Source organism: Urtica dioica, chromosome 1 (assembly GCF_054948205.1).
Source record: "Urtica dioica subsp. dioica isolate 48M chromosome 1, U.dioica_male_clone48M_v1_H2, whole genome shotgun sequence".
NCBI classification, from domain to species: domain Eukaryota; kingdom Viridiplantae; phylum Streptophyta; class Magnoliopsida; order Rosales; family Urticaceae; genus Urtica; species Urtica dioica.
In genome coordinates, this window is record NC_142756.1 from 9,053,517 (window position 1) to 9,125,605 (window position 72,089).

The 72,089-nt window shown below is 40.6% G+C and overlaps 1 protein-coding gene and 1 long non-coding RNA gene across 2 annotated transcripts; one reads left to right on the plus strand and one right to left on the minus strand.

The window, feature by feature from the left end:
- The first annotated feature begins 2,188 nt into the window (after positions 1-2,188).
- On the plus strand, positions 2,189-2,761 carry LOC149407050 (uncharacterized). The gene is made up of 3 exons (XR_016299618.1): positions 2,189-2,238; positions 2,389-2,472; positions 2,587-2,761. It is a non-coding gene; the product is annotated as an uncharacterized LOC149407050 (long non-coding RNA).
- A 23,584-nt stretch (positions 2,762-26,345) lies between these two features.
- Positions 26,346-28,474, minus strand: LOC149407051 (uncharacterized). The gene is made up of 3 exons (XM_089618359.1): positions 28,362-28,474; positions 26,820-27,860; positions 26,346-26,355 (listed from the first exon to the last, which is right to left on the minus strand). Exons 2-3 carry the CDS (start codon positions 27,851-27,853, stop codon positions 26,346-26,348), a joined length of 1,044 nt encoding a protein of 347 aa, XP_089474485.1. The 5' UTR covers positions 27,854-27,860; positions 28,362-28,474.
- Positions 28,475-72,089: the final 43,615 nt, after the last annotated feature.

Below are 72,089 nucleotides of genomic sequence, written 5' to 3' on the forward strand. Positions count from 1 at the left end.
CTTATATACATATTGAAAACCATGTTCTTATATACATGAGGTAACTCTTTACTTTAGAAAACCTGTGATGCCAAACATAGTATTTCTAAAGTCATATGTGCATTGGTACTTTGTCCATGAACTCTGTCATGAGACAGATTCTGTGTGAAATCTGTGGGTGAAAAAAGAGGTTTTGTCTGAAAGTCCTTATTGTATAATTAAACTCTAGACCTGCAGGTCGAGCTTTATTTAACTAAAGTATTGCATTGCAGATTGCTCATTGGTGTCAAGATTGCAGATTGCTTGTAAGTAATCATGTCTTTGTTTTATCAGTAACTTTCTTTTTGTAAATCAATCTGTGGAATATCTGGGATTAATTTGTTATAATCAATCTGTGGAATATCTGGGAATATCTGTGGATCAATCTGTGGAATATCTTGTAAGTAATCAGAGGCTATTTCAGATGCAAACAAAGCGATTGAGTTGGATCCTTCCAATTCAAAAGCTTACTTGAGAAATTGGTATATATTTTTTATTTGTTATAGGGGCGAGAGATTCAAAAGCTCTTCCTTTTCATATTAATATGTCAAAGTCCATGCTTTTTAAAGAATATTGGGAACGAAAATAATTATTGTCCTTAAAACTTTGTTTGGCCGAAAATTGGTTATGGTATATGTTGTTGTCATGGATGCTTGGGCTTACTGAGTTGTTTTGGTTAAGTTTGGGTTGGCCGTGTGAGTTGTTGGCTGTGTGACTTGCTGGCCGTGTGACTTGTTGGCAGGGTTATTCATTTTGATTGATTTGGCCATGAGTATTAAACCCAGAATATGAGAATTTGATGTATTCTATTTATTCTGAAAATAGCATTTGGTTCGGATTCGTTAATATGGTTGTTAAGCTTTATTTTGTGTGCGAGTTGTTGTCGAGAGATAGGCTCGGTTTTAGGTGGGCTGAATAGGGCTCGGGGCAGCGGCTCGGGACGGCGAGGAGGCTGTCCGAAGAGTGGCGGAGCTGCTGCGCGAGCGATGATGAGGCGGGGCTGGGCAGTGAGGTGGCGCGGACTTAGAAGGTTCGGGCCTCGGCTTGCTGACTTAAGACGTTTCCAAGTGGATAGGACGACTCGGGGTTTGTGCTAGTTATGAACCTTTAATTAATATGTTATTATGTTTTTATGGTTTGTTAAGTATTTTATTTTCCTAGGTAGTTTTGTTATGACTCGTAGATAATGAAATTGACATTCCAGTCGTAGTTTTGAAATACAAGTTGTGAGGATTGCTGTAATTTTCCACAGGTGCAACTCCAAAGCAGATTAGAGAATTGATGCAAGTCGATGGACTCACAAACGACGAAGTCAAGTAATTTGCAAGTAAGTTCAGTTTTTCCGTGGTATATGGATTGGATTGGGCTCGGTTTGTTGTTGTTCTTGATCTGAAATTCTTTGAGTTAGGGTTCCTGAATTGGTTTATAAATTAGTGTTCTCAGATTCGATATAGGCTTTCCTCGAATTTTCGGGAGAGATTGGCTACCTCTCGTATTGTAAGCCGTTTTGGGTGTAATATTCTATTCAATTATCAATAAAAATACCATATGTTTAGAGCCTGGAAAAATTCATTCATGACCTATATCGTACTAGATAAGAACAGTACTGCTATTTATCAACTTTCTTTTCCTTTCTGCAGATGGCATGATGCTGGAACTTATGATGTTAACACAAAGACTGGAGGTCCGGATGGTTCTATCAGGAACGAACATGAGTTGAGCCATGGTGCAAATAGTGGCTTGAAGATTGCAATTAATTTATGCGGTGAGATTTCGTTCTTTGTAGTTCGTTTAATTTATGGTGATTATGTCTCTATATTAGATTGTTGGGGTTGCAGAGTAATGAATATGACTGGAGAATGAGATCATTGTCTGAGAGTTCAAAATTTTCTGGTTGTCAAGTATTGATATGTATAGAGTTCATATTAGCTGGAATTCTAAGGACATTACGAGTTTTTGGGAATCAAAGTTTTCCATCGTGTCAGTTCTACTTTGTTGAAACCAAAATCGTCGGCTTCTCTTCTCATTGTGATTTTACTTTGTTCTTTCAGAAGAGGTGAAGGCCAAACATCCAAAAATTACATATGCTGATCTTTACCAGGTGATTTTTTCCTTATCTTTTTGTTGCTTCTGGTCAATGTTTCTTATGGGATTTTTTTATTATCTCAGGACGATCCGCCTCTCGCCCAGCACCCCGTGCTGCTCCCCGTCCCGCCCCAGGTATCTACTCTTCATTCTGTGTATTACTGAAATCATAATTATTTACAATACAAGATTCTTTGATTTAAAAGCTTTACTTGAAAAATACCTGATTAAACCAAATAAAGCTATGTGCAATTTTTTAATCAACAAATTTATGATTCGATGCAGTTCATCAAGCACCTCCCCCGGCTCCCATCCAACAAGGCGGTGGTGGTGGGATGCTAAGCGGTATTGGATCCACGATCGCTCAAGGTATGCTTCGAATTCTTCGACGCAAACCGAAACCATCTAATCTATGCATTACAGATCATCTTCGCAGTGAATTGGTAAATGAACGTGTCTGCTATTTTTATCCCGTTTGTGCAGGAATGGCCTTTGGCACCGGAAGCGCCGTTGCTCACAGGGCTGTCGATGCTGTGATGTGTTAATTTCTCTGATCTCTAGTTGTTTCTTAGACCATTAACTGTTAGTAAGTTTCTTATATTTGCTTTGTTTACATCAACTCAAGTATTCATGGTTGAAACTTTACTTACAGGTCACATTCATGAAAAATTATATTGTTCTTTTTTTCCTGAAAGATACCATGTCTATTGCCTCAATCTTAGTTAGAATATTATATGTATAGAACTCATTAGGTACAATTTGGAATTTGTTTTGGAAATCATTATTTGGTGTTTTTTTGGATATTTATGTAAATGATATTTATTATTGATTTAATGAAATATGAGATTTTTTGGATATTATTATTGTGTTTAATATAAATGTATTTATTTATTTATTTATTTAAATATATGTTTTTATTAAAAAGAATTTCTCTACATAGATAAAATGTAGTCTATATTGTTAAAATATAACTTCATGAATATAAACTACACCTAAGAGATGTAGTGTTCAACAAAAAAGACTGAAGTCATAGACAAAGAGATAAGACTCCAGTGCAATAGATGCCACAAAAACGCCGTAGTCTGTCTAACTCAATTAATTATAACTACTCTTTAAAGCTGTAGTGTTTATTGACTCAAAATTTGAACAACTACATTATAAAAATGTAGTCTTCAACAGAAAAGACTGGAGTCATAGGCAAAGAGATAAGACTCCAGTGCAATAGATGCCACAAAAACGCTGTAGTCTGTCTAATTGACTCAATTAAGACTACTTGTTAAAACTGTATTTTTTTATCTTATGTAATTGAGTTCTATATAACTACAGCATAACGTTGTAGTGTTTATAGATGCCACTAGTAAGACTACATCTAAACAATGTAGTTATATATTTTAACTACAGTCTTATAAAACAGATACACTACGGCCAAACACTGGAGTCATAATCAAAGAGATAAGACTCCAGTGCAATAGATGACAGTCAGTAAACTATAGTGGATTTAAAATGACTACAGCGTTCGGCAGTAGTTAGAGGCCAAATTTCTGGTAGTGTTAACAAAGTTTTTTCTACTCCAGTCAGACCTCAGTCCAACGGATTAGTGGAGGCCGTCAACAAAACCATAAAACATGGCCTGAAAACAAAGTTGGACGAACAGAAATCGGAGTGGGTAGACATGCTCCAAGAAGTCCTCTGGTCATACAGAACCACCGAGCACTCCGCAACTGGCGAAACGCATTTCTCTCTCGCATACGGTTTCGACGCGGTCATTCCAACAGATATTATGATACCGACGGTGAGAAGAGAAAACTACTCTACGGAGGTAAACAACGAAATTTTGAAAATTAATCTAGACTTGCTAGAAGAAAAAAGAGAAAAAGCCAGATTGAGAAATCTTGCTAACCAACAGAAAGTTACTCGGTATTTCAACAGGAAAGTCCGACCAAGATCGTTCAAAATCGGCGACAAAGTCCTCAGAAGGGTTTTTCTCCACACCAAAATCCACCAAGATGGAGCATTTAACGCAAATTGGGAAGGACCCTACGTCATCCGAGAAGACTTCGGAAACGGGGCATACCGATTACAACAGTTGAGCGGTGATATGGAGAAAAACCCTTGGAACGCCGAGCACCTTCGCCATTTCTTTGTTTAAACATTTCTGCTTTAAATTCAAAAAGCGGCTTGGTCGCATGAACTTGTGATTTTCAGAAGTAAATATCCCTTTTTATTCATATCGTTCTGCTCGGTACTTAGTAAAATGTCTTTTAAACAAATTCGGCAAAACAAACTAGGGGGCAGGAAGGCTACACATATAAAAATCCCAACAATTTTAATATCGAATAGTTTCTCCTTCAGATTAGAAAACTCAAACTGGTAAACTATTATTTTTAATACTTGACTCTTATTACTTAGTTATACTTTATCTTGCCAAATTCATGAATATAATAGAAACAAAAATAAAATTAACTCCGACCACGGAGGAATTGTGTCAAAACCCAAGGGTAAAAATTACATGATAAAAAAAGAGAGATCCGGACACGGATCAATTGTTTAAAACCCGGACGGGTTAAATAAAAAAATTTTAATTACACACATAACAAAATCCTAAGACCTAGTCGCCTCCTCCTGGTCTTCGCTGGCTCTTGGCTCGGGCTCCTCATCCATCGACTCTGAATCCTCGTTGAGATCCGTAGTATCCAGAGAAGGATTCTTCGGGCCGAGGATCCGAACAGCTTCGTTTATCCTAGCGGTGTAAAGGTCATCGTGCATGTTGCGATAGTCCTCAGAAGCTTTGTACTCTTCCACCGCCGCTAAACGAGCAGCCTCGAGGTCGGCATGAAATTTCTGCTCGAGCTCCGACCGAACCTTCGCCACTTCGTCCCGGACCGCGTCCCTCTCCTTGAGGAAGCGATCGTTCCGTTGCCTCAAAGAGGTGAGCTCGGAACCCAGCAACCCGACGAGGCCGACCACACCAACAAAGCTCTGCGGTGATCGAAAGGGTCAGCTCCAAAAAATAAGGAAAGAAAAGAGATGCCAACTAGATAAATATGAAAACATACCGAAACCACGGAGTCGGTGACTTGGGTAAGCCTCTCTAATGGCTCCGACTCCTGGACCACCTGGACTTCTCGGCAGGAAGATGCTCGTGAAGGAAGGAGATGATCGGAGTCAGGTGGTCGGAGGCGACAGAAGGCTCGATCAGGCTTTTTCCCGGAGAAGGGCTGGGACGTTCCGAGATCTTCGAAGAAGATGGAGTCGCCCGCTTACCCGCATCAGAAGGTTTGGAGGCCTTGGTACGTTTCGGGTTCGGAGAGACTTGGTCGGGAGCAGCTCTTTTCTTCGCCATCTTTGCAATCTCTGATTAGGCAAAACAAATAAGTAAGAACAAAAAAAGGTTAGCGCGTATTTGATTTGATAAGAAATAAATAAAATGCTTACTTGAATATGGATAATAATAATACTGGTCGAGTAAGTCCGGGTCCGACAACACAAAAGTCGACCGATCAGCCTCCGAAATGTCAAAGATCTCGGAATGAAGTGGTCGCTCGTCCTCGGAATATTGTGGAAGAGAACCTGGAACCAAACATAGAAAATATAAGGAAACCAGATAAGAAATCTGATCCTACTTATCAAACAAGAAGTTTGAACCAGAGTCACACCCAGTTCCGAGAACGAGGCGTTTATTGGGCATCTCTCGTAGAAAACGTTCCCCTCAATCCAAAAGAAGTAATCCTTCCAATTTTTATGGCTGGAAGGAAGACGAGTGACGACTCTAGATTGATCATCATGGGCCCGAGCGTAGTAATAACCGTGCTGCCCCGGAACCGACTTAAGTGAGTAATACTGAGAAAAATCCTCTAGAGTGACGGGGCGATTATAAACTTTTGCCCACAATATATCATCTAGAGTGACGGAGCCTGTGTATTTTCGTGAGATATTGTTGTACTAATTTTACAGGTCAACATAACCTTATATTTATATTTATATATATATATATAAATAAATAGTAATGAAAGAATTAAAAAAAAAATTATATATACCCAATTTATTTAAATATATAATATTTTTCTTCAAATTTTGATACCTAATGCCCCATAGATAGTTCTAAGATATAAGAATAAAAACGGTACAAGCAAGCTCAAAAAATTGAAAACTTCTAAAAAAGAATATATGATTAATTAATCTCAAACACATAGTAATTATAACAAAAACTATGAGCCGTCAATCATTTCAAATAATACATACCACCCACATTAAGCATGCTATAAATACCTCAAACTGATTCTTTTTTTTTTTTAAACCTAATTATCGTCAAAATTTGAGAAGTACATGCATCTTTCGCTTTTCGGGAAAAAAAGAATGCCTTACTAATAAATCAGCTGTTCTTCGTTATCTGAGTCTATCATTGTCAATTTTCATTTAGCATAATATCGTATTGGTCTTATACGAGAAAGTATGAAATGATAATAAGACTATTATAGGGATTTCAAAAAGTTGTTAAATTAAAAGTCAACACAAGTTAGATTTGGGAATAATTTTACTTTATAAATATTATTTAAAAAAATTACACGGACTAAATCATTTGAAACTTTTGTATCACAATTTAGCCAACATTTCATTTAAGTTTCAAATGTAGTCACAAGACATAATTTTATTAGTCATTTAATAAATTACTAAATCAATCTTAATTAAAATCGGCAAAACATAAACATATAATCAATGTTTTGATCGCATCCAAATAATGCAGCTTTAATACACGTTAACTTGATTTATTTCATAATATTTTTTTTCTTTTTTATAGTCCAATTAGTTACGATATCAATTTTTTTTTAGTTAATTTCAGTTAATTTCAATTAGTTGGTTTCTACGATTTATGTTACATAAGAATATTTTTTGAACTGTTTATTTATGTAAACGGCTAGATTATAAAATTTACCAAACGTTGACTACATCTTTAAAATCATGTTTGAAATTGACTGAGCATAAACGTGATATTTAAAAAATATTGAGGAATAAACGCAGCATTTAAATTTTTTTTTTTTTGCCAATTTAAAATTCAACTCTCTCTCTCAAACCGGAGAGAGAGTACTTTTCAAATATAGAGTTTGAGTGATAATTTTCGTTGCGTTATATTTGTTTGTTTATCGTTGTTATAGATACTGATGGCTTGTCCGGCGATTTCCTGACGTTTTGATTGCTTCGATGTCAAATTACCTCTTTCCTAACATTGGATGAGTGTTAGTGGTGTGGAACTCTATAGCCTCATTTACGAGCCTGTTCGATGTATGATGAATATGTATGTTTGCAATTTATTTTCAGAGCGATGAACGGGCGATAGTTTCAGTGGCAAGAGAGCTTGGTTTCGAAGGGAATTCGATTCTTGAAGGGCTTGTGGTGAGTATATTCATTGTCTGTGCTTTAATCGCTCGGTGTTCGACAAGCTCGGATGTCGCGGGACTTTTCAAATAGTCACCGCCGGTAATTTCTTATACTTTTTATAACATGATTTGTGTAGTTTGATGTGATATCAAAGGAAATGAGATTAATGTCGAACTACGAACAACTGAAATGAGTTCTTTAATTCTGCAGAAGTTATGCAAGATTGAGTTTTGGCTTGATGGTCCCATTTGTTCTTGAAAGCTTGGTGGTAGCCATAATTCTCTTTAAAAAATTTCATAAACGTTGATTCCTGATTTACTAATGAACTTTCCGTCAATGTTTCGGAAGAAATATACCGCATTTAAGAGAGTGATATGAATATAGTAATGATCTTAATTTATACTCTGCCGATTCATGCATAAATTTTGTATTGGCTTTGTTCATTATAGCTTTTGCTATTGAGGTTTATTATATTACCGCATCTAAGAGAGTGATATGAGTATAATAATGATCTTAATTTATACTCTGCTGGTTCATGCCGAATTTTTTTTTATTTTTTTATTTTTTTTATTTTTTTATTTTTTATTGGCTTTGTTCATTGTCGCTTTTGCTATTGAGGTTTTATTATATTGCACAATGATAACTAGAGAGAGAGAATGAGATTTAGAGAGAAGGTGAGAATTCTCATTAACTAACTCTGATCGAATACAGAGTTCATATATCAGTTACAACTGATTATCAAAGTGTAATTACAAATATGCCCTTAGGCTATTCTATTATTCCCTCTCAATTTGAGCGTCTCTAAGTTCTCGACCCTGAGCCTTGATCGCCAGTCAACGAATTGACTGCTTGGAACAGCCTTGGTCAAGACATCAGCAACTTGAGCATGAGCAGGGACATGTCTGACGTCAACTTCCTTGCGTGTCACCTTTTCCCGGACGAAGAACAAGTCCAGCTCAATATGCTTGGTGCGAGCATGCAAAACAGGATTGGCTGAGATGAGGACAGTGCTCAGATTATCACACCACACGACAGGGGTACGAGTCAGCGGCAGACGAATCTCAGACAACAGGGACTTCAACCAGGCCAACTCAGCGACGGTAACAGCCAAGCTGCGATATTCAGCTTCAGTGCTTGACCTTGACACAGTTGGTTGCTTCTTCAAGTGCCAAGAGACGAGATTGTCCCTAAGAAAAATACAAACCCCTGACGTGGAGATTCCATCATCAGGATCATTTCCCCAATCAGCATCACAAAAGGCTGTTAAGTTCAGGTCAGTGCTTCGACGGAGATGAAGAGCACTCTTGACAGTACCTTTTAGATACCGAAGGATCCTCTTGACAGCCTTCCAATGCTCTTCAGCAGGAGCCTGCATAAACTGACACACCTTGTTGACAGAGTATGAGAGCTCAGGGTGTGTGATCGTGACATACTGAAGAGCCCCCACAGTACTCCGGTAAGACTGAGGATTTTCAAGTAGTCGACCACCATGCTTGGAAAGTCTGTGATTACTGATCATTGGTGTGTGCATGCTCTTTGCAGTGAACATGTTAGTTTTCTTGAGTAGGTCCGTGATGTACTTGGACTGTGTAAGCAACAAACCCTCTTGAGTTTAAGTAACTTGTATGCTAAGGAAGAAGTCCAGCTCGCCTAAATCCTTGAGAGCAAAGGACTTGTGGAGAGCCTGAATGAGAGCTTGAACCTCTTCAGCACTTGTGCCTGTGATCAAAATATCATCAACATACACTAAGACATAGAGAGCCGAAGACTTAGTGTGTTTGATGAACATAGATTTGTCAGACTTGGCACTTTCAAATCCAAGGGAGCGAAGAGCTGCATAGAGAGTTTCAAACCAAGCACGTGGGGCTTGTTTGAGGCCATATAAAGCCTTGTGAAGCTTACACACTTTGTGCTCCAAACCAGGAACTACAAATCCAAGAGGCTGATGCATATACACTTCCTCAGTGAGAATGCCATTCAAAAATGCATTATTGATGTCAAGCTGAGCTATACGCCAGCCTTTTGAGAGAGCAAGAGTGAGGATAATGCGTATGGTGGCTGGCTTGATAACTGGACTAAACGTCTTGTTGAAATCAAAACCTGCAGTTTGATTAAACCCATTCGCTACAAGACGAGCTTTGAGCTTGTTTAGAGAACCATCAGCATGCTCTTTAATGCGATACACCCACTTGCAGCCAATGACTCTTCTATCAGAGGGAACATCAACAAGAGACCAGGTCTTATTGAGCAGTAGAGCCTTGTACTCCCCATGCATGGCTGTGGACCAGCCAGGATCAGCCAGAGCTTCAACCACAGTGTCAGGTTCGTGAACAGTGGCCAAAAGGACTCTATGCTTGTGAATACCTGCCTTTGCTCGGGTGCACATGGGATGAGCATTAACAGGAGGAGCAATGACTTGCTGAGGACGCAGAGCAATCTCCAGGTGAATACCAGGTGGTGAAGATGTAGATGATTCCGAGTTAGGAGCAGCTGGAGGTTGAGAAAGAGGACCTGAACTCTCACTTGAGGCTGATATGCTGGGAGTAGGGAGAGAAACTCTGACACCAGAAGAGCCAACTGGTGAAGAAGTAGTGAATGGAGGCCTTGGAATTAGAGCTGGAGGTAAAGCCATGTCTTGTGCCTGAGACTGAGCTGCAGAAGTTGAGAGAAGCAGCTGAGTATATGGAAAGGTACTCTCATCAAACAAGACATTCCTCGAAATGAAGATTTTGCCAGTAGAGTCAAGGCACTTGTAGCCTCTGTGATTATAGCTTGTAGCCTCCGAGAGAATGATAATCTGGCTTGGCTTTGAACAAGACCTCCAAAGGTGACTTAAGTTTGAGAACAGGTGTTGGTAACCTGTTTATCAGAAACACTGCAGTTCTGAAAGCCTCATCCCAATAATCAAGTGACATCTGTGCACGAGCTAGTAGAGTCAAACCAGTCTCAATAATATGTCTATGTTTCCTCTCAGCCAAGCCATTCTGCTGATGAGAGTGAGGACATGACACTCTATGTTCGATTCCTTGGTCAGTAAGATAGCCAGTAAATGCTCTAAATTCACCACCCCAGTCTGATTGTATTGCTTTGATCTTAGTGCCTAATTGCAGTTCAACACGCGCTTTGAAGTGCTGAAAAGTAGGAAAGGCTTCGCCCTTGTTATGCAGCATATAGATCCAGGTGAACCTAGAAAAGTGATCCACAAAATGGATATAGTATCGGTATCCACTGGCTGAACAAGATGGAGATGGACCCCATAGATCCGTGTGAACCAGCTGCAATGGGTGATTGTATTGAGTTGTACTAAGTGGATATGGTAGGTTGTGTATTTTGCCAATGCTAAAAGATGTACAGAACTCAAGACTCTCTTTATTCAAAGTTGGAGACAGTTTGTTACAGTTAGCTGTTGTCAATGGTGCCCACAAGAAGAGTTGTAATCTTTATATTATGCATTTGATGTAATAAAGTCTCATGAAGACTCTTGCTTGTAATTGCTTATTCAGTAATAAAAAGTTAAAACGTTCATTCAATCTTCCTTGTTTGAAGCTTTATGATAAAACCTTAGTCTTTAGTCCATAAACAAACTAAACAACTTACAAAGAGACAAATGTAGATTTGCATGAACAAACTCTTTGTAGTTTGCTTAAAACGATATATTCGCAATCTAAGGGTCAAAGGACTATTGACCTCAGTATGATTGTTAGAAGAATCTATGATGTCTGATTATGAGGCATTGAGAGTTGGAGACTCTATAGTTCTTCTAGGTATCTTCCGAAGGTACTGAATTGACCAGTGCACTTCTAGAGACAAGATAAGAACAAACCATTTAACCTCTTATGTCTCGAAGTCACTACGTATGAATTGCATCGTGCTTACCTTAATCCTGCAATGAGACATGTCATTTCACACCTTAGTATTCTCATTTGAGAAAGTCAGAGTTCGGACTCACTATGTGATTCCGAACAAGGCCTATTGGTGAAGTACTAAGTTGTGAGAATGTCATGAGTAACTTTGTGAAGTTCTCATAGATATGGAATTCATGTACAAGATTGCTGAAATGCAATATATATCACCTCATGTTTTGTTCCTTGGAGTGTGAATAAATGAACTGACCAGTGTCCAAATTGAGTCTTGACTCTTTTGGATGAAACAATGTGACTTGTTAGCTCCTCGTCAATACATTGTTTCTAACTTATTCACAAGCGACAAAGGAGTTGAGGAAATAACAGCTAGAAGGGTAAAATGGTAATTTTATAAATCCCGACTAGCTGATGACATTCATGAAGGGTAAACATTGATAATATTCTGTGGATCCGCTCATTACAATTAGGTCGAATTCTTGAGTAGAAAATAAATTCATTGGAACCGAGAGATTTTCAGTGTCAACTCTTTAGTGGAGTCAGTTGATATTAAGCTAAACTTGGAAAAGGTTTGTGAACTTTTGAGTCCAAGTGTTTAGCTAAAGCTTTGTTCATTTGGATCCATGAGATCACTATCACGAATCGCATCGATTAGGAATAGTTAAACTGGAAGCTAAGTCAAAACAAGAACGAAAATTGTCAAAAGGGTATATTTGTCTTTTGAGACAAAGGATGAAATGAATGTCAATAAATTTTTTGACATGGTCATTTGATGACAAGTTTCACTCGGCCAAAATTAGATTTATTGGGCCTTGTGGATTAATTTCATTTCATAAGAATTTTATTAAAAATTCTTAATGGGCCTTTTCCATGTTGTCATGAACAAATGGAAAAGCTTCTAGAAGGCCTTTCTAGAGTGTGATAGGTGCCCAAATACCCAAGAGATAGAGAGATTATTTTGTGCATAAATGTATCAAGATACTTGCCAAAAGAAAAAGAGGAAACAAATTTCCCCTAAGAGGAAACATGTGGGCGCCCAAATAAGGTCAAGAGAGAAGCAAACAAAAGAGGAAACAAATCCAAGGACTTACTTGTTTTGTCATGGCCGTGCACCTCTATGAAGGAAAAGGGAAATTGGCTCATGAATATGTGATATTCTATAGAAGAGGAAACTACCTTATTGAAGGTGAGACCTCTCCTATAAATAGGAGCCTCATTCTTCTCATTTTTCTCATTCCAAGTTTTAGAGATTTGAGAGACTCTCTCTCTAGAACCTTGGCCGCCCCTCTCCTCTCCCTCTCTAGTCAATTTCGTTTTATTGTTTTGGCACCTAGGTCCTCATTTGACCTAGAGTTTAGCTCTGCGACTTCAAGACTCGTTCTTAAGTCGTAGTGTTTAAAAGTGCCCACTCACTGATTCCTTTTATTTCGAGTGATTTAGTGATAGAAACTATCGTGGTTGCTCGAGTTGCCGAGGAAAGAAAGAGAGACGTGTTGCGAGGAGACGAGCGTTGCAAACTTTCCAAAAGCTTCTCAAAGTTCAAGCTTCAAGAAAGGTTAGTAAACTTCTATGCTCATTATAGTTTTTATTTATATGTACTTGCTCTTTGTCTAGGTTAGTAAAAACCGTTTTTACTTGAAAAGAAAATTTTTAAAATTCCGCCGCTTTGCGAAGCGTTAAACTTTTTCTTAAACCCTAGATCAATTCCAACATTAGCAAGAACAGACTTTACAATGGGAAGAGCAGGATGACCAAGACGATCATGCCAAAGAGAGAGAACTCTGGTAGTGTCTTGGCTTGGAGAACCTGAATCCAGTGAAGAAGTCTGAGCTGCTGAGTTGACATGGCAGTTGAGAGCTCAGGAAGTAAGCACGTGCTGAACAGGAACATGACTAGGATGCCTGAGTAGTTTGATTGCCTCCGTAGGAAAGTGATAAAGTCCATTGATGACTCGTCCCTCAAGAAGAACATCCTGCGTTCTCAGATTCTTGACAAAGCACACAGTTGGATGAAACTCAAAAAAGACTTGGTTATCCACAGTGAATTTTGTCACACTAAGCAGGTTCTTAGTTATGTCTGGCACATGTAGTATATTATCCAATTTCAACAGTTTAGCTTTACCACAAGACATAAAAGTTGAATTTCCAGTAGTAGAGATGGGTAGAGCTGTACCATTACCAACAAAGACCTTGTCTGAGCCTGTGTACTGATTCTGAGTGACAACATTGGAAGCTGTTGGCGTGATATGAGCAGTAGCTCCAGAATCAGGATACCACATCGGATCATAACACATCTCAGGAGTGGCTAGATAGGTCTGAGGCCAAGTGGACTGAGAGTTGGAGGAGTTAGTGCCAGTGTAGAATGCTTGAGGAGACGAAGAGTGACCAAAGGCAGTTTGAGGTGGTTGAGAGTGACCAGCATACGCCGAGGGAGTTTGAGGCTGACCAAAGAACACTTGAGCTGCTTGAGATTGGCTTGGCAGTGAGATGCCACGACCAGCACCAGGTGTTTGAGAAAAGTCCTACACATTTCCAGTGAAATTTTGATCAAATCTGTACCAGCAACACATAGCAAGATGACCTAGCCGACCACAGACCTGACATTGTGGACGATTTGAGCTGTTGCTGAAACCACGGCCGCGACCACGAGATTGACTTCGACCACCTCGATAACCATCACGAGTGTTGTTGCCGCCAGGGAACTGTTGAACCTGAGTCGATTGAGTCTGAGATCTGTGTTGAGCGGAGTGCATTGTTGCTATATTTGCTGAGTGCTTGTTGGAGTCAAGATTGTTGTTGTGCTTAGCGACTCGACGCTCTTGAGCTAGGAGGAGAGCTTCAACCTCAGAAATAGAGTAAGGTTCCATTAAAGTCTCAACGGACGTGACGAAGGAATCATACTCTGAAGTGAGGCCTTCAAAGATCGCATCAATGTGAGTAGAAGCGGAAATTTCCTCGCCAATCGAGCCAAGTAGATCGACGATGTTCTTGATTTTCAGTAGATAGTCATCCATTGACAAATTAGCTTTGGTTGTTGCAGATAGCTGACTCCGGAGTTGCTTGATTTGAGTTTTCATCGTGACGGTGAAGTACTGCTCCAATTTCGACCAGATCTTGCTTGATTCATCACAGCCGATCATCCTCGTGAGAAGATTTACGGACATTGACGAAAGAAGCCAAGAGAGAAGAAGCTGATCTTGTTGTTCCCAATCCACGAACTCCGGATTGATCTTTCCAAGAGCTTTGTCTGAATCTGAAAGAAATTCCACTGGTTTCGTCGATTTTTTGATGAAATACATCAGACGGTGACCTTTGATCGCTGCGAGGACTTGATGACTCCATAGAAGAAAATTTTCGTTGCTGAGCTTCACTGACAAAGAATGCGTGAAAACGACTGGTCCAGATCGTGAAAACAACGAAAAAGAAGCTTCGATTGTCGCCGGTGAGGAATTCTCCATTGCCGACGCATCGTGCTCTGATACCATGATAACTAGAGAGAGAGAATGAGATTTAGAGAGAAGGTGAGAATTCTCATTAAAATTCCGTCGCTTTGCGAAGCGTTAAACTTTTTCTTAAACCCTAAATCAATTCCAACAAATGGTATCAGAGCTATGGTCAAAGATATGCATGTACATGTATTTAAAATTATGAGCTTGAAAATCGTTTTCGAAAGTTTACTAATTTTGTGACAAGTTAGAGTTGGTATCTTAGATTTTTTTTTAATTTATTGCTCTTGTCTTTAAATTAAAAATCATGTCGTTTTTCTATGAGTTTGGGATGTTATTAAAACACATTAGAATCAGTTCTAAAAGTTTTTAATTTTTTATATTGAAAAACGTGTTTTAAAGGTTTGAGAAATTTCGAGTAAAATTTTGTGACTAGTTTTCTTGTTTTACTAGTTTCTTATTTTTGCTTGAATCGTTTTATGCTTGTTGTTATTTCTTTTATACCATGTTATTACCCTGCTAATAAAACACAAATAAAAGTTTTAACAACATCCTAAAACGTTCCGTTACACTCGATTCTTTTTCGCACCTAAAAAGGACCAAGCTTTAATTATTTCTTTTTCTTCGAGCTGGAGTAAACCCGCATTAAAAGTGGCATAACTCTCTGCTCAGAAATCGAAATTTAATGATTCTTAAATCAAATTAAAGCTCTGTCTGTCTTCTGTCCAATGCCACCGGTTTCAGGTCAAAAGGACATCGGAGCCACCAGTTATGGAGATTTTACTCCGAGGTGCGCGGCTGTTCCGAAACTCCAGTTTTTTAGAATTCCGGATTTTCAGCCCCACTACCATGAGTTATAGAACTCTAATGAGAAAATTTTCTTGAGCAAAAATTGTTTTTTTTTTAGATTATAAACATGATGTGTAAGATTAAAAAGTTTTGATTTTTGAAAGATTAATTGAAATTGAGTTTTTACAAAACTAGTTTGAATTTTGAAAAACCGTTTTCACTTTCAAACTTGAAAATATTTTGTCATCCAAATCAAATAAGTTTTCAAAATGTTTTCAAAACTATATCTATATCACATATGTTCAAAATCTATATGCTCTTGAAAATTTGAGTGGGAGGTCTCTTTGTAGACAAGCCGAAAAATAAAAGGATGTGTAATCTCAAACTTTCAAGTGGTCGAGTGAGTTGAAGTTCACACTTCCCTCATGCACTTTCCCGAAATAGAAAATAGGAAAAGATCGAGTATGTACCTTGTGCCTTTAAGCACTAATACTGCTCTGAACATGTCGATCTAGGATTCTCTTCTAGTTGTCCGCTCTGTCGCTCTTTAACTAGGAAATCTGTTTCCGAACTTATAAGAGTCGATGAACCAACTCTAAAACTAAGTAGGAGGGTTATATTTGTTGTTTGTAACCCACGATCCCCAACACTAATGAAAGAAGCAATTAAACGTGGGACTAAGAGCCGCTCTTGCGACCCTCTCTTAAATGGGAGTACTCCAAGGCGTTTTTGCTTCGATCATTGCTCAATGAGCTACGTCCGAGAGTGAGACGATGATGGCAAGGCCTCCCCTTGGGGGATTTTTTTTCAAAGTTGACCTTTTGGACTAAGTGGTTGGTTGCACACTTAGGCTCAATCCCTAGTAATCTTCCCTTGAGGCTCTGCGAAAGGATGTGAGTGATCAAACCAATTTAAAAGGTGGCTAGTCAAAATTGATGTATTGACATCTTGGCTAAGCATTAATGATGTGTCATTTACTTATAAATGGAGATTTTTTGCGGCCTTCTCTTGAGGGAGTAAATTATCGTTTGGTTTATAACACCTTTGGATTTTATAAAAGTCTTAATAAAACTTAAATCCTAAACCAAAGACTAATCATAAACTTGTTTCAACTTTTATAGGCAATATGTCTCTCAACCCTCTCTCAACCATTCTTTCCTCGAATAAACTCGAAGGCGACAATTACGTCGACTGGAAACGTAACCTCGACATAGTCCTTACTGTCGACAAGCACAAATGGGTTCTCACCACCCCCTGTCACTACTACAAAAATAGGATTCTACAACGCTTAAAAAACGTTGTAGAATGATTCTACAATGCTTCTTAAGCGTTGTAGAATCCTGCGTTGTAGAAGCTTCTACAACGCTTAAAAATCCGTTGTAGAATCTAACAGCTTTCTACAACGCTTAATTATCCGTTGTAGAAACTACGCTTCTACAACGGAATCTTAAGCGTTGTAGAAACTTCTACAACGGTCTAATTCCATTGTGTAATTTTAAAATATTTTCACACATGTCGCCGCGGCGACGTATATTTTTCGCCGCGGCGACGTGCTTCTACAACGGATTGATTTTCCGTTGTAGAAGGACTTCGCCGCGGCGAGAATTATACGTCGCCGCGGCGAGTTATTTGCCGCGGCGAGGTACGTTCCGAGCCGCGGCGAGAACATTCTACAACGGATTTTCAATCCGTTGTAGAAGCACGTAGCCGCGGCGAAAAATATACTTCGCCGCGGCGACGTCAAATCTTAGCCGCGGCGAGATGATTCTACAACGGATATAATGCGTTGTAGGAAGGCGATGAATTTTTTTTTAAAAACTCGCCGCGGCGAAGAAAAAATCTCGCCGCGGTGAGACTAAGATTTCTAATTTGCTTGCTCTCGGTATCTTGTCTCGCCGCGGCGAGAAGTATAGTTCGCCGCGGCGAGAATCATTTATTTTCAATCCACAATTTGTTTTTTACACGATACTAGCACCTGAAAATAATCTTCAATACAAAAAATATCTAATATATACATTCATCTCAAATATCCTCATCTTTAAAACATTCAAAATCTAATATATACATCTTCGAAAAAACTAGCTAATCGTCACAGTTAATAAATGTTTGTACATAAGTTACCCATTCTTCCCTAACTCTCTCTAAATCCTCTTTTGTATAGGATTTCTTATTTTCTAATTTTCCTACACCTCCTACGACTATATCACGCATATAAGAAATGACAAAATACCCGCATTCCGTGTTTCCCGTTTGTCTCGGAGCGTCCCAAGCCTTGATGTACGTTGATTGCCCGTTACTATTGGCGTTTTGATGCTCGAGCTTGAAATCAACAAGAACCCTATATAACACGGAGATTATAAGAGAAAAAACATCTAGAACGGTTTATAATAAAAATTATTTAAGAAATCAAAATATTACCTTTTTATCAATCGATTTAAATCCGTTGGGATTTTATTTCTCAACGGGTCAAAGAACATAGCGCTATTTCTCCAAAGGTCGAGGACAACGAGCATCCAATGCGCACCTTTGTTATACGGCATCAAAACTAGTTCACCAAATTTGCAATGTCGTACCACGTTTCCAACGTCCTTGACTCGTTTTGACAAATAAGCCTCCTCGTCGTCATTTTGTATATACGAACTTAAGCTCGGATTTATAAAACAAAAATTTCGAGTCTTCTTCGCCTTTTCTAGCCTCGATCGTAGATATCTATGACAAACAAATATTTAGTTGATCAAAACACTAAATATTGAATATTGATATTAAAAAACGCATATAAAGAAAACTCTTACTCCATATAAACCGTTATGCTCCCCGCGCCAATTTCCAAGTATTGCAAAAAATCGGAAATGTCTTCAAATGACACCGGAATCGGGATAGCCGCGAGACTTGGACTAACATTGACCATAATCACATCCCCTTCCGGTAACATTACTTTGTTGGCATGTTGAGCGAGCAATCGATACTTTGGATTAATCACCTTGTACGGAATCTTCTTAGCATCATCGATGCTAGCTTCACTCTCAAAACCGAGCTTTGAGAGTTGTTTGACAACCGGACCGCGACTCTCTATTCCCGAGTCCATTTCCATGAGTCTCTTCGGCCACGAGACAAACCCGCCTATAGCATCTTCAACGGTTTGAGCTTCTTCGGTGGGAATTGGCAATTTTGCTTTTTTAATCAAAACCCCCAAAACGGCCACGCGTAAATTTCCTTCCTCCAAAGGTGAGAAATGAACTACGCCTCCATTCATGTACGCTCGCCCATTTGCAACATGAATTGTGCCTCCGAACTCGGTGTCATCAATGAAAAGAAGACACTCGACGCTTTCATCCGAACTCGGTGTCACCGGCGTGGTTGGATTCAAAGAGCAACTAGCACGAACACTATTTGGTTTTTCCACAACAATAGGATCGATCTTCGGACGATCATCAACAATGATAGGATCGATCTTCGGACGATCATCAACATCGTCGTGTTCTAAGCGAATCAAGAATTTTATCAATAACTTAATACCAAAACATTTATCTTTAATAAATAGATAAAAAAAAATTGAACATACCTAAAGAGACCGCTTCATTGACGTGTTCTTCAACATTTGCCATCTCTTTATCATCAACAACCTTCGCGTTGAGATTCTCTTTCACTTGCTCGACACTAGGCGACTCGACATTAATGCTACCATTTACACCGAATGCCTTCATCACCAAAGATTTTAACTCGCTCATTTCCCGACGCATCTTCATTACTTCTTCGTTGGGCGTTGGAGGAACAAAGTACTTAAAACGCGACGTGTGTTTGGATTGACCGCAAACTCGCGACGTTCCTAAAGCTTCTTGCAAAACACTCTTTCCCGATTCCGGCAACCATGTCCCTTGCGATGCTTGTTGTGATAACGTTTTCTACACATAAAATTATTTGAAAATAAAATTACAAGGTTAATTGTTATAACAAAGGTAAAGAACTTACGATTTTTTCTCCCATCAATTTGTCTTTCTCATCCTTGTAGTTATCTACGTCTTTCATTCGCGAGTCAATCCAAAGTTCCTCTTTCGTAGGCCATTCCCCCGTTTCGTCATGCTAGTAAGAAGTAATTATATAATAAATTAAAAAATAATTGCAACATTTGAAATAACTAAAAGAAAAAAATGAATCTAACCTTTTCTTGATCAAGCTTTCGATATCCATTTCGGCCCGTTCGAGATTTGTACACACTTTTTCCGATATTTGATTTCCCATGTTCCGATGTTTGTTTGAACATTTCGGTTCGTCTATACTCAACAAATGCTATCCAATCTTCTTCGGTGATACTTGTATAGTATGTCAAAATACAAGCCGGTCTCTTTAAGTCGATTGGTTCGTTGATTATGTCTTTGAGTAGATCGTTGTATATCTCATGACGAAATAACCTTGCGGCTTCTCCGACTCTCATAAGGCAATCGTGTTTTTGTTCGATAGGAATCGTAAATCCTTCTTGCATTTCGTTCCAAATCCGTTCTTTAATTTGGGCGTTGTCTTTACATCTCCAATCACGCATCGAAAGTGGAACGTGTTCTCTTGCTAACACGCCAAAGTAACTCGACAACTCATCACCCTATTTACCGATTGGTTGCCCTTTATCATCAAATTGTACCGGGATTTTTTTACCAAGTGTTTTAGCCTTATTAACCCGACCCATAAGAGTGTTTCTTCGTTTTCCTTGTTCATCGGAGTTAAGCGCTAGTTGTCTTCTAATTTTTCTTTTACCACTACCGCTAGAAGTAGTAGTAGTGGACGACATTGAATCTAATAAACAAAATTCAAATCATAATTTCAATTTTCAACTCAAATGTTATCAAAATTTCAACTCAAATATAACAAAAATCAAATATAAACTCAACTCCAATCACAATATAAACTCAAATCCAATCCGATTCTAAACAAAAACACAATTTCAATCCCAATTCAATCTACTATCAAATATATTTCTCAAATCAAATCAATATCAAACTTCAATTCAATAAACTCAAATCCAATACAATATCTCCTAATTTCAAATCAATATCGAATTCACACTAAATAAGTTCATGTAAAAATGTTCAAAAACATTACCCGGAGTTGGACGAGCACAAGGGCGGCGAAGAGAAGGTGGTGAGGCGAGGTGAGGGCGCGCGGCGAGGGTGGGCACGAGCAAGGTGAGGGCGCGCGGCGAGGGAGGGCGGCGTGGGCGCACGGCGAGGTGAGGGAGGGGGCTCAGCGAGAGGGCGGCGTGGGCGCGGCGCACGGCGAGGAGAGGGAGTTGAGGGTCGGAGAGAACGCGCGGGAGGGCGGGCGCGGTAGTTCAGCGAAGTGAGGGACGGAGAGAGAGAGAGGGGCCGAGAGAGAGAGAGTGGCGGAGAGAGAGAGGGACGGGCGGCAAGAGAGTGGCGGAGAGAGAGAGGGACGGGCGGAGAGAGAGAATGACGAGAGAGATAGTAGTGGAGATGATAAGAAATGAGAGGGAAAAAAATGCTAAGTATAGATATGAATGGGCGCGGGTAGTTAAAAAAATTTGAAAATTTCAGATTTTTTAACGCTCCTACAACGCTTATTCTAAGCGTTGTAGGAGCTCGCCGCGGCGAAGTGTATTTCTCGCCGCGGCGAGACCCTTCTACAACGCTTAGAATAAGCGTTGTAGGATCCTCGCCGCGGCAAAACCAAATTCGCGCTGCGGCGAGAGTTACCCAGAAACGTCTCGTCGCGGCGAAAATGTGGCATCGCCGCGGCGAGGTAACCCTAGATGTCCTCGCCGCGGCAGTATACAATTTCCGCCGCGGCGAGACCTTTCTACAACGCTTAAGTAAGCGTTGTAGAAGCCTCGCCGCGGCGAAGGCTAATTCCCGCCGCGGCGAGGAATACATTCGCCGCGGCGGGAATTGTATGATGCCGCGGCGAGAGTATATGTCTGGAACATGGTGCTCTCGGTAAGTTTTTCGCCGCGGCGACGACTTGTTCCCGCCGCGGAGCAGGACTCCTGCCGCGGCGGGGTTTGTACCTCGCCGCGGCGTGATATGTCGCCGCGGCGAACGCATATTTTTGCCGCGGCGAGGACATTCTACAACGCTTATGGTAAGCGTTGTAGAATGTCTCGCCGCGGCGAAGTAGAAAGTTCGCCGCGGCGAGTGACACGAGACTGGTGATATAAATTCTCATTTCTGGTCTTTTTCACTTTGAACTCTCTCATAACCTCACTCGAAAAAATTAGGGTAACCTCATTCTAGAGCGTCCTCGTTTACTAGTCTCATCTACACATTCAAATCTTGTAAGTTCTTCTTTAACTTGTTCTAATTGTTTTTCTCTTGATAGTTTACTAATTAGAATTGGGAATTTTTTGTATAATTAGGGTTTTTCTATGAATATGAGAAAGTGGATGTGGGAGAATAGATTGAATGAGATATATCGAAAAGGTGTAGATGAGTTTTGTGATTTTGCTAGAGAGAACATGGTAGATTTGAAATCTATTCGTTGTCCTTGTATTAAATGTGGAAATCATAGACATTTTTCGATTGATGTCGTTCGGACCCATTTGTTTGCATATGGAATAATGACCTCGTATCAAAGATGGTTCTACCATGGTGAGGTTTTTCGTTCTACGGCAAATGAGGATGATGTTGAAGATGATATTGATGATATGTGCGGAATGATGAATGATTTGGAGGATGATTTTGTTGAGCGACCGGAATTGTTTGAGTCCATGATGAATGATGCGGAGACACCATTATATGAAGGGTGTACAAGCTATTCGAAGTTGTCATTTTTAGTTACATTATTTCATTTGAAGGCGTCGGGGGGTTGGACTAACACTAGTTTTACTCTATTGTTGGAAACACTGAAAGAAGCATTTCCGAAAGACAATAAAGTACCTTTAAGTATGTATGAAGCAAGGAAGACTTTGGGTACATTAGGCATGAAGTACGAGAAATTCCATGCGTGCCCAAATGATTGTGTTTTATATAGACACGAGTATGAAGATCTAGATGAATGTCCGACGTGCAAAGAGTCACGGTGGAAGAAGGGTAAAATTCCATGTAACGGGGTTAAAGGAGTTCCAGTTAAGGTACGTACATTTTCATCACTTGATTAGGAAATACATGTAGCTCATATTCATTATTTATTACTGATTTTCGTTAAATATATTTCAGTCGTTATGGTACATTCCTCCAATGCCGCGCTTTCGTCGAATGTTTAATAGTGTCAAACACGCGAAGAACATGGTTTGGCACTCCGAAAAGCGTATCGATGATGGTATGTTGAGACATCCTACTGATGCTGCACAGTGGAAATCATTCGATTTAGAGTATAAGGATTTCAGTGTTGATACTCGAAATTTGCGCCTTGGTCTAGCTTCTGATGGAATGAACCCGTTCAGCATGATGAGCAGTAAATACAGTGTTTGGCCGGTTATACTTGTGAACTACAATCTCCCTCCAAAGCTATGTATGAAGAGAAAGTTCTTGATGTTAACGCTTTTGATTTCAGGACCGAATCAACCAGGAAATGATATTGATGTCTATTTGGCACCGTTGGTCGATGATTTGAAGATGTTATGGGAGAAAGGGATGGAAGTTAAAGACGCTTACCGTGGAGATTCGTTCAACTTAAGGGCAATGTTAATGTGGACTATTAACGATTTTCCGGCCTATGGAAACTTGTCAGGATACTCTGTGAAATGCTCGATTGGTTGTCCGATTTGCATGAAAGACACATCTTCCATCCGTTTGAAGCATGGTAAGAAAACTGTTTTTCTGGGTCATAGAAGATTCTTACCAAGAGATCACTCGTATAGAAGATTGAAACAAGCGTTTGATGGAAATTCAGAAGAACGACCCCCTCCTAGAATTTTGTCTGGTGAAGATGTCTATGAGATGGTTAAAAACGTCAATGAAGTGCTTGGGAAAAGAAAGCGGAGTGCTAGTACTAAAGAATCGTTCAAAGAGAATCCTTGGAAGAAGAAATCGATTTTCTACGACCTTCCTTATTGGAAGACACACTACGTCCGGCATTGTCTGGATGTTATGCACATCGAGAAAAATGTTTGCGAATCGCTTATTGGTACACTTCTTGATGATCCAAATAAATCGAAAGACGGAATACAATCTCGATTGGATCTCAAAGAGATGAATATAAGAAGCATTTTGCATCCCGAGGAGGGGGGTGGGAAAAAAACAAAATTACCACCGGCAAAGTACACTCTAGATCGAAAGGAGAAAAAGAAATTGTGTAACTGGTTTGCTTCTATTAAAGTCCCCGAAGGTCATTCGTCAAACTATAAGAGGTTCGTGTCTTTGAAAGATTTGAGACTTACTGGAATGAAGACGCACGATTGTCATGTGCTGCTACAACAAATGTTGCCTCTTGCTTTACGAGGAATTGTGCCAAAAGATGTGAGGTTTGCAATATCAAAGATATGTGTATTCTTTAACTCGATTTGCTCGAAGGTCATCGATCCAACTCGATTGGATTTAATGCAGTCAGAATTGGTGAAAACTCTGTGCTTGCTCGAAAAGATCTTTCCACCTTCGTTTTTCGACATAATGATCCACTTAACCGTCCACTTGGTACGTGAAGTGAAATTAGGAGGGCCCGTGTTTTTACGGTGGATGTATCCAATCGAACGTTATATGAAAGTGTTGAAAAGCTACGTGAAGAACTACAATAGGCCGGAAGGGAGCATAGTTGAAAATTACATAGCAGAAGAGTCGGTTGAGTTTTGTTCTGAGTATTTAGCTAAAACAGACGAAATTGGGTTACCCAAGAATACCAATTTTGATTCAAAAGCTCTATCTAAAGGTATTTTTTTAACACTTTATTTGTTTATTTAAATTATATATGAACATTATTTTTAAGTATTTGTTTCATTATATATAGGTACTTATTCGATCGTCAACCGAAAAGAATGGGAGCAAGCAAGTCTCCATGTGCTACACAACGTTTCCGAGGTCAAGCCATTTGTGGATATTCATTTGAATGAGTTGAGAGTGAATAATCCAAAGAAGGGTAGAAATGAAAAATGGTTGCAAGAAGAGCACAACCGTTTGTTTCAGAACTGACTTGGAAAACGCATATTTATAGAGGCAGGACATTCATCTACGTTGAGTAAACTATCTGGCGGGCCGTCCTCAATGGTTACAAGGTACACTGCTTGGTCTGTTAATGGTTTTACATTTTACACAAGGGAACGAGACAACAAGCATCCCGTACAAAATAGCGGTGTTACATTGTTTGCTGAAGCTTTACATGTTTCGTCGGCAAAAGATAAGAATCCAAAACATGCTTTTATGAAGTATTACGGATACATTGAAGATATTTGGGAACTTGATTATTGCGGGTTGCGAGTCGCATTATTCAAGTGCAAATGGGCAGACAATAATCACGTTAAAGTTGATAATGAAGGAGTTACAATTGTCGACTTTAGACGGATTGGCTACGAGAATGATTCATTTATTTTGGCTTCGCAAGCAAGTCAAGTGTTTTATGTTTCAGATCCAGCAAATCCTGAGTTATCGTTAGTGGTTCATATGAAAGCGAGAAACGGTAACGAAGAAGAAGACGAAGACATGTCTAGCATTCCTCCGTTCACATCAGGATTACCGCCAATTGATCAAGAGGTGGATGATTTTAATGATGACGATGTTTCACATCTACTTCGTAAGGATATAGATCCTATTTTTGTTTGATATTGAACATTTAGATAATGTATTTTCATTTTGGATTTTATGTTATTCTCCTGTGGACAACGTTATTTTTCATTCAAAATTTCTCTATACAATGTCATTTACATTTCTCCAACATCGCCGCGGCTGAGTACATCTCTCGCGGTGGCAGGATAATCTCGCCGCGGCGAAATACAAATCCTGCCGCGGCGAGGGACCTTCTACAACGCTTTAACAAGCGTTGTAGAAACCTCGCCGCGGCAACGTATATTACATGCCGCGGCGAGGTCATTACGCCGCGGCTGGAATATCACCACGCCGCGGCAAGACAAGTTCTTAAAAAACACAGACTCTCGGTATAAAAATATCAAACTCTCGCCGCGGCGAGATACAAATCCTGCCGCGGCGAGGACCCTTCTACAACGCTTAAAAAAGCGTTGTAGAAACCTCGCCGCGGCAACGTATATTACATGCCGCGGCGAGGGTATCCCGCCGCGGCGGGAATATTACCTCGCCGCGGCGAGACAATGTCTTGACTCACCTCGCCTGGCCGAGCTCACCAGCTCGCCTCGCCTGGCCGAGCTCATCAGCTCGCCTCGCCCGGCCGAGCTCACCAGCTCGCCTCGCCTGGCCGAGCTCACCAGCTCGCCTCGCCTGGCCGAGCTCATCAGCTCGCCTCGCCCGGCCGAGCTCATCAGCTCGCCTCGCCTGGCCGAACTAAACTGTTGTAGAAACCTCGCCGCGGCAACGTATATTCCATGCCGCGGCGAGGTCATTCCGCCGCGGCGAGGATATGTTCCCAAATATGAAGGCTCTCGGTAAGTTTCTCGCCGCGGCTATAGCTTATTTGCGCCGCGGCGACACGTTTTCGCCGCAGCGAAAAGACTACGCCGCCGCGGCGAGATTCTGTTTTCAAAAACGCATGCTCTCGGTAAGTTTCTCGCCGCGGCGACGTGTAAGTTTCGCTGCGGCGAAGACTTTCTACAACGCTTTGGAAAGCGTTGTAGAATGTCTCGCCGTGGCGAGGTAGAAAACACGCCGCGGCGAGAGTTATACGCCGCGGCGAAATGTCTAAGTCGCCGCGGCGAGATTCAAATAGAATCACCTGACCCTACACATTTTTACTTTCTTTCCCATTTTAAACTTGGTTTTCAACAGAAAAATTATCATTCAAGTAAAAAACCATCACACATTCAGATTTCATAATTTTTAAATATTAATCAAGTCTCAAACACACATTAACTAAAACACGAGTCTTAAACATAAACAAACCATGCGAGTCTTAATTTAAATTTAAAATGAAGCTTAAACAAACTAAACGAGTCTTGAATTTAAAATTTAAAGTTGGTGTTGTTGGTTTAGTCGTCATTCGGTGGTGGTGGTGGTGGTGAGTGCGCCGGATATTGAGGAGGTGCCATATGCGGTGGCCACTGTGGTGGTGGGTACGGATAATCGGAGTATTGAGGATATGGAGGAAATAACACCTGGTTCTCTTGGTTGATGTCCCACCGAGAGTAGAGATCGTTCAGTTGGTTGATGTGAGAGGCGCCATACTCCGCTTGTTGGTGCATGTACTGTTGCGTGTGTTGGAACCCGCCGACGAGATAGTTGGAGCATTGAGCTATGTAGTCGATGGTGGCGGGGTCGACTACCGGAGGTGCTGGTAAGAACAATCGAGGCTCGTTGACTGGTGGTCCCTCTTCCCCTTCCTCCTCCTCATCCTCCGCTTCCTCCTCTTGTGGTTCCTCCCTAATCTTGTAGCGATCGATGATGTTATTCGTAATAGGCCCCATAGGACCCTTGATCGTATCCCTTTTCGAGCGTCCTACCCCCGCATTTGTACAAAGGCCGGTAATGATCGACGGATATGGCAAACCGTGGCGTTCATTAGTATAGTCTAGACTCTTCATCCAATTGTAGATGAATCGACCGACGTTGATAGAATGACCTTTTATGATGCAGAACAACACCTGGATACGGCCCTCGTCAAGAGTGGTGAAGTGCTTGATCGGATAGAGGCGAGCGCAAACAAAGTAAATCCAAGCTTTAGCAATCCTGGTGAGTTGGTCACGCTTGAGTACCCTTTTCCCTTTTTCAAGGACCCAATCCTCTCCTGGAATGCACAGCAACCTCGCCATCTCCTCGTGGCTGCAAGTTCTCAACCATTCCCGATAGCCTTCATTCTCGAAAGGCACATCTGGGGTCCCAAGCAAATCGTTGATCGCTTCGATGCTCACATCGACCTTTTTACCTCGGACCGTCACAACATCTCCATTGTGATCCGGTAAGTTTGCGTAGAATTCGTACACGAAGTTTAAGTTCGTCTCGAACTCGGGAACGGCACAATACTTCACCCATTCATGACCAAGAATACTGTTGCGGATTGACACTCCTATCTCGGTGTTAGAGCTCACATTGAATCCCCGCTCAGGGATCACACTGCGCGACGAGATTTTGTCGTAACGATCCTCCGCGGCCTTGCTGGTGAAGATATTCGTGTTATAATCTGCTTCAGGGGACGATTGACGAGCTCGCTTACTTTTACTTTTACTAGGACCTTTGGAAGTGCTCGGAGCCGTGGCGCCCGCCGGATTTTTTGTTCGAACCATTTTTCACCTTCACAAAGCATAATCATAAAAAATTCAATCTCGACATCTACAATCAACATAACCATTTTAAATACTAACAATGTCACAACAATCACAAATTCTATATCAATTCCAACTTCATTTAAACATAACAATATCAAATTCATAAACAATTCCATTCTAACACAAATTCTAACTCAAATTCATTCTAACACAAATTCTAACTCTAATTCATTCTAACACAAATTCTAACACAAATTCTAACGTCTCAAATTCATTCTAACACAAATTCTAACTCAAATTCATTCTAACACAAATTCTAACTCAAATTCATTCATAATAAAATAACAAACCCTAATTTTGTTAAATCAATAACCACCTTAAATCAATAACCCTAATTTTGTTAAATCAATAACCACAACATGCAACTCGGGGAAATAACATGAAATCCATATTCAAAAACACGAAATCCATATTCAACAACACGAAATTAAATCAATAACCACCTTAAAAACTTAGAAAATCATACCTTTAAAAAGAGAGTGAGAGGCGGTGAGAGAGAGAGAGGCGCGAGAGAGTTGGGCGGCGAGGACGTGGCGAGCGAGAATGGCGGCGAGGATGTGGCGAGCGAGAATGGCGGCGAGGACAAGGCGACGGTGAGAAATCGGGGCGGCGAGGACGTGGCGAGGGATTTTGGAAGAGAAAATGAAGACAGAGTCGGCCGAAATAGTTTGTCTCGCGTTTGTATTTTGAGGAAAATGAGAAAAAAAACTGAAAACTGGTTTATATAGTGAAAACCTAAAAACCTCGCCGCGGCGAGAATATGTCTTCGCCGCGGCGAGAAGATCCTACAACGGATTTTATAACCGTTGTAGGATCAGCACGCCGCGGCGGGAGTCCTACATCGCCGCGGCGAGGAAGTTTCATAGAAAACTGCTAGGCCACGGTATCCTTCTCGCCGCGGCGGAGTATATTTCCAGCCGCGGCGACATAATTTCGCCGCGGCGAGGGAGGACCATCGCCGCGGCGACTCTATTCTACAACCCTTTAAAAAAACCGTTGTAGAATTTGTCGCCGCGGCGAGGTTTAAATTGTGCCGCGGCGAGGTCCATCCTTCTACAACGCTTTGAACTTGCGTTGTAGAAAGTTTTCGCCATGGCGAAAATCACATGGTGCCGCGGCGAAGGTTCTACAACGGGTTGTTTTAACGTTGTGGGAAATCTGAAATTTAAGTTCTTCTACAACGCTTTTGTAAAGCGTTGTAGAATCACCCAGATTCTACAACGCTTATCCATAAGCGTTGTAGAAACACCCAGATTCTACAACGCTTATCCATAAGCGTTGTAGAATCACCCAGATTCTACAACGCTTATGTTAAGCGTTGTAGAATCACCCAGTTTCTACAACGCTTATGTTAAGCGTTGTAGAAAGTCCGTTGTAGAATCTCATATTTGTAGTAGTGTGTCCTCAAACGAATGAAGATTCGACGCAAGAGGAAAAAGACGCCCTGGCGGCCTGGCTTCGATCCGATGAGATTGCGAGGTGCTATATTCTGGCATCGATGAACAATGTGTTGCAACAACAACATCGTGATTACGAAACTGCCACCGATATGCTCTACAATCTCCATGAGATGTTTGGAGGGCAAGGACGTCAAGCTAGGCAACAAGCGGTCCGACAATTCATGAACTGTCGTATGAAGGCTGGAACTCCCGTTAGAGATCATATGATGCTGATCATTAGCTATCTAAACGAAATGGAGATCCTTGTATCTGAGATTGATGGGGAGACTAAAATAGATATGATCTTGGAAACTCTCCCCGAAACCTTTGATACCTTCAAGTTGAATTATTCCATGAACAAGCTAGAGTACACTGTTACCGAGCTCATGAAGGAACTTCAAACCGCTGAGGCACTCACTAAGAAAAAGAGGGCTCAAGGAGAAGTACATGCTACTGCCTCTACCTCTGGATCTAAGAAGAGACCTCGCAATGCCGAGAAGAAGAACCAACCTAAGGTTCAAACGAAGAAGAAGGCGCCAAAGGCTCCGAAGGTGGACAAGTCTAAATACAAGTGCCACCACTGCAATGAGCCTGGTCACTGGCGTAGGAACTGTCCTGCCTACCTCAAAACCAAAGTAAAAGGTATTGTACTTATTACTGAAGCTTGTTTAGTAGCTGATAATGTATCATCGTGGATTATTGACTCCGCTGCTACTAACCATATTTGCTGCTCCTTAACTGGTTTTAGGAAAAGCAAAAGCTTAGAGGATGGCGACTTCTGCTTCAAGTGGGGTGATGGGAACGTGGTGTCTGCGAAGGCTGTGGGATCCATGACGCTATCTTTTGAAGATCGCACTTTAAATTTGAATAATGTTTATTATGTTCCTTCCTTTGGGAAAAACTTAATATCTGTTGCTCAACTTTTAGAGCAAAATTATTATTTAAAGTTTATAAAGAATGGAATTCGAATTTCTTTTTCTAATTCTTTTGTCACTGATGCATGTATGAAGAATGGTCTTTTTTACATCTATCCCACTCAACCTTCTCTTTTAGACACCGAAATAGATAATGATCTAATTAGGGAGCCAAAGAGGATCAAACTTTCTGAATCCTCCGATCTAACAAAATCAACATACCTCTGGCACTTGAGACTTGGTCACATCAGTCTAGATAGGATTAAGAGACTTGTGAGGGACGGTCCACTCCAAGACTCTGCAATAGGTTCACTACCTACTTGTGAATCCTGCATAGAAGGATAAATGACTAAGCGACCTTTCTCCGATAAGGGTCGAAGAGCCACTGAGTTGCTGGAACTAGTACATTCTGATGTATGTGGTCCGCTCAGCCAACAGGCACGTGGAGGATACGAATACTTCGTTACCTTCACCGATGATTACTCACGATATGGGTTTGTCTATTTGCTCAAACACAAATCCGAGACCTTTAACGTATTTAAGGTCTTTAGGGCTTTAGTGGAAAAGCAAACTGGCAAAGTGATCAAAACCCTTCGATCTGATCGAGGTGGTGAGTATATGTCTGGAGAGTTCGATGACTTTCTTAAAGAAGAAGGTATCGCTTCTCAGCTTACCGCACCTGGCACACCTCAACAAAACGGAGTGTCAGAGAGAAGAAACCGAACTCTTATGGAGATGGTTAGATCAATGATGAGTTACTCATCACTCCCTCTTTCCTTTTGGGGATATGCCCTCGAAACAGCCGCTTATATTCTGAACCAAGTTCCGTCCAAGACGGTTCCTGGTACTCCTTATGAACGATGGACTGGCTGTAAAGTGAATCTTGGCCGCATCAGAATTTGGGGTTGCCCTGCACACGTGCTAAGGCAAAAGACTAGCAAGTTGGCTAGTAGGTCAGAATTGTGCTTGTTTGTGGGATATCCAAAGGAAACCAAGGGTTTCATCTTCTATAGTCCCGAGGACGATAAGACTTTCGTTAGCACGAATGCTCGTTTCCTTGAGGAGGACTTTATGAAGGATGCAAAACCTAGAAGCAAAATGTGCTTGAAGAAAAGTTGGGTGAGGAAGCTTCTACCTCATCTGTAAGAACTGTTCTTACCCCAACTGGAACACAACCTAACTCATCAGAATCTCGTGAAGTAGTACTTCGACGTAGTGGGAGGGCTACTCAAAAGCCTGACAGGTACATGTCTTATGGAGACTCTCTTTTAGCCGTCTCTGACATGGATGATGTCGTTTCTTATAGCCAAGCGATGGCTTGTTCTGAATCAAACCTTTGGCTTGACGCCATGAAAGTTGAAATGCACTCGATGTATGTCAACAAAGTCTGGAAACTTGTAGACAATCCTGAAGGGATTAAACCCGTAGGGTGTAAGTGGATATACAAGAAGAAAAAGGGTCCTGATGGGAACGTCGAGACGTTCAAAGCACGACTTGTGGCGAAGGGTTATACCCAAGAAGAAGGGATTGACTATGAAGAAACCTTCTCGCCAGTCGCGATGCTTAAATCCATCCGCATACTCCTATCCATAGCTGCAGCTCTCGACTATGAGATCTGGCAAATGGATGTCAAGACAGCCTTTCTGAATGGCAATCTTGACGAGCGCATTTACATGGCTCAACCAGACGGTTTCGTGGAAGAAGGTCAAGAGACCAAGGTTTGTGAGTTGCGTAAGTCCATTTATGGATTAAAGCAAGCATCTAGGTCATGGAATATCAGATTCGATGAAACTGTGAAAAGCTTCGGCTTTGAACAGTCAATAGATGAGCCTTGCGTTTACAAGTTAATACACGAAGGCAAAGTTGTGTTTCTGGTGCTATATGTCGATGATATACTACTCATTGGTAATGACGTGGGTAAGTTATCTGAGGTTAAGGTCTGACTAGCAAAGCAATTCGATATGAAGGATCTAGGAGAAGCCGCGTACATTCTGGGGATCCAAATCTTTCGAGATAGGAAAAACCGGACCCTGTCGCTCTCTCAAGCATCTTATATTGATAAGGTGATGGATCGCTTCTCGATGCAAGACTCCAAGAAGGGTCAAACACCCTTCAGGCATGGAGTTTCACTCTCTAAGGACCAGTCTCCCAAGACTGCACAAGAGATTTAAGACATGAGGAAAATTCCTTACGCCTCTGCCGTAGGAAGCCTCATGTATGCTATGCTTTGCACTAGACCTGACATCTGTTTCGCCGTTGGCGTAGTTAGCCGTTTCCAATCAAACCCTGGACCCGAGCACTGGATTGTTGTTAAGCATGTTCTTAAGTATCTTCGAAGAACTAGGAACTTGATGCTTACATACTCAGGTACTGACCTGACTATGACGGGATATACCGACTCCGATTTTCAAGCGGATAAGGATTCCAAGAAATCCACTTCGGGATCTGTGTTCATCCTTAATGGTGGAGCTGTTGTGTGGAGGAGTATTAAGCAATCTTGCATTGCTGACTCCACAATGGAAGCAGAATATGTGGCTGCTTGTGAAGCATCCAAAGAGGCTGTATGGCTTAGAAAATTCCTTAAGTATTTGGAAGTTGTTCCAAACGTCGACGAGCCCATGACCCTTTATTGTGATAATAGTGGGGCTGTCGCTAACTCAAAGGAACCTCGAAGCCATAAGCGCTCTAAGCATATTGAGAGGAAATACAATTTGATTCGAGAGATCGTGCAGCGCGGAGACGTGGAAGTGAAGAAGATCTCAACGGTGGACAACCTCGCAGATCCATTCACAAAGGCCCTAGCGAACAAGGTCTTCGACCAACATCGAGAGGGATTAGGCATGAAAGACTACACACATCTTCTTTGAGTCAAGTGGGAGTTTGTTGTCAATGGTGCCCACAAGAAGATTTGTAATCTTTATATTATGCATTTGATGTAATAAAGTCTCATGAAGACTCTTGCTTGTAATTGCTTATTCATTAATAAAAAGTTGAAAAGTTCATTCAATCTTCCTTGTTTGAAGCTTTATGATAAACCTTAGTCTTTAGTCCATAAACAAACTAAACAACTTACGAAGAGACAAATGTAGATTTGCATGAACAAACTCTTTGTAGTTTGCTTAAAACGATATATTCGCAATCTTAGGGTCAAAGGACTATTGACCTCCGTATGATTGTTAGAAGAATCTATGATGTCTGATTATGAGGTATTGAGAGTTGGAGACTTTATAGTTCTTCTAGGTATCTTCCGAAGGTACTGAATTGACCAGTGCACTTCTAGAGACAAGATAAGAACAAACCATTTAACCTCTTATGTCTCGAAGTCACTATGTATGAATTGCATCATGCTTACCTTAATCCTGAAATGAGACATGCCATTTCACAGCTTACGTATTCTCATTTGAGAAAGTCAGAGTTCGGACTCACTATGTGATTCCGAACAGGGCCTATTGTTGAAGTACTAAGTTGTGAGAATGTCATGAGTAACTTTGTGAAGTTCTCATAGATATGGAATTCATGTACAAGATTGCTGAAATGCAATGTATGTCACCTCATGCTTTGTTCCTTGGAGTGTGAATAAATGAACTTGTCAGTGTCCAAATTGAGTCCTGACTCTTTTGGATGAAACAATGTTTGGTTAGCTCCTCGTCAATACATTGTTTCTAACTTATTCACAAGCGACAAAGGAGTTGAGGAAATAACAACTAGAAGGGTAAAATGGTAATTTAGTAAATCCCGACTAGCTGATGACATTCATGAAGGGTAAACATTGATAATATTATGTGGATCCGCTCATTACAATTAGGTTGAATTCTTGAGTAGAAAATAAATTCATTTGAACCGAGAGATTTTCAGTGTCAACTCTTTAGTGGAGTCAGTTGACATTAAGCTAAACTTGGAAAAGGTTTGTGAACTTTTGAGTCCAAGTGTTTAGCTAAAGCTTTGTTCATTTGGATCCATGAGGTCACTATCACGAATCGCATCGATTAGGAATAGTTAAACTGGAAGCTAAGTCAAAACAAGAACGAAAATAGTCAAAAAGGGTATTTTTGTCTTTTGAGACAAAGGATGAAATGAATGTCAATAAATTTTTTGACATGGTCATTTGATGACAAGTTTCACTCGGCCAAAATTAGATTTATTGGGCCTTGTGGATTAATTTCATTTCATAAGAATTTTATTGAAAATTCTTAATGGGCCTTTTCCATGTTGTCATGAACAAATGGTAAAGCTTCTAGAAGGCCTTTCTAGAGTGTGATAGGCGCCCAAATACCCAAGAGAAAGAGAGATTATTTTGTGCATAAATGTATCAAGATACTTGCCAAAAGAAAAAGAGGAAACAAATTTCCCCTAAGAGGAAACATGTGGGCGCCCAAATAAGGTCAAGAGAGAAGCAAACAAAAGAGGAAACAAATCCAAGGACTTACTTGTTTTGTTATGGCCGTGCACCTCTATGAAGGAAAAGGGAAATTGGCTCATGAATATGTGATATTCTATAGAAGAGGAAACTACCTTATTGAAGGTGAGACCTCTCCTATAAATAGGAGCCTCATTCTTCTCATTTTTCTCATTCCAAGTTTTAGAGATTTGAGAGACTCTCTCTCTAGAACCTTGGCCGCCCCTCTCCTCTCCCTCTCTAGTCAATTTCGTTTGATTGTTTTGGCACCTAGGTCCTCATTTGACCTAGAGTTTAGCTCTGCGACTTTAAGACTCGTTCTTAAGTCGTAGTGTTTAAAAGTGCCCACTCACTGATTCCTTTTATTTCGAGTGATTTAGTGATAGAAACTATTGTGGTTGCTCGAGTTGCCGAGGAAAGAAAGAGAGACGTGTTGCGAGGAGACGAGCGTTGCAAACTTTCCAAAAGCTTCTCAAAGTTCAAGCTTCAAGAAAGGTTAGTAAACTTCTATGCTCATTATAGTTTTTATTTATATGTACTTGCTCTTTGTCTAGGTTAGTAAAAACCGTTTTTACTTGAAAAGAAAATTTTTAAAATTCCGCCGCTTTGCGAAGCGTTAAACTTTTTCTTAAACCCTAGATCAATTCCAACATTAGCAAGAACAGACTTTACAATGGGAAGAGCAGGATGACCAAGACGATCATGCCAAAGAGAGAGAACTCTGGTAGTGTCTTGGCTTGGAGAACCTGAATCCAGTGAAGAAGTCTGAGCTGCTGAGTTGACATGGCAGTTGAGAGCTCAGGAAGTAAGCACGTGCTGAACAGGAACATGACTAGGATGCCTGAGTAGTTTGATTGCCTCCGTAGGAAAGTGATAAAGTCCATTGATGACTCGTCCCTCAAGAAGAACAACATGCGTTCTCAGATTCTTGACAAAGCACACAGTTGGATGAAACTCAAAAAAGACTTGGTTATCCACAGTGAATTTTGACACACTAAGCAGGTTCTTAGTTATGTCTGGCACATGTAGTATATTATCCAATTTCAACAGTTTAGCTTTACCACAAGACATAAAAGTTGAATTTCCAGTAGTAGAGATAGGTAGAGCTGTACCATTACCAACAAAGACCTTGTCTGAGCCTGTGTACTGATTCTGAGTGACAACATTGGAAGCTGTTGGCGTGATATGAGCAGTAGCTCCAGAATCAGGATACCACATCGGATCATAACACATCTCAGGAGTGGCTAGATAGGTCTGAGACCAAGTGGACTGAGAGTTGGAGGAGTCAGTGCCAGTGTAGAATGCTTGAGGAGACGAAGAGTGACCAAAGGAAGTTTGAGGTGGTTGAGAGTGACCAGCATACGCCGAGGGAGTTTGAGGCTGACCAAAGAACACTTGAGCTGCTTGAGATTGGCTTGGCAGTTAGATGCCACGACCAGCACCAGGTGTTTGAGAAAAGTCCTGCACATTTCCAGTGAAATTCTGATCAAATCTATACCAGCAACACATAGCAAGATGACCTAGCCGACCACAGACCTGACATTGTGGACGATTTGAGCTGTTGCTGAAACCACGGCCGCGACCACGAGATTGACTTCGACCACCTCGATAACCATCACGAGTGTTGTTGCCGCCAGGGAACTGTTGAACCTGAGTCGATTGAGTCTGAGATCTGTGTTGAGCGGAGTGCATTGTTGCTATATTTGCTGAGTGCTTGTTGGAGTCAAGATTGTTGTTGTGCTTAGCGACTCGACGCTCTTGAGCTAGGAGGAGAGCTTCAACCTCAGAAATAGAGTAAGGTTCCATTAAAGTCTCAACGGACGTGACGAAGGAATCATACTCTGAAGTGAGGCCTTCAAAGATCGCATCAATGTGAGTAGAAGCGGAAATTTCCTCGCCAATCGAGCCAAGTAGATCGACGATGTTCTTGATTTTCAGTAGATAGTCATCCATTGACAAATTAGCTTTGGTTGTTGCAGATAGCTGACTCCGGAGTTGCTTGATTCGAGTTTTCATCGTGACGGTGAAGTACTGCTCCAATTTCGACCAGATCTTGCTTGATTCATCACAGCCGATCATCCTCGTGAGAAGATTTTCGGACATTGACGAAAGAAGCCAAGAGAGAAGAAGCTGATCTTGTTGTTCCCAATCCACGAACTCCGGATTGATCTTTCCAAGAGCTTTGTATGAATCTGAAAGAAATTCCACTGGTTTCGTCGAGTTTTTGATGAAATACATCAGACGGTGACCTTTGATCGCTGCGAGGACTTGATGACTCCATAGAAGAAAATTGTCGTTGGTGAGCTTCACTGACAAAGAATGCGTGAAAACGACTGGTCCAGATCGTGAAAACGACGAAAAAGAAGCTCCGATTGTCGCCGGTGAGGAATTCTCCATTGCCGACGCATCGTGCTCTGATACCATGATGACTAGAGAGAGAGAATGAGATTTAGAGAGAAGGTGAGAATTCTCATTAACTAACTCTGATCGAATACAGAGTTCATATATCAGTTACAACTGATTATCAAAGTGTAATTACAAATATGCCCTTAGGCTATTCTATTACACAAGCCCACTCCTTGGAGGAAGTACTTTGGGAATTGTTTCTGCTTGGCCTTGGTATCGGTCAACACAGCTGTAGTTCCGTATATATTGCCGATGCACTGTCTCAAAGGTCTTACTCACTGTTCTAGGAGCTACTGCGATCGCTAGTTTCTAATGCACTACTCAAGATTTCATGAAACTGAAATATGTCCATAAGTGATGTGCATTTAGGAAGCTTGGAAAGCAACTGAATAGGAAAATAGTTACGAGTTACTAGGACTCTCTGAAGTGAAGTGATAAAATCAGAGACAAAAGTAGCCCAACATACTTTTTGACGCCATTTATGATTGATGTATGAATATAGCTGATTGTACACTACTCGTACACTAGCTAGTACAAAATCCTATTTGGGTTCTACCTGTGAACTTAATTCTTGGAGTGACAACTTACTTTCTTCTCTGTTGTATTTATCGTGGATGTAGAGCGTAGATATTGTTGGTAGTAGTACTAGTGGTGGAGCCTAATCTAAGGAATTGTAAAAGGTCCCACATCGGTTAGGGATAGTAACTTTGCTCTATTCCTTAGTATATACAAAGGATGCTATGTGTTGTATTCCTCGGTACCAAAAAATAGAAACACTTGTACTTGTAAACTTTCCCAATTGGGTTTATAGTATTGCAGCGGCAAAGTGGACCTAGCTTTCTCTTTGAAAGTGAACCACTATAAATCTTGTGTTCCTTCTTTTATTTTTCGTTTTTTCTGTTTCGAGAGAAAGAGAGATTTTGACAGAGTTAACCCAGCACGGTTGGGCGAGCTGACGAACTGAATCCAAAGACGTTTGGACGAAGTGACGAAGTCATTCCAGCTCGACTCGACGAGGTGACGAGAGCTCGACTCGACGAGGTGACGAGCTCGACGACAGAGTGACGAGGTCAAAATCCCAACAACTGGTATCAGAGCTTCTAGGTTTACGGTTTCTTGTTGAAACGGAGTGCGGCTTGTGGAGAAGAAGCAAAGTAGAAAAACGATGGGAGGCGAAGAAGGCACGGTGCATGGGATCGGGAAGTTCGACGGGTCGGACTATGCATTCTGGAGAATGCAGATCGAGGATTATCTGTACGGAAGGAAGCTTCATCAACCGCTGAGCGAGAAACCAGAAAAGATGGACGAGGCAGAATGGAATCTCCTCGACAGGCAGGTTCTGGGAGTTATTCGACTGACGCTGTCAAAGAACGTTGCTCACAACGTGGCGAAGGAGAAGACCACGGCGGGAATGATGAAGGTCCTGACATACATGTACGAGAAACCCTCGGTGAACAACAAGGTGTTTCTGATGAAGAGGCTTTTCCACTTAAAGATGGATGAAGGAGCCGGGGTAGCCACTCACGTGAACGAGTTCAACACGATCGTCAACCAACTGTCATCGGTTGAGATCGAGTTTGACGACGAAGTGCGAGCTCTGATTCTGCTCGCGTCCTTGCCGAATAGCTGGGAGCCGATGAGGGCCGCGGTCAGCAACTCGGTTGGAAGTGCGAAGTTAAAATTCAACGACGTACGAGATCGCATCCTCGCCGAAGAGGTGCGACGAATTGATTCTGGGGAGGCCTCGACGAGTTCGGCCTTGAATGTGGAGAACAGGGGAAGAAACCACAACCGGAGTCAGAACCGAGGGAAGGACAGGTCGAAGTCACGGAGTGGGCAAGGTCAGTCCAAGTCAGGGCGAACCTTTGCGTGCTGGAATTGTGGCGAGTCCGGCCACATCAGGAAGTATTGCAAGAAGCCCGCCAAGGAGAAATGAGGTGCCCACGCCGTCACTGAAGAGTTAGCAGATGCGTTACTGCTAACAGTGGACAGCTCGACTGACTCTTGGGTGCTCGACTCAGGAGCGTCTTTTCACACCACCCCTAATAGCGACATTCTGGAGAATTATGTCGCAGGAAATCACGGGAAGGTCTACGTGGCTGATGGCGAGCCTCTAGACATTGTTGGTGTCGGCGACGTCAGGCTGAAGATGGGAAACAGGCAAGTCTGGAAAATCAACAAGGTTAGACACGTGCCGGAGTTGATAAGGAACCTAATCTCGATGGGTCAGCTCGACGATGAAGGTTACACCACGACGTTCGGGAATAACTCGTGGAAGGTCTCAAAGGGAGCTATGGTGGTAGCTCGCGGACAGAAGACAGGCACGCTCTACATGACGTCGAGCTGCAGAGACATGGTGGCCGTGGTCGACAACACCGCGAAGACCGAGCTGTGGCACCGCAGGCTCGGGCACATGAGCGAGAAAAGGGATAAAGATGCTGGTAAAAGAAGGCATGATCCCTGAGCTGAAGAAGGTGGAACATCATCAGTGCGAGAGCTGCATTCTTGGGAAGCAGAAGCGAGTTAGCTTCACGAATGCGAGCAGAGAGTTGAAGGCGGAGAAACTCGAGCTGGTACATACCGACGTATGGGGACCAGCTACAGTCCCTTCACTTGGAGGATCTCGCTACTATGTGACGTTCATAGACGATTCCACGAGGAAGGTATGGGTTTATTTCCTGAAGAATAAATCTGACGTGTTCGCTACCTTCAAAATGTGGAAGGCGATGGTCGAGCTGGAGACGAGCTCGAAAGTAAAGTGCTTGAAGTCCGACAATGGAGGGGAGTACGTCGACTCCGACTTCAAGCGGTATTGTGCCGAGAACGGGATCAAGATGATGAGAACGATCCCGGGGACTCCCCAACAGAACGGAGTAACGGAGCGAATGAATCGCACACTGAATGAACGAGCTCGGAGTATGCGGATTCACTCCGGCCTGCCCAAGACGTTTTGGGCCGATGCAATCAACACGACAGCCTTCTTGATAATTCGAGGACCAAGCGTTCCTTTGGATTTCAAAATTACAGAAGAAGCATGGAATTGGAAGAAGGTAAACCTTTCTTATCTGAAAGTGTTTGGTTGTTTATCATATTTTCATATTGATGAATCTGTTCGAAGTAAGCTCGACCCGAAATCTAAAAAGTGTTATTTCATTGGTTATGGTGACACTGAGCTCGGCTATCGTTTCTGGGATGCCCATGCGAGAAAGATAGTCCGAAGCAGGAATGTTGTCTTCAACGAGCAGACGACGTACGGGGACGAGCTGAAGGGGAGCTCGACCAAGAAAGCTCCTGAGGACGAGAAGTCAATGATCGACCTAAAAGACTTCTCGAGGACCAAGCTGGAAGAAGAAGAAGACACTTTGATGACCGAGGTGAGATCAGACCGAGCAGATGGCGGTCACGAGATCGAAGAAGACACTTCGATGACCGAGGTGAGATCAGGCCGAGCAGATGACGGTCACGATATTGAAGAAGAAGCTGATGAGAACACCGAGCTCGAGGTGAATCAGCGGACTCCGATCACCGAGCTGCGGAGATCGACAAGAGTCAGAAAACCGGTACACAAGTTTTCTCTGTCTCTCAACTACATTCTCCTTACCGACAGAGGAGAGCCGGAATGCTATGAAGAGGCTATGGAGGTCGACACCTCGACCAAGTGGGAGCTCGCCATGAAGGACGAGATGGATTCATTGATCACGAATCATACTTGGGAGCTGGCAGAGTTACCAGCTGGGAAGAAAGCACTGCACAACAAGTGGGTGTACCGGATAAAGGAGGAGAGCAATGGAAGCCAACGGTTCAAGGCGAGGCTGGTGGTGAAAGGTTTCCAGCAGAAGAAGGGAATCGATTTCACAGAAATCTTCTCTCCGGTCGTCAAGCTCGTGACGATCAGAACCGTGCTGGGATTGGTTGCCAAGGAAAATCTGCATCTGCAACAATGGATGTGAAGACCGCATTTCTTCACGGTGATCTCGACGAAGAGATCTATATGAGGCAACCCGAAGGTTTCAAGGTGAAAGGAAGAGAGGAGCTCGTGTGCAAGCTCCAGAAGAGTCTCTACAGGCTGAAGCAAGCTCTACGGCAGTGGTACAAGAAGTTCGACAACTTCATGAAGCGAGCTGAGTTCGGCAGGTGTGAGGCCGACCACTGCTGTTACTTCAAGAGACTTGAAGACTCCTATGTGATTCTTCTGCTCTAAGTCGACGACATGTTGATCGCAGGTGCTAACCTATACGAGATCGACGAGCTGAAGAAGAGATTGTCCGAAGAGTTCGCGATGAAGGATCTAGGAGCCGCGAAGCAGATTCTCGGGATGAGGATCAAGAGGACGAGAGAGAGCATCAAGCTCTCACAGGAGGAGTACGTGAAGAAGGTGCTCCAACGCTTCAACATGGAGGATGCGAGGTCGGTCAGCTCGCCGCTGGCCAGCCACTTCAAATTGTCCAAGCAACAGTCGCCAGTGACAGAGGATGAGCTGGCGTACATGGACAAGATCCCTTATGCTTCGGCCATCGGAAGCTTGATGTACGCAATGGTGTGCACGAGGCCGGACATTGCTCATGCAGTGGGAGTTGTGAGCAGGTTCATGAGTAACCCGGGGAGAGAGCACTGGGAGGCGGTGAAGTGGATCCTCCGATATCTGAAAGGCAGCTCGACCTCGGCATTGGTATTCAGGAAGTCCGAACTGAGACTTCAAGGTTACGTCGATGCTGAAAATGGGGGCGACATCGACAGTAGAAAGAGCACGTCCGGTTACGTTTACACACTCGGAGGGACGGCTATCAGTTGGGTGTCGAGGTTACAGAAGATTGTTGCCTTGTCGAGCTGCGAAGCGGAGTATGTGGCCATCACCGAGGCCACGAAGGAGATGATATGGCTGCAGACGTTTCTGGGCGAGCTGGATCAAGACCATGAAGGGAGTGTGCTGTACAGTGACAGCCAAAGCGCCATTCAGTTGGCGAAGAACCCAGTGTATCATGCGAGGACCAAGCATATACAGCTGAGATACCACTTCATCAGGTCGGCTCTGGAAGATGGTATATAGGTACTTGAGAAAATCGCAGGGAGTCAGAATCCCGCCGACATGTTTACGAAGTCTGTGCCGTATGAAAAACTGAGGTTGTGCTCGACCTCGGTTGGACTCCTCGTCTGATGAGCTGAGTCGCCGCTGCAAGAAGGAGACGCGTAATGACATTAGTCTCCAAGTGGGAGATTGTTGGTAGTAGTACTAGTGGTGGAGCCTAATCTAAAGAATTGTAAAAGGTCCCACATCGGTTAGGGATAGTAACTTTGCTCTATTCCTTAGTATATACAAAAGATGCTATGTGTTGTATTCCTCGGTACCAAAAAATAGAAACACTTGTACTTGTAAACTTTCCCAATTGGGTTTATAGTATTGCAGCGGCAAAGTGGACGTAGCTTTCTCTTTGACCCACTATAAATCTTGTGTTCCTTCTTTTATTTTTCGTTTTTTCTGTTTCGAGAGAAAGAGAGATTTTGACAGAGTTAACCCAACACGGTTGGCGAACTGAAGAACTGAATCCAAAGACGTTTGGACGAAGTGACGAAATCATTCCAGCTCGACTCGACGAGGTGACGAGAGCTCGACTCGACGAGGTGACGAGCTCGACGACAGAGTGACGAGGTCAAAATCCCAACAGATATTTCATCCGGTAGTTGCTTGTTACACGCCTTTGTATTATCTCGTCGCTATTCCTTGGCCTTCCTTCAGAAAGAGACCCACATTGGTGAGGATCTTGCTCCTCTTTCTTTATTTGTACTATTTAGTCTCATTATTCCTCTTATATACCAATTTACACGGGCCATGTTTTGCTATAGTTTGGATTTAGTGCTTTATGTTGCAAGTAATCCTGGATTTTCGCTTAATACTCGGCATGCAATTCGCTGTTGATCATCCATATTGGATATGTAAAGTAGGCTTCTTTCTTCTTAATTCTGTTCTTGCAGAAACTATGGAATGTCATCTCTTTGATTTGTAAATTGGCGTTTTCCTTCGTCAATATTATGATGTTCTTGTTTCAAAAAGTAAAATTCTTTGGTTTATTTAAATGATTTGTGGAAGAAAAAAAAATCATATGAAACAGTCGTAAAGAAATATGGCAGTAACTTAGAGAGCTCACTTTAGAAGTTGTCTCAACGTGGTTTTTTCATACTCGATGTTTTTACAGGACCCTTTGTGCAAATAGAAACTCTGTTGTATTTGAGTTTGAAACACCTACTTATATTAGTCTTACATCAGTGATTTTTCCCAATTGTAAATTTCTTCGTATGGTAGCAGGATGACACATTATCCTCTGAATTGGTGACAGATTTTCCCATACTGTTGCTGTTGCGTTCATTTTAGCTTCCCTGTTTATCCTTTGGCAGTTTGTTGGCATAAATCCGATGTGTTAGTTTCGTTAAGCTCTATAGCCTCACATCTGGTTGTGTGTCTTCTGTACTATAAATCCAATGAATCTTTGCTGATGTCTGCATTTGGTTGCCAGATTGATGAATTGTCCGATAGCTTTCAGTGGCAAGAGAGCTTGGTTTTGATGGGAATTCGATTATTGAAGGGCTTGTGGTGAGTATGTTCATCATCGGAGCTTTTGTTGGAAGCTCAGATCTTGCAAATTGAAGGGCTTTTCAAATTGTCTCTATTTCATTGATTCCCAGCGCACTGATAAGGTAGTTTGTCATCTTTCTTACAAAAAGGGAAAGGATAGTTAGGGTCCGTTTGGAATCCGGAGCTATAGTAAAATGTAATCCCTCCTAATTTCCTTTTATTTGGTTGTAGGGAAAATAGGATGGAAAAGAATGGAGGGAAAATCAAAGAGAGAGAGTATACAACTAAAGTGTGGATTCCATATTCCTGTAAAATCGGATGGAAAATGAGAACCTTTCTCAATTTGTTCGTGTGTGGTCCGCATTTATATGTATTTTCCTCATTTTTCCCTCAATATACCCTTTTATTTTTCATGATTTTCAAACACAAGCTAGAATTTTGATTTTCCATCGTATTTTTATTTTCCCTTGTATTTCGCTCTCATTTTCTGGCTTCCAAATGGAAAGCGTTGAGTGATTTGTCAAAATGACATGAAAAAATTGAAATGAGTTCATTAATTGGGGAAATAAATTAATTTTTGGCTGAAGCTGAATTCATGCTTCACTTTCGCATCGCTTTTCCAATTAATTAAGCAAAGAAAAAGAGCGTGAACGTTCCACCAGTAATAAACCAACATTTTATTTCCTTCGCAGATATATAATTACATACAAATGTCATATGGTTAACTGAAGAAAATCAACATCAAACTGTCCCATATTTTTTCACCATATATCCACGCTTGAAGGTACGTAAATTTGTTGGAACTAGGCAGTTCATTAATGATATTGTCCAGGTGGCAACGCGGTGGGGCCGGGACTCGGGGCAATGTTGAGCTCATTGTCGCTGTTTACTGGGCTGGGAAGAGGATTGGACGGCTCTGGTAAGCAGTGTTTCCTGCTGAATGAATTACAAACCCAGATCGGATATCCTTCCATCATCGCTCCATACGAGATGAATCTCGCTTCCGAGGAATGATTGGCTGCGACAGTGAGGACGATAATCGCTGCGCCCAGAAGAACACTACTTGCTACTCTTTGAGAAGCCATTGTGCTGGGATATGACGTGGATTTTTATCCAAGTGATATTGATTATCAATTGCTAGGAATTTATAAGTTACTTAATTAGTTTTTCTGAGCTATATTTAGGTTTATGGATGGACATGCTATTTTAGGATTGAATTAGTACTTCTTTTTTTTTTTGGTTTCACGCAATTGTGGTGGTGTTGATATTTTTTAGTGGACATTAAAGAATGGTTTGCAAAACAGTGGATATTTTTGTTAATTTTTCGTTTATTACAGTACCAAATTAGAAATTTGCTCGAGTATTTAACTATTAAAAACACTTTGGGAAGTTCCTTCGTAATAAGTATCCACAAATTTATGCTTTTAATATATATTGAAAATGACCTGGAAAATTATTTGTTTCATTTTTGAGAAATCAGTGGTCTGTTTTAAAAAAAAAAAACCTAAAAAGATTGGCTTACCTAATCATGTCCATATGTTTCCTTATGGTTTTACTTGGGTCATATACGTACTTGATCAAATGGAACCGACGGAAACCAATTTTGTCCGTCCTCCGGTCGAATTCTTGGACCGAAAAATTATGTCTGGACCGGACGATTCCGTTCCACGGAAAAAATTGCAGAGTGGAATTGATTTTTCAGTTCCATTCCATTTCTCCATTTATAATTTTACTTTTATCTTTGTTTGTAGTAACCACCACTAAATAATCTGATTTTTTGACACATTCGATTTTTTTTTAATTTTAAAATTATAATTAACAGAATTTTTTTACCGAAAAGAAAAATCATGATTCCGCTCAAGCGGATTCCAAAAAGAAAATGGATGGAATTTATCTGTCTGTTCTAGGACGGAGATTCTAGCTCAAATGGGAGTGGGGTGTTTCATTCCGGCCATCTGACCATCATGTATGATCACATATATGAAGTAATCAACTCATTATATTATATACATAAAGTAGTGTTCATTCGTATCGAGTATTTTTTTATCAGAAAGATAAGAATGTCTCCAAAAAAAATTTTAAATACATTTTTTTCAAACTTAAATATTTATAGACATCTCTTCTTTATATATATTTTCCTCCAGATTAAAATATATTAATTATTCCGCAGCAACACGTGAGACATACTGCTTGTTAGTTATATAATAAACCCTAACTTGATTCTAATTAATTACAAATGAATTAAGAGCTTCTCTTTGTCTGCGCCTTATTTCCATCCTCTTATCATCTTCGTAGTCACTACTACAAGCTCGCAGTATTTCTCTCCTATGTCCTGAATAGTTTCATTTTCTATAATTTTTTATATACTGAAGAAGAAGAAAAGAACAACTGCGAATTAATAATAATTAACATATATTAACTGCGCGGAAACATAGAATCATGAAAAACGAGTAAATTATTCACAATATTATTATTGATTATTACCTAACAATATTTGAAGAAACCCCCAAAATGATTATTATCACCATTTTTTTTTTGGGCGATTGATAGCCGAAACTTTCATTCACATGTAATAGTCAAGGCAAGATAAAGAAAGATGGGCAAAGAAGGGAAGGAAAAAAAAGTCGCTACAACTAATATACTAATAAAGGTGGGACCCACCTGATATGTGAGGCTCATCACCTCTCTACATCAGCGGATCATCGCCCGTTGATGAAAATCATTAACGTTTTAGATATGCAAGCTTCGATCTTGATATTTTTTATATGAAATTAAGTTATTTGATATTCATAGGATACATTCAGAAACATTTTTTTTATGATTTAATTAAAATCAGATATTTCTATAACATATTTTATACCATTTATTTATCGATATAATTCACTAGTAGAAAAAAGGCCTTTAATGGCGTTCAAAATGCGCCATTAAATATATTTAATGGCACTTTATAAGCGCCATTAAAAGAGGCGTCATTAAAAGTCTACAATGGCGCTTAAATGAAAAAACGCCATTTAATGTGACGACGTGGACTAGGACATATAATGGCCTTCATTTTTTAAACGCCATTAAAAGTTCTGCCATGTCAGCAGCCACGTGAACACTGGGACATTTAATGGCCTTCATTTTTTAAACGCCATTAAAAATTCTGCCAATGTCAGCAGCCGCACGAACATGATCTAGACCTTTTCCTGGTAGCTGTTAAAATAAAATAAAAACACAAAACACAAAACTGTAATGAGCTGATATTTTAGTAACATTTATAAGGAAGGAATTACAAAATACTGGAAATCAAGACACTCATATCTTATAACTTCTAACTTTTCTATAGCAAACTATTATCAAAATATCACAACATCTAAGTATATTCATTTATACCCCCTAGCTATAAGCTTGTTATTAAAATTCTGATTACCGAGTCGGGAGAGAAAGGAATTACCATCAGGAGTTCTCGCTCTCTTCTAGGAGCTTGCCGAAAATGGTGTATCTCGCAAGTTGATCGGTCGAAGATCGAGACTTTGAAAGCGGAGTTTGGGATATATTGGAAACTCAGCACGTGTCCGAACTCCAAGCGGTAATGGCGTTTTTTCATTTAAGCGCCATCGTAGACTTTTAATGACGCCTATTTTAATGGCGTTCAAAAAGTGTCATTAAATATATTTAATGGCACTTTATAAGCGCCATTAAAAGAGGCGTCATTAAAAGTCTACGATGGCGCTTAAATGAAAAAACGCCATTAAATGTGACGACGTGGACTAGGACATATAATGGCCTTCATTTTTTAAACGCCATTAAAAGTTCTGCCATGTCAGCAGCCACGTGAACACTGGGACATTTAATGGCCTTCATTTTTTAAACGCCATTAAAAATTCTGCCAATGTCAGCAGCCGCACGAACATGATCTAGACCTTTTCCTGGTAGCTGTTAAAATAAAATAAAAACACAAAACTGTAATGAGCTGATATTTTAGTAACATTTATAAGGAAGGAATTACAAAATTATGGAAATCAAGACACTCATATCTTATAACTTCTAACTTTTCTATGGCAAACTATTATCAAAATATCACAACATCTAAGTATATTCATTTATACCCCCTAGCTATAAGCTTGTTATTAAAATTCTGATTACCGAGTCGGGAGAGAAAGGAATTACCATCAGGAGTTCTCGCTCTCTTCTAGGAGCTTGCCGAAAATGGTGTATCTCGCAAGTTGATCGGTCGAAGATCGAGACTTTGAAAGCGGAGTTTGGGATATATTGGAAACTCAGCACGTGTCCGAACTCGAAGCGGTAATGGCATTTTTTCATTTAAGCGCCATCGTAGACTTTTAATGATGCCCCTTTTAATGGCGTTCAAAAAGTGCCATTAAATATATTTAATGGCACTTTATAAGCGCCATTAAAAGAGGCGTCATTAAAAGTCTACGATGGCGCTTAAATGAAAAAACGCCATTAAATGTGACGACGTGGACTAGGACATTTAATGGCCTTCATTTTTTAAACGCCATTAAAAGTTCTGCCATGTCAGCAGCTACGTGAACACTGGGACATTTAATGGCCTTCATTTTTTAAACGCCATTAAAAATTCTGCCAATGTCAGCAGCCGCACCAACATGATCTAGACCTTTTCCTGGTAGCTGTTAAAATAAAATAAAAACACAAAACACAAAACTGTAATGAGCTGATATTTTAGTAACATTTATATGGAAGGAATTACAAAATTATGGAAATCAAGACACTCATATCTTATAACTTCTAACTTTTCTATGGCAAACTATTATCAAAATATCACAACATCTAAGTATATTCATTTATACCCCCTAGCTATAAGCTTGTTATTAAAATTCTGATTACCGAGTCGGGAGAGAAAGGAATTACCATCAGGAGTTCTCGCTCTCTTCTAGGAGCTTGCCGAAAATGGTGTATCTCGCAAGTTGATCGGTCGAAGATCGAGACTTTGAAAGCGGAGTTTGGGATATTGGAAACTCAGCACGTGTCCGAACTCCAAGCGGTAATGGCGTTTTTTCATTTAAGCGCCATCGTAGACTTTTAATGACGCCTCTTTTAATGGCGTTCAAAAAGTGCCATTAAATATATTTAATGGCACTTTATAAGCGCCATTAAAAGAGGCGTCATTAAAAGTCTACGATGGCGCTTAAATGAAAAAACGCCATTAAATGTGACGACGTAGACTAGGACATTTAATGGCCTTCATTTTTTAAACGCCATTAAAAGTTCTGCTATGTCAGCAGCCACGTGAACACTGGGACATTTAATGGCCTTCATTTTTTAAACGCCATTAAAAATTTTGCGAATGTCAGCAGCCGCACGAACATGATCTAGACCTTTTCCTGGTAGCTGTTAAAATAAAATAAAAACACAAAACACAAAACTGTAATGAGCTGATATTTTAGTAACATTTATAAGGAAGGAATTACAAAATGATGGAAATCAAGACACTCATATCTTATAACTTCTAACTTTTCTATGGCAAACTATTATCAAAATATCACAACATCTAAGTATATTCATTTATACCCCCTAGCTATAAGCTCGTTATTAAAATTCTGATTACCGAGTCGGGAGAGAAAGGAATTACCATCAGGAGTTCTCGCTCTCTTCTAGGAGCTTGCCGAAAATGGTGTATCTCGCAAGTTTATCGGTCGAAGATCGAGACTTTGAAAGCGGAGTTTGGGATATATTGGAAACTCAGCACGTGTCCGAACTCCAAGCGGTAATGGCGTTTTTTCATTTAAGCGCCATCGTAGACTTTTAATGACGCCTCTTTTAATTGCGTTCAAAAAGTGCCATTAAATATATTTAATGACACTTTATAAGCGCCATTAAAAGAGGCGTCATTAAAAGTCTACGATGGCGCTTAAATGAAAAAACGCCATTAAATGTGACGACGTGGACTAGGACATTTAATGGCCTTCATTTTTTAAACGCCATTAAAAGTTCTGCCATGTCAGCAGCCACGTGAACACTGGGACATTTAATGGCCTTCATTTTTTAAACGCCATTAAAAATTCTGCCAATGTCAGCAGTCGCACGAACATGATCTAGACCTTTTCCTGGTAGCTGTTAAAATAAAATAAAAACACAAAACACAAAACTGTAATGAGCTGATATTTTAGTAACATTTATAAGGAAGGAATTACAAAATGATGGATATCAAGATACTCATATCTTATAACTTCTAACTTTTCTATAGCAAACTATTATTAAAATATCACAACATCTAAGTATATTCATTTATACCCCCTAGCTATAAGCTTGTTATTAAAATTCTGATTACCTAGTTAGGAGAGAAAGGAATTACTATCAGGAGTTCTCGCTCTCTTCTAGGAGCTTGCCGAAAATGGTGTATCTCTCAAGTTGATCGGTCGAAGATCGAGACTTTGAAAGCGGAGTTTGGGATATATTGGAAACTCAGCACGTGTCCGAACTCCAAGCGGTAGTGCTCCCTCAAAATCTGGCCATCCTTTGTGCAACCAGATTCTTCCGTGGCCTTTGACCACTTTGACTTTCCATTCAAGACCAGAGTGAGTCTTGAGGAGCACCGAGCTCGGCAGACTTGCGCCGTGTAACGACACAAACTTCTCCGGAAGTTCCTGCATCGGGCTCGGATTGTGTTATTACATTAAGGCAAACACAAATATCACAGCTTTCAATTAATAAAACCAACAAAAAATATAATTAAATATTGAGACATAATCTGCCCTCAAATCTCTCTCACATCATGCAATTAAAAAAAAATGCTATAACTTCATTATTTACCAATCATATTTAAAAGAAAACAGACAAACAAAGAGCAAACAAGTAATATTCACATGTATAAACTTCCATTCAAGAAATGAAGGAAAAGGATAAACTTTCTCTACCTATCCATATCAGATAACTTGCTATTCATGGATCAGATAGACTAATTTATAAGCTGTTCAAACCCAGTCCAACATTATCTATATAAAATGACTAATATAAAATGAGTTAGACTTACAAGCGCATTTTGGGACAGGTTTTTGTCCAACATTATCTTGTAGAAACCCAACCTAGTAATCGACATGGCTCGCCGGAGTCGTCGCTTTCTGAAGAGACGTCAACACTCGGTTTTTTTGTCTCCTTCTTTTTCTTCTTCTTCTTCATATATTCCTCTTCTTTAGAGTTCTTCACTGTCCTATTCTTCTTCATAACCGCCGATGAGCTTGAAAGCTTCAACAACAAAAGAACCGATGTTTAATTTCTTCTCAGAATTAATACTCAAAACTTGTGATAATATAAGCTTCAGAATTAAACACCAATGCTTATGAAAGACAAAATTATATATGCAGCTAACATCTACTAAGATATTTCTAAATGAAATTACCGAGTTTACAACTTTTGAGAGAAGAAACAGAAAATGACCATTTTTCAACTTTAAAAGAAGAGAAACGTAAAGAGTTTAGAGAGAAGAACAAGCGGAGATGATCTGAGAGAATGTGTAACTATTCACGTTAACGAATCATGTCAGACTAACCAACAGCAGAATAGTTTCAGAAACAAAATCATGACATACAATCTCTTACCTTGATGAACACTGGATTTCAGGCTGAGTGATGAGAGATTGGAAGAATGAACCTTGGAACAAATCTCCACTAAGATACTAGCTCGAACACCAAACTCTGCTCCATTTTTGCTGCAGAACAGAGAACAAATATAAGAAAAACGACCTCGCTTTTATTCTAAACGCTTTTTTTTAGTACAAGTACTCGAATTTAAAGGTTTATACCTGGAGCAATGATCGAAAATTTTAAAATCATGTAAAGAAATATGATAAATGAGGCGTTTAATATGTGTAATCCAAAGAAAAGGAGTACCTTGTGATATTCAAGTGTATCCCCGGCAGCCTTTCGAATGTCTACCATAAAAAGCGACGGAGCAACTTCGAAGACCTGTTTGGAATTTAAAGGTATATTTATATAGCTGCTGTTCTATTTCCGTAGAATGAAAAAAAAAGAAAAAAGAAAAACTATTGAAGATACCTCCAAAACTACAGCAAATTGTCCGGTTCTATATGCCGATACACCTTCTAGTCTCATCTATACAAGCAAAAAATAATTAAATTGAAAACAATAACCATTTTGCGATTATTAGTTGAACGTCTCACAGCAGAGCAGATCATGGAAATATATAAATATCTATAACAAGCTACTTTACCTTGTAACCTCGTGTATGGACTTTAAAACCCATCGACCCTGCAACAGCTTCAATAGTTGAAATTATACATTTTGCAGGATTACGAGAAACAAAGCGCGTTTGTCGCTTTACATAATCCTACAAGAATTTTAAAAAAATTAAAAAATTGAAAACATCACTTTGGTTTAAGAAAATTCGTAAAGAAGATTATGGAAGCAAACAATGCTGAAAAATGCCATAATTATCAAAGATGTACCTGTTGTCTGTCAAAAAGTGCAGATAGATTTAGACCTTGGGATAAGGTTATCATTTCAAATGCATTCATTATCGAGGGACCAACATTACTATTCCGGGACTGCTCGGCTACGAACATGTCCTGCAAAATACCGCTCTAAATTTATATAACGATATCAATATGCAAAGTTATACCAACTTTTAAATTTTCTGCGCACCAAGTATTTTCAGTTAACTCGTCTCATGAAATGCACCATTCACTTGTAAAATAAAAATAAAAAAGAATAAAAAAAGGAAGGTTAACCTCAATATCATCAAAAACTGCACAAACATAATCCAGATTTACTTCACCATCTTCCCTATGCTCGACGAGTGTGTAATCCTCGCAAAACCATGGATCTTTTCAAATTCCCTTTATCCCAATTCGCTATTTAAATGCAGATAACAATTCAAGAGAAACACATGCATAAATTCTGTGTAATTGGATTTTAGAGTGCTATTCTTGGAACAATAAAAAGCAAAGCCATTCAAACCAATGAGTAATCTTGAGCAGTGTCGTATAAATACTCACGGTTCCTTTACAAAATAATTCAACCATGAAAGTTTATAAAATAAAATAAAAACCCTAACCTTTGACTCTATTGTGGCAGGCCGGTCCTGAAAATATTTTGGGCTATCCGAGAAGAGCAGAGACAATAGAAGATAACCGACGGAGAATGACGGCGATGAGCAGCGTTGATGCCCGACGGTGATGTGCAGCGGAGAGTTGGACTGTTCGTCGCTTAATCTCAGAGTGTTTGACAATCTTTTGGCCACCGGTGGCGATGTGCAGCGGACAGTCGGAGTCGCTTGGTCTGGGCATGTGTTTCAGAGTATGGTAGAGTGCGATATTTTTTTAATGGTGTGTGTTATGTATTTGTTGAGAGTTAAAAATAAATTAAACACATCTTTAATTGCGTTCAAATTCTGCACGCCATTACAACTCCCCCAACCACAAAACGCCGTGTGGCTGCCGCGTGGCTTGGTGTAAATCTTTTATTGGCGTTTGAAAAAGGAACGCTATTATATATTCAATTCCCACGTGTCAACAGCTGATTGGATTATACGCTAAAGTGACAGCGAAATTTTAACATTTTTAATGGCGTTTTTATTTTAAATGCCATCATATATAATTTTAACCACGTGGCATTCAATGGTTGGTTTACATTTTTTTAATGGCGTTTCAAATTTAAACGCCATGAATATTTTTTTGTTGTACCTCTTCCGAAAGTGACATGGCGCTCTCTAATTCGTCTTTTGCTTTAATCACAATCTCGAAAATACAATAATTAACTTTAATGGCGTTTTTTTTTTCACTAACGCCATTAAAGAGGCGCCATTAAAAGCCATTTTTCTACTAGTGATAATTTACAAAAAGAAAAAGATAAATTATGCTCTCTCATCTCTAATTCTTGGTTCAGTTCAATATGACAAGCCCTAAGAGGCTTGTCTCATTTACAACATAGCTAGTTAGTTGGCAATATATATATATATATATATATATATATATATATATATATATATTTATTATTATGTTTTACTTTAGTGCCCATAAGTACTATATCATCAGCTTTCCTTACACTACGTTAAAGTATAATTTTCTTTAATATATTTTAATTATTGAATTTTTATATAATTTCTTTCTGATATCCTTTTCTCAGCCTTCATTTTTCTTATGACATACACTACGTTGAAGTTCTCTGTTGCTAATCGCCTCGTTGACTGCTCTCGTTGATGAAGCTAATATTGCACTAATCAAATGACATACACTATCTAGTTTGTTCGATTCCATGGGCATCAATGAAGTTGGTTGAGCTTTTAAAATTGTATGTACGGTTCGATCGCAATTCTTGGGAGCTACATCACCATGAAACCATGGGTGTTCGATGTTTTCATCTTTACAGGAAATAGTTGGGTGTTTGAATTTTGTATTTAGTATTGTTGTCTATTGAACATATTCAGTGCGTTAGATGTTAGTTGTGAAGATTATTAGATGGCTGAGATTGAGTCTCTCAAACATAAATCTTTCGATCAAGAATTGACTTACAAACACAAACGATTTTGTATTTTGACATCGTTGACGATATTTACGTAAATCGGAATTGTTGTTCAATAACGATATATACAAACACAAACGAAAGAAATAAGCTACAATTAATAATCAGTGAACTAATTTGATTGTATTTCAAGAAACATGCATATAAACAATTACATCTTGTGAGATCGAAGTACTAACGAAACCTAGCTAGATATGGTTTACAATTAGGGCTTGAAATTGAGCAAAGAGTGGATGGGCAACCAGTGAGATCCTCGAACTCCTTCATGACACTGAGATTGTCGAAATCCACAGTTTTGGTGATGTTGTTGATCGCAATCCGAGCCGCTTCTCTTAGGCGTTTGACCTTCGCTGGATCTTTCTTCGGATCTTCCTCTTTTTTCTTTGACTCTCTCTCCTTCTTCTCGATCTCCATTCTCCGACGCAAGATATCGGGTCTTCGAGACTGACTCGTCTCTTGCAGCCACTTGAACTCTGAGAAATCGGCTTTTCTTCTTCGAACTGACCTCTGATCACCCATTCTTGTTTCTGAAATCACTTCTCGATTGACTGTTTCTCTCACTCTCTTTGTTTGAACTTCCGATAGAGTTTGTTGAGCCTTGACAATCAGATTGGCGTAGCGTAATTTCATCGCTGAGACTCTTTCCTCTCTCGAACCCTCCTCACAATCACTAACGTTGATGGCCATTGCTAAACTTTATTTGAACCAGACGCTACACTACACTCTTACGCTCTGATCAACTTGGACGACAAAAGATAGATCATACCACTAGCTACTTCTCAATGATCATATATATGCACACCGAGTAAGAGTGACTTTCCTAGTATTTCCCTTTCTTTTCCTATTCCGACTATGATCACCAAATCTTGTCAACACCTGACACGTGCATAATATTTCTGCCATTTTATTTTATTTTATTTTATTTATAAAATTAGAATATATTAGCGATATAATATATCCCTCTATTTTTTTCTTCCTTGTAATTCAAGTAAATATATCGCTAAGGATGTAGATTAAAAATACTAGTCGACACCGGATACGCCACTGGTACATATTTTTGTTATTATTTTATTTTATTTTACTATTAGGAATACACATCTTGGACTTTCATAATATGTTAATTTAAATTTTTTTCGTAATTCAATTTCTTATTCTATATTTAGATATTTACCCCTAATTTAGATTCGTCAGATTTCCTTTTAATTTTGACCCTAGCTGTTTAAGTAGAACAATTATTGTAGTTTTTTTCATTGGAACATAACGTCAGCTATACATTATTTCTGTAAATTTTCATTTGTAAAGCCTGCAATTTTATCGTCCAAGTAGATGTGATTACTAAAAAATTCTTTAATATTGCATTTGAAAAATGTTATCAAAATATTTTAATGAGACTTTTGTTTATTAATGTAAACACTGTATTTTATTTTATATCCGCAACTGTAATAGCGTTATGCATCGATTATGAAAAAATGACACTCTTATTTAAAATTGACAACAATAAATTAACCGTAAGACGCCAAGAACAAGGTCACAATTACTCATCCATGCCTAAAATCTACTTGGGCTAACTGATTAAGTAGAAGTTGCGTATGTGATAGTCAATTTTCCAATTTGTATATATATACATTGTGATGACCAAGTAAATTGACTTTCCTAGTACGTCCCTTTCTTTTCCTACACCAACAATGATCATGAAAACTTTTCAAGACCTGATACGTCCATTTTCTTTTATTTTACTATTAGGAATATATATTACATAGCTTAATTGCACTTTGGTTGTCACGAGCCGCGAGCGATAGCTCGTCCACGAGCCGCGACCGATCGACTCCAATACAATACATTTTAGACAATAGATCATAATATTTTTATATATTAAAATAGTTTGCGAAAATCCGGGGAAATTTTTCGCTTTTATAACTTAGAGTCTTATAGCGACTCCTATACAAATACGTTCCGGAACGTTTTAACAAAAGACACTAACCCCCGGTTAAGAAACCCCATAGCCCATAGGTCAAGGCAATACGCGCTCGGTCTCGGTCTTCGATCTCGTTTCCCCCTTACAAGCTTTTCCCTTATCTACATTACCAAGGGTCATAAAACTATGAGTCGATTGACTCAGTAAGCGGGAGTCTAACCTATGAAAGGAAAACAACTAATGCAAAGCCATGTGACGTGCAAACAAACACAGAAGAATGCAGGATGCAAATGCAACTAGATCTAGATCATGAACAATGTGCGCGCATTCTAACAAACACTTGTTGCTCCGTAAGGTTATACACAATTTCTATAACCTTCAGAACAACAAGAGACCAACTTTAGACTTCGAGCTGCAGTCTTCCGCTGGCCTAAAGTTTTCGTTTTGTCTGGGATCCACTAGTGGTACCATTTTCTTCTCATTAGGACGTCCGCGCCTACTGGGCTCTTGACGGCAATGAGCTCGCGAATCGCGACCTTCACCCATTCCGCCGTACGGTGCCTGCATCAGCTACCGTCGAGTCTCCAGTCCCGCAATGAGCTCGCGAGTCGCGACCTTCACCCATTGCGTAGAGTACTCAGCGCACAGATTTTTAAATCCGCTTCATACAAGTCAGTGACTTGTAGGTACCACCGACAACGTTTTTAATCTTTGGGTACTCTAGCATATAGAGTACACGACTAAGCATATACAGGAGAGCGTCTCGGGTTAAATCCCGAGAGAATTATTGTTTCCCTTTTATTGCTCGTTAAGTATTTTAGGTTGAAGACTCGGGACTTGACTCCCGGTACTTCTACCCTCGGTTCGAATCCGAGAGTCTGTTTCTGCTCTCCTGACACCTCTGATCCCTATCCCTATGGTTAGTAGAGGGATCTAGCTACAACAAATAACAACGTGGCTGGTTCAAGTTAGCATTTGAACCTACGGGTAAAACCCGAACTAAGTTTTCCATAAAGAGTGGCCGAAGCCTTAATCTTTGGTGTTTGTGTCTTTTAAGGCTTTTCCTACTCTTGTTTACTAACAAATAAATGCACAAACAAACAAGGTTATTCCCTTGGTAAGTAGTTGACTTATGTCTCATCACTTACCTGAAATACTGCGACAGAAGCTCGACGACTTTCGGCGATGTCTTCTTTTCACGTTCTCTGAGATACTTGACGCTTGTCGAAACGTCGAAAGAACGAATCAGCGAAATATCATTCACCCACTGCTTCCTCATCCTCTTCCCGATGATCTCCCCTTGCTCCGACATCCCGGTGGTCCACGGCGGTCTCGCTCTTCCTCTCGGTGGCGCGCGCGCGGTGGAGAGCTCGGCTGGAGGATGATGACGCTCGACGAGGAGAAAGGAAGAAGAGGTTGAGGTCGGGTGCTAGTGAAGAGGATCGGTGATGATGGCCGAGCAAGCTTTCGTTGCTTGAATTTTTTTTTCTTTGTTATCCTTTGCAGGTACAGCGTGTGAGAATGGATGAAGAAGAAGATAAGGACGTGAAGAAGATAAGGAAGAGAAAGAGTGGGGGTGAGGTGGCCGCGTAGGAGTGGAGAGAAAAGAGGATAAGAATACCACGTGGCACTCCCACATCTTGCCACACGTCTCCAAAAATAACCCCTAAAAAAACTTTTTCTTTCACTCTCGTCCCTCACTTTGTTGCACTTTAATCCTTTCCAAATAAATCCTCTCAAACTCGTCCTTAACTTATAAAAAAAATAATCATGAAAAATAACCGAGAATTTCTTTTTAATTCCCGTTATTTTAAATATATTTAAGGGATTTCGGAATTTATTTTCACTCTTGAGATTTTAAGTCTCCGAGTACGTTCCGAATAAATTTATTCGGAAATTAATATCGAGTTTACTCGAATATCCTTATTCCGAAATTTCATCGACCTTAAATATATTTATGATTATTATTTTTTTTCTCCAAGATATTTAAAATTTAAGGACGTCTCATGTGCAACAAGAATTTGATTCAAAATAAAACTTGTTTATTTTATTCAAATTCACAAGTCGAACGTTGCAAAAGTTTGTATATTACAATCCCTACCCCCTTAGAAGAGTTTCGTCCTCGTAACTTAGAACAAGGTAGGGTATTTCTTTTGCATTTCGCTCTCAAGCTCTCAAGTAGCTTCTTCTGCGGAGTGTTTCTTCCATAGTACTTTGACTAGAGGTATAGTCTTATTCCTTAAGACTTTCTCCTTGCGATCTAGGATTGCAACAGCTGGTTCTTCATATCTGATGTCAGGAGAAATTTCAACCTCTTGATCTTGCAGTACATGTGAAGGATCAGACATGTATTTTCGCAACATCGATACATGAAACACATCATGAAGGTTGGACATAGACGGCGGTAGGGCTAGGCGATACGCTGCCTTGCCTACTCGTTCCAGAATCTCAAAAGGTCCAACATATCTCGGGCTGAGCTTTCCTTTCTTCCCGAATCTCATGACACCATGCATCGGAGAAACTTTCAAAAAGACTTTCTCTCCTGCCTCAAACTCTAGAGGTCTTCTACGCTTATCTGCGTAGCTCTTCTGACGACTTTGTGTTGTCTTCATCCGGGCTTGAATTTTCTTGATCGCTTCGGTGGTCTGCTCGAGCAATTCAGGCCCGATGAACTCGCTCTCACCAGCTTCATCCCAATGAACTGGAGAGCGACACTTTCGCCCATAAAGAGCTTCGTAGGGTGTCATCCCAAACGTCGCTTGGTAACTATTACCGTACGAGAACTCTACCAAGGGAAGATAACGACTCCACGAGCCGTGGAATTCCAAAACACAGGCTCGGAGCATATCTTCTAACACTTGGATAGTGCGTTCACTTTGGCCGTCAGTTTGGGGATGAAATGCAGTGCTGAATTTCAGTCGCGTCCCCAAATGTTGTTGTACAACTTTCCAAAATTTGGACGTAAAACGATCATCACGGTCAGAGACGATTGAGCTAGGAACTCCATGTAGACAAACAATCTCTTTGATGTAGAGTTCAGCGAGTTTATCCACGGTGTGAGTAGTCTTGATGGACATAAAATGAGCTGATTTGGTCAACCTGCTGTCGACAATGACCCAAACTGAGTCGTGACCAGCTGTGGTTTTTGGCAAACCTGACACAAAATCCATCGTTATCTTCTCCCACTTCCACTGTGGAATCTCAAGTGGTTGCAGCAGTCCAGCTGGTTTTTGATGCTCTGCCTTAACTTGTTGACAAGTTAGGCACTTCTGAACAAACTCAGCTACATCTCTCTTCATTCCTGGCCACCAATATACCTTTTCCAAGTCTTGATACATCTTTGTCACACCTGGATGTACCGAATAGGGTGTCCCGTGAGCTTCTACCATCAATTGCTTTCTTGATCTCCTCGTTGGACGATATGCAAATTCTGCCGTTGCACCTCAGAATTTCCTTCTCATCCAGCTTAAATTCTCCTTCTGCGCCATTCTACGCCGCAAACACCTTCCCAAGAAGATACTCGTCCGCATATTGACCATCCTTGATCTGTTCCAGCAACATCGGACGTACACTGAGAGCAGCTAATCTTCCAATGATCAGCTTAAGCTCTAGCTGCTGAACATCGTCTTTTAGTTGAAAAGATGTTTCAACCAAACTTGCTAAGGACGCTACAGATTTGTGGTTAAGCGCATCTTCGACTTTATTTTCCTTACCATGATTATAATGCAAATCAAAGTCATAGTCATTCAGAAGTTCCATCCAACGTCCTTGACGCATGTTCAGCTCTTTCTGAGTAAAGAGATATTTCAACGTCTTATGGTCCGTATAGATGTCGCAATGAACTTCATACAAATAATGTCTCCATATCTTCAGCGCAAAAACAACAGCTGCAAGTTCTAGATCGTGTGTAGGGTACCGAGTCTCATAATCCTTTAGTTGTCGAGAGGCATATGAGATGACTTTCCCATGTTGCATCAGTACTGCGCCTAAACCTTGCTTAGATGCATCACAGTAGATAGCAAATCCATCATCTCACTGTGGAATTGTGAGCACCGGCGCTGTTGTCAGCCAATTTTTCAGTTCTTGAAAGCTTTTCTCACACGTCTCGGACCAGATAAACTTATGTCCTTTACGAGTCAATTGGGTCAGAGGCATGGCTAATTTAGAAAATCCCTCCACGAACTTTCTATAGTAGCCTGCTAAGCCCAAGAAGCTTCTCACTTCAGTGATGGTCTTCGGCTGACTCCATTGCTTCACAGCTTCCACCTTGGATGGATCTACCATAATACCAGCGCTATTAACGACATGGCTGAGGAAAACAACCTGTTCTAGCCAAAATTCACATTTTGAGAATTTGGCGTACAATTGTTTCTCCCTCAACCTGCCTAGTGCCAACTGGAGATGTTGTTCGTGCTCCTCTTTGGTCTTTGAGTAAATCAGAATGTCGTCGATGAACACGATAACAAACTTATCCAAAAAAAGTCCTCAAACACTCAGTTCATCAAGTTCATGAACGTTGCTGGCGCGTTATCAACCCAAACGACATAACCAAAAACTCATAATGACCATAACGAGTACGAAAAGCAGTCTCTGGGATGTCTTCGTCTCGAACCTTCAACTAATGTACCCAAAATGCAAATCGACCTTAGAGAATACAGCTGCTCCAGCAAGCTGATCGAATAGGTCGTCAATGCGCGGTAACGGATATTTATTCTTGATCGTCACTTGGTTGAATCCACGATAATCGATACAAAGTCGCAATGAACCCTCTGCTTTCTTGACGAACAAGACTGGCGCTCACCATGGTGAATGGCTCGGTCGAATGAACCCTTTATCAAGTAAGTCATGAAGCTGCGTCTTGAGTTCTTTCAACTCTAATGGAGCCATACGATAGGGGGCTTTAGATATCAGAGATGTGCTTGGAACGAGCTCTATGTTGAACTCAACCTCGCGATCAAGAGGTAAACCTGAAAGATCTTCAGGAAAAAATATCAAGGGAATCTCTAGCAACTGGAATCTCCTGCAGCTGCGGCTTGACCGTCTTTGTGACGTCTACCACGCTTGCAAGGTAACCAGTGCATCCCTGATGCATCATCTTCGCGGCCTTCAGCGCCGATACGATCGGAAAACTCGATTTCCGAGATGAACCTTGGAACTGCAACGGTCCAAGTCCTGGGTTCTGGAACAGAACCGACTTCTTTTGGCAATCTAGGATTGTATGGTAGTTACCTAGTCAATCCATTCCAAGGATCACATCATAATCTACCATTTCCAATTCGATCAAGTTTGCTTTCAGTGTCCAATTTTGGACCTAAATCGACACCTTCTCATACCAATACATCAATTGATATTTACTTCCGAAAATCGTAACCGTCTCAAACAGATACGAGAATTTCTTCCTGCAACGACTGTGGACGATCCAGCTCGAACTTCCTCTTCACGTATAGAGAACATTCTCGCATTAGCCTTTGATTGGTCTTTCGAGGCGGGGATCCTTTCTTCCGGAGTTTTGCATACCCGCGACAGACATCAAACCTTGGCTCAAGGTCATGAACTCACATACCTTGTTCGACAAATTAGCTTCGCTTAAGTACTTTCCCTGAAACAGACTAAGGAAGTGTACAAACATCATTGTTTGAACATCCTCGTATGACGTCACTATCTCCCACCAACTCCTGGTCTCATCCTCCAGTTGCTTTACGGCACACGCCACTTTCTCTGTACTTGTCAGCTGCATTAGCTACAGATCTGTTGGATCTTCTTAAGCCAGTTCTCAGCTGCAGCTGGATCGACGTTGCCATCAAAGGTCGGAGGCTTCTGCTTTCGAAACCTTTCGTACATCGACTCACCTATCGGAGGAACGACGTATGGTATCTGGAAGTTCAATTCTTCCGGAGGATCCACATGCACTTGTGGTGGCTTCTCTCGTCGTTCGTCCTAAGCTGGAGGTTCAGGGTTTGGCTGGGGTGTCGCGTTCAATCTCGTCAAGACATCCGCAATCGTGCGGTTATGCTGCTCTATCCGTTGAGCATAGCTTGATTTTGACACTCTTTATGCTCGTCTCATCGAGTAACGTCAACTCAAACTTTTCAGGATGCGTCTAATCTCTGTGAGATCCGCAACTGAATCATTCTCGGCATTAGACGTACCTCGTCTAGACCCTACTTCCTTCTTATTTTCACATATAAGAGGATGGGCATGGTTGAGCATCACAATCAACCATAACGAGAATGCATAACCAGTATGGACTAGCCTCTCCAGGCCTAGTCCAACGAGAGGCTTAAACACAAAACGCTAGTTCTCTCGTTACACACAAAAAGCAACCACTCTCGTGGTTGACAAGCAAACGTCTACGCAGCTGGGTGTGCCGGAGGCTCAGCGAGATTCTCTTCGGAATCTCCCTCGTCACAGTCAATCCTCCCGTCATCATGCGGAACAACCACCGGAAAAGCAATCATCGGGGGTAAGGTACTCATATACCACATCGCATCACGACGAGGAACTCGTCTGCATTCGTAAGACAGCGAACAGGGACAATCAGATTCCAGCGTCGAATATTAGAGCTCTACATACAGCTCCTAATACTCGATACCTCGCTGGTGTCTATCCTCGAGCACATCGGGCACCGGTCCACAATCTCTTAGACAAATCGATTTCCATATCGGACAACCGATTCAAACCGAGCTGGTAGAATCCGTAAGCTTGCTCCTCCCACTCGTCCCTCTCCCATGGCCCCGAACGTGTATTGTAACACCTTCTGGAACATCTTCCAATCTCGGCTGACATTGCCGTCAGCGGTGAAACGAGTCCATCGACTCAACGTTGGCCAATAAGGAGGGGTCATCGCGATACTTGTACGGAAGCAGTGAAACATCGAGACGACACTCATCCACTCACTAGTGAAACCGATCCACCGGCCCCTACGTGGTGGTGCCTCTCACGACACTGAACATACTTACGGTCGAAAGAATTTACTTGACCGGCCGCATCGCGGTACATACAAATCTCATCGAGGATGAGAGATCTAACTTCTAGCAACTCATCCTGCATCAAGTCGAACCTATCTCTAGACAGTTCGTATCTAAGCACAACACTATCACATGGCATACTCGTAACCTATACCGAGAACACGTATCCTAAGTCTACAGAAACGGCTAAACCTGGGGCTCTGATATCACAAAATCTGTCACGAGCCGCGACCACGAACCGCGACCGATCGACTCCAATACAATACATTTTAGACAATAGATCATAATATTTTTATATATTAAAATAGTTTGCGAAAATCCGGGGAAATTTTTCGCTTTTATAACTTAGAGTCTTATAGCGACTCCTATACAAATACGTTCCGGAACGTTTTAACAAAAGACACTAACCCCCGGTTAAGAAACCCCATAGCCCATAGGTCAAGGCAATACGCGCTCGGTCTCGGTCTTCGATCTTGTTTCCCGCTTACAAGCTTTTCCCTTATCTACATTACCAAGGGTCATAAAACTATGAGTCGATTGACTTAGTAAGCGGGAGTCTAACCTATGAAAGGAAAACAACTAATGCAAAGCCATGTGACGTGCAAACAAACACAGAAGAATGCAGGATGCAAATGCAACTAGATCTAGATCATGAACAATGTGCGCGCATTCTAACAAACACTTGTTGCTCCGTAAGGTTATACACCTTTCTATAACCTTCAGAACAACAAGAGACCAACTTTAGACTTCGAGCTGCAGTCTTCCGCTGGCCTAAAGTTTTCGTTTTGTCTGGGATCCACTAGTGGTACCATTTTCTTCTCATTAGGACGTCCGCGCCTACTGGGCTCTTGACGGCAATGAGCTCGCGAATCGCGACCTTCACCCATTCCGCCGTACGGTGCCTGCATCAGCTACCGTCGAGTCTCCAGTCCCGCAATGAGCTCGCGAGTCGCGACCTTCATCCATTGCGTAGAGTACTCAGCGCACAGATTTTTAAATCCGCTTCATACAAGTCAGTGACTTGTAGGTACCACCGACAACGTTTTTAATCTTTGGGTACTCTAGCATATAGAGTACACGACTAAGCATATACAAGAGAGCGTCTCGGGTTAAATCCCGAGAGAATTATTGTTTCCCTTTTATTGCTCGTTAAGTATTTTAGGTTGAAGACTCGGGACTTGACTCCCGGTACTTCTACCCTCGGTTCGAATCCGAGAGTCTGTTTCTGCTCTCCTGACAACCTCTGATCCCTATCCCTATGGTTAGTAGAGGGATCTAGCTACACCAAATAACAACGTGGCTGGTTCAAGTTAGCATTTGAACCTACGGGTAAAACCCGAACTAAGTTTTCCATAAAGAGTGGCCGAAGCCTTAATCTTTGGTGTTTGTGTCTTTTAAGGCTTTTCCTACTCTTGTTTACTAACAAATAAATGCACAAACAAACAAGGTTATTCCCTTGGTAAGTAGTTGACTTATGTCTCCTCACTTACCTGAAATACTGCGACAGAAGCTCGACGACTTCCGGCGATGTCTTCTTTTCACGTTCTCTGATATACTTGACGCTTGTCGAAACGTCGAAAGAACGAATCAGCGATATATCATTCACCCACTGCTTCCTCGTCCTTTTCCCGGTGATCTCCCCTTGCTCCGACATCTCGGTGGTCCACGGCGGTCTCGCTCTTCCTCTCGGTGGCGCGCGCGCGGTGGAGAGCTCGGCTGGAGGATGATGACGCTCGACGAGGAGAAAGGAAGAAGAGGTTAAGGTCGGGTGCTAGTGAAGAGGATCGGTGATGATGGCCGAGCAAGCTTTCATTGCTTGAATGTTTTTTTTCTTTGTTATCCTTTGCCGGTACAGCGTGTGAGAATGGATGAAGAAGAAGATAAGGACGTGAAGAAGATAAGGAAGAGAAAGAGTGGGGGTGAGGTGGCCGCGTAGGAGTGGAGAGAAAAGAGGATAAGAATGCCACGTGGCACTCCCACATCTTGCCACACGTCTCCAAAAATAACCCCTAAAAAAACTTTTTCTTTCACTCTCGTCCCTCACTTTGTTGCACTTTAATCCTTTCCAAATAAATCCTCTCACACTCGTCCTTAATTTATAAAAAAAATAATCATGAAAAATAACCGAGAATTTCTTATTAATTCCCGTTATTTTAAATATATTTAAGGGATTTAGGAATTTATTTTCACTCTTGAGATTTTAAGTCTCCGAGTACGTTCCGAATAAATTTATTCGGAAAGTAATATCGAGTTTACTCGAATATCCTTATTCCGAAATTTCATCGAACTTAAATATATTTATGATTATTATTTTTTTTCTCCAAGATATTTAAAATTTAAGGACGTCTCATGTGCAACAAGAATTTGATTCAAAATAAAACTCGTTTATTTTATTCAAATTCACAAGTCGAGCGTTGCAAAAGTTTGTATATTACATTGGTATTCTATTTTAATTTTTTTTTTCTCATAAGTCTCTCCATATAATATGTCGACCGAGCTTCCATTGTCGACGAGTATCTTTCCGATCACATGATTCTCGATTATTGCCTTGATGACTATCGGATCATTGTGTAGGAAGTGAACCCACTTTCCATCTTTCCCGGAGAAGACGATTTCTTTTGTTTCTTTGTTAAGAGACTTGGTTGGTCTTTCCTCTGAGGTGAACATTACCAGCGCTGAGTGTGAATCTGCTTCCCTGATGTAGTTCTTCTGAGCCCGACGGTAACTTTCACCGATGTGAGGCCCTCCAGCTATGATGGCAATCTCGTTATAGGCCTTGTCAGACTTGTCGGCATTTTGGTTTGGATCATCGACTCGGTATTTCTACAGCTTTCCTCTTCTGATCAAAGCTTCTATTGCATCATTCAGGTTGAAGCAATCCGTAGTGTTATGGCCGATGTCATGGTGTGATCCCTTTTTGTAATATCCTTCTTGATCTTAGCCGGTTTTGGGAAATTCTCTTGATGTTCGGTGAGTGCAAAGACTTCATCTATCCCCATGGTCAGTGGATGATACTTATCATACTAGCTCGAGAATGGCTTGCTCGGAAATTGATCACTTTTATTTTTCTTTGTTGTATGCCGATCAGCCTTCCAATAGAATCTACTGCCGATCTTGCTTCTTAGACATTTATGTACTTCTGAGCTTTCAGAAGGACTTCTTGTAGTCTTTAGGTCCGGTTTTCTGTAAGGACCATCAGAAGTCCGAGTCATTACGCAACCCCGAGGTAATACTAGACAATCTAAAATCTCCATTTAGATCGTCCACTAGAATGGCCTGTTCCGAGTAATGATTGGTGTAATTTTTTAAGGATTCATCTGACCGTTGTCGGATAGCCAACAACCTTTCTTTAGGTGCATCCATGCTCGATATCCTACAAACTGATCAATGAAGATATCGCACATTTACTTCCATGATCCGATTGAGTTCGGCTTCAACTTACGATACCACTTTTTAGCGGTTCTGGTAAGAGTAATGGAGAATACTTGACACATCACCTGTGAGCTTGGTCCTTGTAGGGCCATCCAAGACTTATAAGTGTCGAGATGGTCTCCTGGGTCGAATCTTCCATCGTAAGGGGGAATGCTCGGCATTTTGAAGCCGTGATACAGGAGATATTCTAACACCCTAGTAGTGAACAGAGAAGCGGTATATTCGCCTCTTAATTGCTTTTTCCCCAAAGCAATTTTTTCAATTCGGCGCTCCCCTTTGGAAATTAGTATGTTCAGTACTTCTTGACTCCTCGGTGTCAGATTCTAATCTCAATGCTTGAGTATTTTGGGAGTTAGCCTTCTTAGGTTGTTGATCCTCATCGAATAGTTGAAACGTGTCATCAAAACGCAGGACACTAGGTTGATCGAAACAGTCAGTGTCTTCACTGATCGTTTCTTTTTCATACCCGTCCCTGACGTGCTTTTTGGTCTTCTTACACATGTCTTCTTCAATTTATTTCCCTAGCCTGTGGCGGAGGCGGTCTTCTTCGGGAGTCACAATTTCGCTTTGGTCTTCTTCGGTTACTGGGTTGATTATTGGTGCTTACATGACCAACGTAAGCCTGTTCGATTTGACTAGTATTTTATTATCGAGGGCTTCTTCGTGTTTTACGGTTATGTTGATCGATATTCGAAACTTAGCTTATGTTCTTGTTCGTTCCTCAGTATGTGACACATCGAACTATTTCATGTTCGGTGTTTTATAATGTTATAAAAATCCGATCATAACACACACACGCGCGCGCGCGCGCGCGCACACACACACACACACACACACACACACACACACACACACACATATATATATATATATATATATATATGTGACACATCAAACTATATCATGTTCGGTGTTTCATGATGTTATAAAATTCCGATCACACACACACACACACACACACACACACACATATATATATATATATATATATATATATATATATATTGGTCTTAACTATGTATCACTCTTTTGAGTCCCAGGGCCAGTCTTGGGTTAAGGCGGGCTAAGCCCAGGTCTAGGGCCCCATATTTAGATGCCCCCAAAAAAATTTATGTATTTAATGTTATTGTTATAAAAAAAAAATTTGTATTTAATTTTCACAAATTTTGTTTTATATTTAATTTTTTATCGTTATCAAAAGGCTCCAAAAATATTTATTCGCCTAGGGTCCCGGATGGGTTCGGGCTGGCCCTGTTAGTCCATTTCCCATATCGTAAATATAGCCTATTACTCCCCCGAATCCAAGATCCCGAAACTTAGTCTCAAACAATGTTCACAGGTATTTGACACTAGTATAGAAGAGTTTGTGAAGCCACAATCATGGTTAAAAACTCAAAATATGTTTTGGAACGCACAAGACGTATATTTACGCACACAGAACACTCGACCAATTGGTACAAATATCTCAAAATAGTTCGCCACGTGGCATCACAACTGCTACATAATAAGGCTTCCAAAGTTAATAACTTGGGTTAAACATATTTGTTTAGAGGATGGATATGTTATTATTTACGATACTTTAGTTCTTAGCTATAGTAATTAAATTAGTAAAATGCAATAAATCTCCAAGTCAAAATTAGATAAGACTAGTGTAAAACAGTATTGTATGGTTTGGTTTATTTTCTTAACTGGTCTAGTCCTGTCCGGTTCCAATTTTCAAACTTAATTCACACAATTCAGTCTAATTTGAAGACCGACTTAGGACCTGCCCGAACTGTTCACACTGCTATAAATCTGTGAGTAAAATGACAAATTCCTTCGATTATATAAGGAATAAAAAACTAAAAAAGTTAAACACTATATTTAGTTCTATTGTTAGAAAAATTAACGGCTGAGATACCAGAAACAAAACGACATTAACTTTGTCTATTCTTTATTTAGCAAAAGTCTTGGATGGGTACGTGTGTATTAAAAAGAATCCAAAAATAAACCGCTAAAAATATGAGAGGACAGGAACTTTTAATGTGTACAAGAATAGTTTAGAAACAATTTGATTTTTAATAACAAAAATAAATAAAGGAAACTTTATCCATATACGATACACATCACATAACTTGCTTGTTAGACTGCTAAATATAGAGAAAACCATTTCATACATAAACTAACGTTTAAACTTTGTTTGGCTCAACAGGCTCCAAATGTATATAAATACATAAGTCTAGGTAAACACCATCTTAAGAATTTCAAGAGGAAAAAAAAAAAAACAGCTTCTTGTCTCCCCTATATCTCTCCATTTTGCATTCTCAAAGACTTGATATGGCAATCAATCGTGTGCCCAAAGGGTTTATGTTTACGTGCCTTATGGTAAGCTTACTAGTCATCTCTACGGCGTTGATTGAGGGCACAAATGCCGAAACTTCGGATATTCTCAAGCCCAATGTTGAAAAACCAGACATCCCCGCCGGTCCGATCGGAAAAATCCCTCCTTATCGTCAAGACTCAGTAAAGCCAGCGCGGGCTGAATATGTTAACTAGGATATCCCTATATATATATATATGTGTGTGTGTGTGTGTATCATAGTATCTGTTTGTATTTCCATTAACTAATTGCCCAAATTATACCAAGGTAAAAAGGTTAGCCTTGGCTGTAATGTTATATACGTATCTGGATTAATTTGGCTGTAATCACCGAATTGCATTTTATTTTTCATATATTAGTCAATCCACGTATACGGAAATAATAGAGGAGAGGCATTGATCTTCCAGCTCATACATATGTTGCTGTTTCAAGTTTCAAATTATATAACAACAAAGCGTCAACACAAAAGAGGCTAGCGTTTAATATAACTCGGAACGAGTTATATATTTGGATATTGCACGAATTTTCGTGACGCACATAATTAACATATTTCCAGTATCTACCTTATTTATCCCATTTACGTTCTAATAAACAACATATGTTCCCACTATTCCAACTAAATTTTTCTATCGCCCAAAGCTTGTGCAAATATCTGCCCCGCAAAGTTAAAAAAAAAAAAAACGCTGCATTTTTTCATCCCGCTAAGATTTTCACTCACTTAACAATTTGCGCTACAAATAAATTTGTCATGCAAAGACAAAATATTCACCCGCTTATATTTGGCTTAATTAGTTTTGACTTTGCGCTAGAAACAATCCTATCACTTAAAAGTCAAAACTTTAACAGAAAGAAAAGAGATATCACATATTGTGATCATGAGAATTCAAGAATTCGATGGCTCTGTGTTAACAAGTTCAAAAATTGAGTGCAAACTTCGAAACACGTACTAAAACTTCCAAATTAAAAAAAAAAAAACTCACGTAATAAATAAACTTCAAAAATTTAAAAAATAAAAACAAATGCTGGAAAATTTCAAACACCAAAAAACTTCTAAATGATTAAAAAAAATCAAATCGAGACTATATTTTTAAAAAATTGGAAATTAAAATTGTTTTATAAAAGCAATACATTGCTTCCAAAAGCAAAATATGGCATCTAATTAGAAGCGACTTACTAATTTTAAGGCTTGCTTCTTCTAAAAGACCATTTTGTAGTAGTAGTGTAAATGTGAAAGGTTCAAAGTATTTAGCTTGGGGCGAGGTCCACAGTTGGGAGGACATCTTGGGACACGACATATGCGAACAAACTTGATGCAAGGGTTAATTTATTGTTGTCAATTTCAAGTGCGAGTGTCATTTTCATAATCGATACATAAAGCTATAACAATTGCGACACTACTACAAATAAGCCTTAACTTTCTGGTGCGAAAGGGCATTAGGTGCGACTTGTCGCACCTAAATGGGCATCAGGTGACTTGTCGCACCCAAAGGGCTCCAAAAATGAAAAAAAATTCGCTGATTTTAAGTGGTATTGGGTGCGACTAGTCGCACCCAATAGTTTTGAAAACTTTCAGGTGCGACTAGTCGCACTTGAAAGTCTTAAAAAATAAGCGCTCAACTTCTCCCCCTCATTTTTTTCATTTGTCTGACGTGGTATTTATTTATATTTTTTTTTTACTTTCAGGTGCGACTAGTCGCACCTATTATCTTTTTTAGGTGCGACTAGTCGCACCTATTTGAGTATCAGGTGCGACTTGGCGCACCTGATTTATAGGGTTAGTTTTTAAACAGCTTCGTCTTCTTCATCTTCTTCACAACAGCCCCTCTCTCCCTCTGCGACTCTCCCTCCCTCTCTCTCTCCCTCCCTCTCCCCCTCCCTCTGCGACTCTCCCTCCCTCTCTCCCTCCCTCTGCGACTCTCGCTCCCTCTCTCCCTCTCTCTTCTCCGAGTCTTCTCCGACGTCCAAGTCCGCGCGCCTTCTCCGACATCCAAGTCCGCGCGCCGCTCTTCTCAGACCGGTCTTCTCCTCCTCCGTCGGTCCTTTCCTCCGCAGCCGCTCCTCCGCGCCGGTCATCTCCTCCCCGCCGGCCGGTCCTCCGCAGCCGCTCCTCATCGGTCCTCTCTTCCGCGCCGGTCCTCTCCTCCGCCTTCGCTCCTCCGCGCCGGTCCGATCTCCTCCGCCGCCTAAGGTATAATATTTTTTTGTGTATATATATATATTAATAATTAGTATTATATATATAATTAGTGTTAATTAGTAATTAGTATGTTTTAATTAGCATATATAATTAGTGTTAATAATTATTAATTAGTTTTAATTAGAAAAACAAAATTTAAATGGTTTAGTATGTTTTAATTAGTAATTAGTATGTTTTAATTAGCATATATAATTAGTGTTAATAATTATTAATTAGTTTTAATTAGTAATTTAGTATGTTTAGTTTCAAATTCTATATATGTGTTTAATATATATAGTATTTATAATTAGTTTAGTAACATGTATTAATTGGTTAATAAGTTGTTAGTTTAGTTGTTTATGATATTGTAATTAATTAATTACTGAGTGATTGTTTTATAGATATTGATAAAATGTTGTGACCGAGCCACGGAGGCTCGGTTTAGGACTTAGTTAATTAATATGATAGTTTCTGGATGGATTTTTAATGTTTTTAAAGTAGTTTGCAGGTTTTTGGTTTAACAATATTATAGGGGAAACTCTGCCAAAATTTCGGTAGAGTTTTGAACCAATTAGAATAGAAATCCACTAGAAACAGTCCATTTTCAAAAACAATCCATTTTCCAGGATTGTTTCCAGGATTTTGAGGCGCTTTAGCATCTTTCCCACAATTTCTACAATCCATTTTAAATAAATAAGATACCTTTTACAGTCTCTCTCTCATTCCTTCTAAATTCGCTCTCGGTCCTTTAGTAAGATCGGTCCTTTAGGATGTCGACTGGAGCAGGTGGAGGCGAGGATCCACCACAGACGCCGGGATCCTCCGGATCGAAGAACACACGTGGACTAACGAAGGGTCTCGTGTCAGCGAGAGCAGGGGTATGGACTCCTGGTGCGAATGTAGTTCGCTACGATCAGCGACACATGATGTTCTACCAGGACATCGGGGAGCTAAATCCCATGATCGGCACCTTCTCGAACCGTCTTGGAAACTTGATCAAGGCGACGTTTCAAGCACACGCAAATGACTGGAATGAAGTCGAGCCTCAGCATGTGACGGCCGTTATGACCGCAATCCATAACGAGTACCGTTTTGTGTACGAGGATCCTGCAACTGGCG

Bases quoted from the DNA above. Each gene is read 5' to 3' on its own strand.
- LOC149407051 (XM_089618359.1), bottom strand. From the start codon at position 27,853: ATGGTTCGAACAAAAAATCCGGCGGGCGCCACGGCTCCGAGCACTTCC.